This window comes from Neofelis nebulosa, chromosome 10, assembly GCF_028018385.1.
Source record: "Neofelis nebulosa isolate mNeoNeb1 chromosome 10, mNeoNeb1.pri, whole genome shotgun sequence".
Lineage (NCBI taxonomy): Eukaryota > Metazoa > Chordata > Mammalia > Carnivora > Felidae > Neofelis > Neofelis nebulosa.
This window is the reverse complement of record NC_080791.1, coordinates 60,526,573-60,598,661: the sequence shown is the minus strand read 5'-3', so window position 1 is coordinate 60,598,661 and position 72,089 is coordinate 60,526,573. Positions and strand designations below refer to the sequence as shown.

Sequence of the window (72,089 nt, the reverse complement as noted above, 5' to 3'; positions counted from 1 at the left end):
CTCCTGGCCGATTTGGATGCCTTTTATTTCTTTGTGTTGTATGATCGCTGAGGCTAAGACTTCCAATACTATATTGAATAACAGTGGCGAGAGTGGACATCCCTGTCTTGTTTCTGACTTTAGGGGGAAAGTTCTCAGTTTTTCCCATTGAGGATGATATTAGTGTTGGGTGTTTCATATATGGCTTTTATGGTCTCGAGGTATGACCCTTCTATTCCTACTTTCTTGAGGGTTTTTATCAAGAAAGGATGCTGTATTTTGTCACATGCTTTCTCTGCATGTATTGACAGGATCCTGTGGTTTTTGTCCTTTCTTTTATTGATGTGATGAATCACATTGATTGTTTTGTGGATATTGAACCAGCCCTGCATCCCAGGTATAAATCCCACTTGGTTGTGGTGAATAATTTTTTTAATGTATTGTTGGATATGGTTGGCTAATATCTTGTTGAGGATTTTTGCATCCATGTTCATCAGAGAAATTCGTCTATAGTTCTCCTTTTTAGTGGGCTCTTTGTCTGGTTTTGGAATCAAGGTAGTACTGGCTTCATAGAAAGAGTTTGGAAGTTTTTCTTCCATTTCTATTTTTTAGAACAGCTTCAAGAGAATAGGTGTTAACTCTTTCTTAATTGTTTGGAAGAATTCCCCTGGAAAGCCATCTGGCCCTGTACTCTTGGTTTTTGGGAGATTTTTGATTAGTAATTCGATTTGTTTACTGGTTATGGGTCTATTCAAATAGGATTTATTTTTTTTTAAGTTTATTTGTTTTGAGAGTAACAGAGATCATGTGAGTGGGGGAGGGGCAAAGAGAGGGGGAGGGGCAAGGGAGAGAGAATCCCAAGCAGGCCCCACACTGTCACTGCAGAGCCTGATGTGGAGCTTGAACTCACGAAACCATGAGATCATGACCTGAGCCAAAACCAAGAGTAGGACGCTTAACTGACTGAGCCATCCAGGTGCCCCAAGCAGGATTGATTTTAATCTCTTAATATCCAAACACTGAGAGTCTGTGTAGGTTCCAGGCACTAGTTAAATGGCATACATTGCTTGGTGTGAGAGGGCTGAGGTTATATCTGATATATCTGGAGAAGCACAAGATTTTCTGTTTTGGGGTAGCCATGGTAGGAACTAGTCCAATTTGAAAGTATGTAATTCAATATCTGAGGGCTAACAGTGGGTCCCAGCTAGTTTCAAGGAATACCAATGTGAATGAAACATAAAGTAGGGCAGACTTCTGTGGGAAATGCTGAGAAGAAATTTCTGTTTTGAGTGCAGGCTAGACTATACCTTTGTCACTTTACATCAGATTCTTTAATACATCTAATATTCTTGTATTTGATGAACATAGTCAATTCTTTGGGTTGCTTATAAGGAAAGAATAGTGTGACATTTTAAAATGGAAATCTTATCAAATGCATTTAACCACTTCATGATCTTGATTTGTTTTTATGTTAAGTATTGTAAGAAGGGTTCCTTTTTCCTACTCTTTGGGAACTCAGTGCATCATTATCAGGCTTTTAGAAGCTGATTCCTACTTCACTGGTGTTCTGAAATAGAATACATTCTAGGTAGGGAAATAATTTCAGTACTTGCCAAAGGTGTGGATGCTAAATTGTTAAGCAGATTATTTGGAACAGTTATCACATGAGTACTGACCTACATGGGAATACAGTTTCAATAGTGCCTAGACCTACCCCTTAAAACTATAGAATTAGAAATTTGGGGCATATATTTTTTAAGTAGAGACAGTATATCAGATGTTATGTTATGCACTCTCTATTCATTATTTTCTTTAATCTTTAGTGCCCTCTATGAATTAGCATTGTATATCCTCCATCAGTAGCAAGGAAATATTAAGACTCAGATATGATAACTTGTTGTAACACTATTGGAAATTATCTTTTATTAAGATAGATTTTCACATGTACCAGAGTCAAATATATGTGTCTTTTACATGTGAAACCTTCTTTTAACATATACTGCTTATTCAATTTAAGACTCTCAGAAAGTTAAAAATAAAAACAAAACCCAAACACCAACATCTGCTGACCTGGAAAAGAATAGTCACATTTCAGCATCATTATTGATATTGTTTTCTATTAACCTCTTCATCCCAGAGCACACTTCTATGGTGGTGTCCAAACGAAGAAAGACCTATGTTACATTTGATCCTTTTCTTTTATGCCTTACAGTTCAGTTAAACAGAACAGGACTGGGAAGCAAAGAGGAAGATACCCACAACCAGACTCATTTTGCCTTAATTTTTGCTGTTTAAAAGCAAAAGGCTGGTTATTAGTACACTGACTCCAACTAGCTTCACAATAGGAGAGAAATTAAAAGGATATAGAGGTATCTTACAAAACTTAGTAACAGATGTGCCTGGGTGTCCAAAATTAATTGGAATCAGAGAACGAGAGACTTGGTTTCTTCATCCCATCTTGCTAATTTGATATCTCGCTGTGGTACAGATTTCTCTTTCCAAGTTCACGTGTTAGAAAATGACCACAATCAGTGATCCCAAGTTTATTATCTCCTCAGATAAACTGGGATCCAGTTTGACTAGAGAATTCCTCTGGTTGAGTTATATGCACATGACCCAAGTGGAGCGGATTCATCAATGGGCCAGAAGGCAGGGTTATATATTAACAGTTGCTGTCATAATAATCACATGAGAAATGAACAATTCTGAGAAAATCAGCCAGGTATGGGGGGACTAAACTGTTGGTTTCTGTCTGCAGGGATATTTTTAGGATACTAAGTTGAACATAAGGGTCAGAAGCTAAGGAAAGAAAAACCCCAAATCTGTATTCTCTGCCCAGACTTATCTCTTATACAGATACTAGTTGATTGAAACCATTAAAGATGTTGTCATAAAATTAATCATTCCGTACACATTCTTACTAGAAACTGGAAAATTAGGCAAGAATATCTTTTACAGCTTCATCTTAGAACTCTTTCTGGTGCTAGGCAAACCAAACCAGCTCCACAAATTTCTAAGGTATCCTTGAATGCTTGATCTTGAGTCATCTTGATTGCTCAAGATCTGAATGGAATTTGTGTTTATGAACCCAGTTTGGAGAGGTCAAAGAGGCAGTGTGTCAGCAAGCTCCATACTCGCTTGCGCATTTGTTTGGTCCTCAGGCCATAAATGATGGGGTTAAAGGTAGGTGGGATGATCAAATACAAATCAGCTAACAGTACTTGGGTGTACAGAGGCACTGTATCCTTCCCTAGCCAGGCCACATAGATGGATGCCATCCCAGGTAGGTAGTACAGAGCCATAACCCCCATGTGGGAGCCACATGTGCTTAATGCTTTCAATTGAGCATTCTTTGAAGAGAGACCACATACTGCCTGGAGAATCAGGTTATAGGAGGCAGAAATGAAGGCCACATCAGAGCCCACAATAATGGAGGAGCCAATCACACTGTAGAGACTACTGGGCATGGGGTCAGCACATGCCAACTTGGCCACAGCTATGTGCTCACAGTAGGAATGGAGAACCACATTGGAGCCACAGAAAGGCAGATGACTTACCATCCAACTCAGTGGAGTTATGAATATGACAGCCCTGATGGTGATGGCCACACTCATTACCAGCATCAGTTGAGGTGTGAGAATCCTCTTGTAGTGCAGGGGCTTACAGATGGCTGTATAGCGGTCAAAAGCCATGGCCAGCAATAGCCCTGTCTCCACAGATGTGGCTACATGGACAAAATACATCTGAGTGAAACAAGCATTAAAGCTGATGGAGCCATCTCCTGAAGAGAAGATGCTCACCATCTTTGGTACCACAGAGGAGGCCATAACAATATCCACAGCAGCCAGTACATACAGGAAGCAATACATGGGCTCTTGTAGAGTGAAATCCATCCAGATTACGGTCATGATGAGGGTGTTTCCTAACAGGGATATGGTATACATGGCACCCAGTGAAATAGCCAGCCAAAGATGGGAAGATGGCAAACCTGGGATACCCACAAGGAAGAAGGTGGCAGGAGTTTCCACTGTGTGGTTATAGGGTATCCACAGCATCACAGATGAGACTGCTTTCCTGTTAATACATAAAATGATGTAAGAAATGGATGCAATCCTATAAGACTTGCTCCCAGCTGTATAGTGCTAGGAGAAACTAGTGGTATTTTCAGCTGGACTTTTCAGCTGAACTGACTGGCTGGACTGGCATTTTCAGTGGGATTTTCAGTGGACTACAGGATCAGAAAACTGACGTCTGACCAGTTTATCCTGCTCCACCTTCCATCTCCCTCAGTATTCTTTGCCTTACTAATTTCTGTTTATTCAAATATCAGCCCATGGCCCCTTCTCCATCTCACACAGAGGCTAAATTAGGTACCTTTTTCTGAACTTTCCTGGAATCTCCCATGTTGACCTCTGAGGGATCTAAACCATTCTAATACACTACCTATGATGTCATTGTATTCAATCAACTGTGTCTTGTTGATGGCCTTATACCAAGTGTGTGGCCCATTGCCATGGTGCCACAAGCATATTAAAAAAGATACATGTACTCATAGCAAACAGTTTCCAAAGAATGAGGGAGAAAACGGAGGAAAGAGTTTGTCTTCTTTGTATGTTCAGTTCATGATACTTAATAATTATTGAATGAAACAATGAACTTCTTAAGATTCAACATGTCATATTTTATATCTTCAGTATAGTGCTTTGACAGTAGATGAATGAAGCATCCTTCTTGTTGAACAAATAGATTGATGAGTTCAGGAAAAGAAGGTCATCAGAGAGTAACATTACCACTTTCCATAGAAGATGATAAACTGTCTGGAAATATTTGTGATCCCTACCTTCCCTAATTTTCAGCATGCATTTTCTGTTGAGCTGGTTTCAATTAGTAGATTAAGTAGCTGCAGACAAAACTTAAGGGCTCCTTCATAGATGACCCCCAATAGGTTTTTATAATTCTCCAATTCATATAACTTCCTCTTCATGTTAAACCACCAAGACATTCCAAATAACAAGCTTTATCCTTTAGAAAGGAAAACACTTCCTAATGTATGTAGTATGTACCAGTACTAACTTGAAAAATCTAGTATTCATAATCTGAGTGTATTTGTCCATTTGTGAAATAGAAAAAACATCTATTCCATATAAGACAGTTAATACAGTTAAAATGAGATTAAATATTTTGTCCAAGATCATACAGCAAGCAGGTGATAAATTTGAAAATCAAGTCCATGTCATTCCAGCTCCTGTTAACACCTGTGACTCCCAGGTGTGTGTGTCGTATTAGGGGCCAGGTATTATACATATACTTGATATAATGGTATTAGATATAGATATAGATATAGATATAGATGATATATCTATCTATAGGTATATCAGGGACCTCCCTCAGCCAGTTTTTGTCAAACAGAGTTACTACTTTGCACATCCATGAGCTTACCTATTTCTGCTTATTGTTACATTTAACCTCAGTCTACCACACTCTAGTGTTACCATATCAATTAATGTGTAGGAATCTGGTTAGGTAAAACTTAGTATAGAGAGTCACCCTCAGTATAAGGAGCCATCATTAACCACCATTCCATTCCTGTATGATGTCCTTTAGTTACTTTCCCCTTCATATAGATGGTTTCCATGATTTCAGTTCATGTTTGGGCATGTGTACATTCCTCCAACCATTTAAGAACACTCCTTACAAGGGTCTCGTATTCCTCTGTTGGTATCACTCAGTCTTGAGAGACACCTGTTGAGCTTTTTCAAGGAACCCCTAGTTTCTCTTTCCTTAGAATACAGCATATAAATCCTGCATGCTTCTTTGTACTCCACTCAGAATGTGCTGTTGGTCCTACAACATCAAGAGACAAGATAGCAAAGTGGCTAAAAAGCATTGGTACGAGGTACATACTACCTAGACTGAAAATCCTACTCTTGCACCTGATAGCTGTTTTGCCTTGGTTAAGTATTTAAAATTTCCAAGGAAAGAGGGTAATAATCCTTAATTCATAGAGATCTTTTGGGATTTAAATAAGAGCTGTGCAAAAATGCTTAGCACAATTCATGGTACATAGTTGCTCAGTAAAACACTGGTAATAAAAAAAATGAGACTTTTCCCTGTTTTATTCTTTTAGTTCTACATTGCTCAGAATAATAGCATGGTCAAAAGGATAAGTGGGACTTAGAGACCAAGTTAAAAAAAAAATGTCTTCTAATGGAACAGATTGAATAAAATAGCTCTGTTTCATGGTCAGAGTAAAATAACTTTGCTGTGTATAGCCAGTGGGTGAGACATCTTCAGTGATAGCAATGCAAAGACAATGGAAATCTTTTTGAAGTAAAATGGTTGTAAAGGATGGAAAAAATATTCAGCACATCCTTAAGACTGTCATGTGTTTTCTGGATGCTACAGATCCCCAATGTTTATAGCAGCACTTTCAACAATAGCCAAATTATGGAAAGAGCCTAAATGTCCATCAACTGATGAATGGATAAAGAAATTGTGGTTTATATACACAATGTAATACTACGTGGCAATGAGAAAGAATGAAATATGGCCTTTTGTAGCAACGTGGATGGAACTGGAGAGTGTTATGCTAAGGGAAATAAGTCAGGCAGAGAAAGACAGCTACCATATGTTTTCACTCTTATGTGGATCCTGAGAAACTTAACAGAAGGCCATGGGGGAGGGGAGGGGAAAAAAAGAGAAGGAGGGAGGCAAACCATAAGAGATTCTTAAAGACTGAGAATAAACTGAGGGTTTATGGGGGATGGGAGGGAGGGGAAAGTGGGTAATGGGCATTGAGGAGGGCACCTGTTGGGAGGAGCACTGGGTGCTGTATGGAAACCAATTTGACAATAAATTTCATATTAAAAAAAAAAAAAGAATAAAGTGAAAAAAGAAACCAAAAAAACAAACAAATTCAAAGTCGACCATTATTGCTTAAAGAGCTGAAGAAGAGCCTGAGGAAACAGAATGCCTCCACCCACCACCCCACTCACCTCTGATCCAGGATCTTGCTCCTCTCCTGGCTCACTGCCCTGTATAAATCCACCTTCCTTCTGAAGGCAATCTCAGCTGTTGTCCAGCCCATCCCTCCTCTCTCTAGCCCTGGCAAATTCTAGCTAGTCATACCTTTCATCCATGAGGTTTTGTTTTCTTTTCCTTCTTAATTAGCACACCTGGAGGTTTATATGTTTTATTAGTCTTTACAAACAACAGGACATTTGGTTTAGTTGGTCATCTTTTTTTCATTTTTATTTCACCTGAAAATTTTCTTGCTAAAATTAACACTGGTCAATGTTAATGACGTGTAGCCAATGACGTGTAGCCAATCCAGTGATTTCTTTTCATTCCTTATTTAACTTAACCTATCCAAAACGTTTAATATGACTGCCTGTTCCCATATTTGTTAACTTTTTAATTGAAGTATAACATACATACTGTAATATGCACAGGTTCAGGTGTACAGCTTGATAATTTTTTTTTTAAGTTAGCATGTGAACATACCCACATAGCCACTCCCCAGAGCAATATACAGATACAATTGCTTCCTAATTGTTGAGGTGCATTGTTCTTCAGAAAGCTCTGGTCAACCTCTGCTAAGACATTTCCAGCCAGAATCTGCCTCTTCCTTCAATCCTGCAGACATTTGCATAAAGATCTGGAGGACCAGGGCGCCTGGGTGGCGCAGTCGGTTAAGCGTCTGACTTCAGCCAGGTCACGATCTCACGGTCCGTGAGTTCGAGCCCCGCGTCAGGCTCTGGGCTGATGGCTCAGAGCCTGGAGCCTGTTTCAGATTCTGTGTCTCCCTCTCTCTCTGTCCCTCCCCCGTTCATGCTCTGTCTCTCTCTGTCCCAAAAATAAATAAACGTTGAAAAAAAAATTAAAAAAAAAAAAAAAAAAAAGATCTGGAGGACCAATCACTACAGAAAAGCTTAGACAAGTCAACTTCAATAACTACATCAAAGGGTATGGGAGGATTTTTAATTCCTATTTAAAGAGTGGGAAATACACAATTCAGATCAAAGTTGTCTTAACAGTAAAAGCAGCAATGCATAACTCATTTGAATGGAGCCTTTGTGTTTATGATAACCCTATGCTTCCCCTCTACAATGAAATAAACATGCTCCCCATCAGTCCTACTGCTCAGTTTCTTTTCTCATAACCTCCCTTTTGACCCTGAAAACTGTCTCTCCATTATTCCAAAGTTGGACTTACTCCTTTCTTAGCTGTGAAGCAAAGTAACCATGTGTTCCCTGTTCCCTCTTTCTCCCCCCATCCTCTCATCATTTCTAGGAGGTGATCTTCATATCAGTACTACCCACCAGACCTGACCAGCCCTTTATAGTGTGATGGAGGACTTCTCTCCTCCTTTCTAGGGTGACCTTGGCCTTAAGACTCCATTAGCCCAACACCCGGTCCCCAGGTCAATTACCCACATTCCTGTTGCATTCACTATTCAATGTCCTCTGATGTGTCCACATTTCTTTCACTCCAAATAAGGGGGATTTATTAGTACTCTTCAGGAGGAGCAGGAAGAACAACACAAAATCAAAGATAAACAACAAAGTCATGGTGAGTAGTGTCACTTTTAAAGACCTCCCATTGGAGTCCTCTTTCCCCTTAAGATTGTACCATCCTGCTTTTTCCCTGGACACCCCAGCTTCCCTTGGCCTCTGCCAAGAGCCAAACACTGCAACTCCTCCAGAGACTGATTTTTCTCCGTGTTCTAGCCTCTGGGGCTTTCCAGATTATGAAAGGAAGGAAGGAAGATGCTTAGTGTACAAAGAGTCTTTGTTTCTTCAAGTGCTCTGAAGATACCTAAGAGAATATAGAGTGAACCCTGAAAAGAAAACAGAAGCCCAAGATTAGATTTGTGAAATCCTGCTTTGTGCCAAGTGCCCTGTTAAGAACTTTATGAAGATTATCCCATTCCATTTTCACAGTCCTCTAAAGCAGCTGCTATTATTACATCTACATTTTATAGATGAAGTGCCTAGAAGTTCACAGAGCTTGTAAGCCAGAGAGTCAGGATTCAAATTCAAGCAGTCATAATTCATTTTACTTTGTTGTAGAATTCTTCACACTGATAATATACTTAATCTCTCAAAGTCCACTTCACGTTCCTCAGTTCTGCCTGGAGACTCATGGTGGGTTTCACTGGTTAAATATATCTCATGTCACTGTGTTATAGTCTTTTTTGAACAGAGAAAGGAAAGAGTGTAAAAGAGACCAAGGAAGATAAACTTTTCACACTGCAAGAAAGAGCATGGACCTCAGCACAAAAATAGGAGAAGACAAAATATTCTCTAAACAGAGAATAAACGAGAGAAGATAGAGTGCAGGATACTTGAAAGAGAATGAAAATAAATGGGGCTAGAGGGGTGAATGGGCCATGTTTTAAAGGTCATGACTTCTTCCTAAGCATCATCATGGGGCAGGAATGGGAAAGAAGAAAGAAAATGAAAGAAGCCCAAAAGAGGAGAAAGAAAGAAAGAGAAGCCAATAGGTGCAAGTTATAATTTCTTTTTTATAATGGCAAAAGATACATGGGAATATGAAAAATAAGGAGACAATACTGCATGCTCCCAGCTCCCCAGTTCCTCAGCAGAGACCAAGTTATCAGTGCTATGAATGGTGAGAGGCCTTCCATTGCCTTTGAGGGGAGGAGGGGTGCTTCATGCCTTCCTCAGCCTGACCCAGCACACTACTAATGATAACACGGAGTGGTTTAGGTCCACTTTACTGGGTTTAGCATCTATTAGAAGGTCCACTCTTCAAGCCTGCAAGAGAATTAGTGCCCAAAACTGCTGTACTTAAAAGTTTAAACTCAAATCTGTGGGTCCTTGTGGCCTACAGGATAATTCAGAGCACAGGCCAGAATGTAAACCTAGACAGCAATGTGGAATATAGGAAGGAAAGTGGGCAGTGAAATGCAGGAGGCAAAAGGGATACTAATGCAAATAGCCCCAGCATGAGGTGAGGCAGCAATGGGGACAGATGGACTGCTTTCCCCTGGGGTTCACCCTGGCTCCCACTGAGGCATCATTGGCAATAGTGGATCCTCACAAGTAGTGAGGCCTTAGCTCAGCACACCCAGCCCCAAGGCAGAGGAGTTCCAAGAGAGAAGTATTCCCCTCAAGGCAAAGACCCAAGATAACAGAACAATGACATAGAAAAGGTATTCTATGGAGAAGCAAGAGCTTCCAGAATCTTTGGTTCTCCCACTTTCAGAATGTCATAGCCTACAGAACATGGAAAAATACCTCAGATTACATGAAAATAGTTATTTTACAAAGCTGCCATGTGTAGCCTGAAAAGAAAGAAGACCAAGCAGAAGAATTGGTGTGGTAGAAGAATTCTGCATTGCTGTTATTTTAATTAGAATTTTATATCAGTACTTACAAGGAAGTTAGTCTCTAGTTTTCCTTTTTTGCACAATCTTTATCAGGTACAGCCATCAATGTAATACTTACCTTGTAAGGAAAGATATGAATGTTTTCTTTCTCTGCAATTTCTCTCTCTCTCTCTCTCTCTCTCTCTCTCCCCCCCCTCCCTCTCTCTCCCTCTCTCTCTCTCTCTCTCTCTCTCTCTCTCTCTTCCTGTTAAGTTTCCTATAAAATCATCTGAATCTAGTGGGTTTTTGTGGGTTTTGGGAATGAGATAGTGCAGGGACTGTACTTGGGTACCCTCAACTGTAACTGCCAAATCCAGTATTCCTGGACAGCTGAAACTTTATGTCATAGATCTTCTAGGACAGCTAAAACTATGCCCTTGAGTAGCGTATCTTGCAGGAATGTGGGGGCAGGATGCTCTGGAAAGGAGGGACTGTACTACAAAAGACTGTGACAGACCTGACCAAAACAGTCTGCACCAAGATGGACCTCAGTGCTAGGTCCAAGGACCCAGAAAGGGAGGTCCCACAGAACCAGCCAAGAGAATCCTTGGCCACACAAAGGATAGAAATCAAGCACAAACCAGGAGGAAGTGAGAGCAGAATTTACTGAAGAGAGAGTTAGACACAGAGCACCTGGGAGACTCATAAAGGAAAAGGAAGAGAGTCTCATCTTTGCTAGGGGTTTGGTGTTTTTGTTGCGGACAGTAGTCTCGTGTACCTGTCCTCTCAGACAGGTACTAACCAGGTCTAACCAGAACAAGGACAAAGGTCCAGGTGTCCTTCATAAGTCACTTATTCCTTGGAACCAGAGGGTCGAGACATCCTGATGTCTGGTGCCGGTGGCCTGGAATATGCATATGATGGCTTTGTCCAGTCATTCTCTCACAGTCATTCCTTAGATGTTACCTATTGTGTTGGAAGGTGTCAAAGAAATCATGAACTCCTTGTCCCTTACAAGGAGGACATACATGACTTGTATGTGTAAAGTAGGGTGCAAATCCTAGCAAGAATAGAAGCAAGAAAAGGAGTAAAAAGCAGATTTTTATGGAGTCCTTTGGTTTCCCTATCTCAGCTAGTTTATTCTTCTGTATTTATTGTATCAAATTGTAGCAGGATGCTTGCACAGAGTCATGACACGGAGGCTTTTCTTCCCAGGAAGCAACTTTATTCCCGCCAGCACTGTTCAGTTGGGTTAATACCCTGAGAACTGAGCCTTGAACATCCGAACATCCCGTGGCATAGTTTTTTTATATACATTTTCTATTTCTTTGTCTCCCATATATGGTAACACACACAAACATGTAGTCTGATTAAGTAGTCTCAGTTTACAAGGTCATGAGGGATATTGTCCCATAGGCACATAGCCAGGTTACCTTGAAGTTTTTTTGTTTTTGTTTTTGTTTTTCTTTTCTCTCTCTCTCTTTTTTTTTCTCTCCTTAGGGAGGGGACACCACCACAAAATAACCAAATTTTTATTTATTAGTTATGTTTTTAAGTTATGTACATTTTTTTACTTATTCACTAATCTTTATTCTTTTAGCTTTATTTTAGCTTCATTTGTTCTAAGCTTGTAAATTTAGGACTTGTATTATTTTTTGTTTTATTGAAATTAAGGTTTTTTTTCTCTGACTTCTGCTTTTATTCTATTACATATATTCCGATGTGAAGTATTTTCAGTATGTACCATTGTTTGAAATTCTACATTTGATTAGTTCTTTTGTACCCAGAATTGTTCCATAAAGAGTTTTAATTTTCCAGGTAGAAGAGTATAAAGTCTCTTATAAATAACTAGCCTTCTTATGCTGTACTCTAAGAAATTTTTATTATTTCTGCTTTATGGAACTTATTGTTTTTTATTATGTAATAAGTGGTCACTTTTTAGGCATATGTCAGGTGTAACTGAGAATGTGTATTCTCTGTTATCAGAGTATACGTTATTAGTCATGTTGTTTAGGTGAATACAGCTTTACTAATTTGTTGTCTGCTTGACTTTTCTTGGGCTGAGAATTGCTGTGTCATTGCCTTCTATCAACCTGCTTCTATTTATGTGTCTCCTATAGTTTCTGCTGTATAAAGGGGGTTGCTGTGTCATCATTTGGTGTATAGACATTTATAACAGATCTTTATTATGAATTAAGGTCATTAGAATTATAAAGTATCTTTCTTTGTATTGCTTAATGATATCTTAGCCTTAAATATACGTGGTCTGATATCAGGAACACAGCTGCTACTTATATGCGCGATAAACCTTTTCTATTTCCTTTAACCTATCTGAATCACTGTTTTACAGTTGGATATTGCATTCTGAGCTAGTGTGAAAATCCTTTTCTTTTACTTGATGAGTTGGACTAATTTATATTTAATGATACTATGATTTATTTTATTCCAACTCTATCATGTTACTTCATGTTGTATTTACTACATTGCTCTGTGTGTTCTATTTTCTTTCCTCTATTTTTGTATTTCTTTTAGCATTAGGGTGGTTTGTGTTATTCTACTTGATATCTTTATATTAATAACTTTTATAATAAACATTCGTTCCCCCTTTCTCTTTAAATACTCTCCATGCCCAGCATGGAGTCCAACACAGGGTTTGAATTTATAACCCTGAGGTCAAGACCTAAGCTGAGATCAATCCAGAGTTGGATGCTTAACCAACTGAGCCACCCAGGTGTCCCTCATTCCCCATTTTTTACTTTAGGCCTTTACTATTTTGCCTGTCAGCTTTAAATGATATCGTTTTGTCCCTACCTATTACCTAGAGGATAATCAGTGAAGTAAACTTTTACTTTCTCTTTTTTCTCGCTTCACTTCTCATTCTTATTTGCACTCTTCCCATTTTGCCAGAACACATAACATTTGGTTGGCATTCTTCTACCCTTGCTCTACATTTTTAAAGTCTTGGATAACAAATAACCATATTCATCCCCCACCATCGGTTCTTTTGCCAAAGTTTTCCCAGCCATCTTCTGGTTGGATCAAACTTGTTCTATACTAACATTCCTTGGGAAAGGAGTGTGGCTAACATATTCTCTGTCTGTAATGTTTAACATTATTTTTCTATATTATTAATATTGAAAGACAGCTTAGTTGTTTGTAAAATCTTGGTTCACACTTTCTTTCCCTGAGGTTTAAAAAAAAAAAATGTTTCCCTAACATTACTGATTTTGTATATTGCTATCCGGAGGTATAATTCAAAACTGATTTTATTTTCCTTATAAGTGACTTGTATTTTTTTCTCCTGAATATCAAAACACTTTTTTCTTTATTTTTAATGTTTGATGTACTCACCAAAATTAGTCTCAAAAGTTGACAATTTCAGGAGCGCCTGGGTGGCTCAGTGGGTTGAGCGTCCAACTCTCGATTTCAGGTCATGAACTCATGATTCGTGAGTTTGAGCCCCACACCAGACTCTACACTGACAATGTGGAGCCTGCTTGGGATTCTCTCTCCCTTTCTCTCTGACTCTCCCCCGCTTCAAAATAAATAAATAAACTTTAAAAAATAGTTATAGGTATAGAGTCCTCTTAAAAATGCATGTTAAGATCACCTCTAATTTCCATCAGTTTTAAATCTTCTTCAGGAAGATGATATGGTTTTTTTCTGTTTTCCTATGTATCTGTTACTTTCTCTTTGATCCCCTTCATCTCTTTATTTTGTTTACCCACCTAGGTGTTTCCAATTCTATCTTCTCTTGCCCCTAATGAAATTTTAAGTTGAATGCCTTCTCTCTTAAGGAAATTCTAATTTAGTTTGCATTTCTAGGCAAACTATTCGTCTATTTTTTAATTCCCTTCTTGAGTCTGGTCAAATTTTCTTTTATATCTTCCTGATTATTGTCCTTTTCTCTTCCAAGGTTTTAAGTTTCTTATGTGAGGATTTTCTTTTCAGTATCTGCAAATGCATAAGACGTATTAATTTGTGTTGTTACTGTTTTCCTCTGCTTCACAATTTCTCCTTTGTTTATTTGTTTTGATGGGAGAAGGTGGAGAATTTTCAAAGGCTGAAATATTTTAATTCCAGTTCTTTCTTTTCTTGTTATAATACCCAAATATAGATGATGTCTGTCATTTTCTTTGCATTTGAAAGCATCTGTTTTCCTGAACCAGCAATAACAAATCTGCATAAGCTTTTTCAGGAAATTTTGATGGCTTGCTACATTTCTTCACTCATGAGTACCCTCTTGATATAATGGAAAACAGTTTTTTAAATTATTAGTATGGATAGCATTTTTATCTGAGGGCGGGAGAGGAAAGCTGTTGGTGTTTTTTTTATTTATTATTGTCTTTAGTTTCTCTAGGACTCTTAATTTCCACCACTTGCTTCCATTTGGCTTCCATCACTAACCCATGTAGTGGCAAACAGGTATAGCAGAGATTACCCACGTCCCCTTGTAACTGTCTGTGGTTGTGTTTCCTCCCCTGACTGCTGATGTGTTGTACTTACTGTGTAGTGTATGTGTGATGATCTGTGAAGCATGCAAAGTCAGAGCTGTGTGTAAGTGCCCTGACCTAAAGGAGCTGCAATTGTAAGCATTCACAGCTTGTTCTTAGCTTAACCAGTGAGTGAATTGGGCTTTGTGTAGAGATGGTTCTCATTTAATTTTTAACATCATGAATATTGTGACCATGTTTTCTCAGAGTAGAGATAATGAGAATGATCACATTACCAATAGCAGCATGACTCAGACATTACTAAAAAAGAGGCTATATGACTGGGTTATTTTAATGACAAATGGAGGGATATGTACAACTGAATTAGGGAGGTCCCAAGCAGAACATACCATGCAATTCACAAAGAATTCTAAAGTTAGAATTAGGCATGGTGGAGAATGGTATATAGAGGCACTGTCTGAAAAGTCCAGGGTGAAACAGATGAGTACTTCCAAATGAACCAAAAGTGTTTTTCATCCCTCAAGAAGGCACTAATGCTCAGCTGACAATAGTGGCCCCTGAAGTAGCTTGAGCATATCACACAAATGAGTATGATTTATCACAGCATTCCCTTGATTGCTCTATGAATCTGTAAAGTTACATTTCCTGACTCAAAGGTCAAGTAAAAATATCCCATGGACAAACAACAGGGGAAATTTTTATAACAAATGCTTTGGCCCCTTACCCCTGATTCTGTCAGATCTTACCAATGATCGCGCTTTCCACAATATGTCAGGAGACACACTGAATCATTCAACAACCCAAAATAAAATATTCCCCTTAGCTTTTAGGTACTTTGATTTGAAAAAAGAAAAAAAAAGTAGTATCATATAGTCTTACTTATCTCTATGAAGATCTTAAACCACAGAAAACATAAAACAAAAGATTGTTGATATTTGTCTGAATACAAAGACTAGGATCTCAAATTATCAAATATCTACCTGTCTATCTTTCTATCCGTCTGTCTATCTCTATCTGATGCGCATGGAAGGGCTTCCATTTCTAACGATAACCAAGCTCCTCAAGAATTGATTTCCAGACTATTTCACCTACTCCTCCCCACCTGCCAGGTAGTCAGTTGACACAATCTCTCTGTGAGTTTTTGGAAAGTAAAGCCTAACAAACCTGCCATTTAAACAAAAGTATTTATTACCTCTTAACCAGATCATCTAATTTCTTTATATGCATTTCCTCATTTGTAAGTTGGAGATTAGTTGTCATACATTATTTACTATGTTGGTTTAACAAATAAATGAGATATTACTACATGTGAAGTTTACCACATTGCCTGGCACAAGACACTTAATCAATATTTATCATCATGATCATTAGTCAAAACGATACTTGTTACAAGTGGACTAATCTGTGCAGTTGTTGAAGATTTCAGCTGTACTTAGGAAATGATTAGGATCTATTAAACTCTTACTACTCAAAGTATGATCTTCAGACCAGTAGTGTATCACCTGGGAGCTTGTTAAAAATGCAAAATTTTTTCTTCCACTTCAGACTGATTTAATCAGTCTGCATTTTAACAAGACCTCCCAGGTGATTTGCATGCATATTAACATTTGAGAAGCCTAGTATGGACCACTCCTTTTTGAAAATCACAAGGTGGGAGGTGCCTGGGTGACTCAGTCAGTTAAGCATCCAAATTTGACTCAGGGCCTGATATCATGGTTCCAGAATTTGAGCCCCGCATCAGCTCAGAGTCTGGAGCTCTGCTTCAGATTCTGTGTCTCCCTCTCTCTGTCCACCCTTCCCCCACTCACACTCTGTCTCTCTCTCTCTCTCAAAAATAAATAAAGTGTAAAAAAAAAATTTTTTTTAATCACATCAGGGGTATGGCATTGGGCCCCAGAATGCAGCCAAGAAGGAGAATTTAGAGGCTGATGTTAATTAGAGGCTTAGCTAATAAGGTGACATACGGGTCTGTTCAGTAACTAAAGACTCCAAACTGTTTGGATCAGTTCTCCTTTTTTTTTTTTTTTATTCATTTCAATAATTTTTTTCAATTATAATTAACATGTAGTTGTTAGGTTAGTTTCAGCTGTACAATATAATGATTAAACAATTCTGTACATTTCTCAGTGCTCATCAAGACAGGTGCAGTCTTGGGGCACAGGGCTCGCTCAGTCAGTAGAGCATGTGATTCTTGATCTTGGGGTTGTGAGTTCAAGCCCCACACTGGGTGTAGAGTTTACTTTAAAAAGAAAAATAAATAAAAATGTACTCCTAATCCCCTTTATCTATTTCACCCATTTGCCCCCACCCACCTCCCCTCTGGCAACTATCAGTTCTCTGTGTTTAAGAGTCATATTTTTTATATGTCACCAGAAACTAATATAATACTGTATATTACTCATACTTGAATAAAAAATAAATTTTAAAAAATGGCTAAAATCAAAAACACAAGAAATAACAAGGGTTGGCAAGGATATATGGAATAAAAGACACCCTCGTGCACTGTTGGTGGGAATGCAAACTGGTGCAGCCACTGTGGAAAACACTATGGAGGTTCCTCAAAATATTAAAAATAGAATCGCCATATGATCCAGTAATTGCACTACTGGATATTTACCTAAAGAAGATGAAAACACTAATTTGAAAATATATATGAACCCCTATGTTTATTGCACCATTACTTACAATAGCCAAACTATGGAAGCAGCCCATCAGTAGATGAATGGATAAAGATGTGGTATCTATACAATGGAATATTACTCTATAGTCTTTTTATAAATGGAAATATGACACTTACCTGGCCTAGGACACACATTGGACAAGAAAGTAGAACGTGAAAGGAAGAGATGGTTTAGTCAATAAATGGATGGATTTTAGGCAGTAGTTGGAAATCTCCACTGCCTGCAGGCATTGAAACCTCAGAAGTTAGGTTGGAGGAACTAGGGAATTTTGTCTATGGTTCACTAGGCCAGAGCTTTATCTGGACATGCAGTCTAGGCATTAGGGCAGGTGTTGGGTGCATGTGTGCAGGGGCATTTGTGTGTGCATATGTGTATACAGGCATGTAAGTATTTGATACACAATTCCATCTCAATCACACCCTTTTTGCTTGAGATACTATACATCATGACCCTGCTTTATCTTCCAAGAATTTCATTCTGTGCCATGAGGAACCAGCCACAATACCACCTAATGAAGAGCCTATAAGATGTACGTTGCTTCTTCACAAAAGTGTCTCTTTGTATAGAATATGAAACAGAATTTTCCAAACAGCAGAATAATTCTCCTTAGAGTTGGATCAGTTTAATAAGCCTCTTGAGGTTCAAGTTCAGATAGAGACATCAATTACTGAAGGTCTTTGGCTCCTGCTATGAAAATCTATTACTTCCAACTCCCTACATGTACTTCCCTAAGGTTTCCACTGCTATAAAATTAACCAATAAATACAAAAGAAATTTAGCAAGTATTTAATTTTCTTTTCCAAATTTATGTGTTTCTCATATTTTAGTTCTAATAGTTATATCTCATTTATTTTTGTTTTGTATCTGAAAAGTAACAATCAAAGTTGAGGTGAATGTATTTTTGTTATAACATCTGTTTACATTGTATCTCTGGGATTTTTCTTTTCTGTTAATATTAATTATCTTTAAAAATCTGTTCACTTTTAGCATACCTATTTATTTCTTTTTTTTTTTAGTATATTCATTTACTTAGAGAGAGAGAGAGAGACAGTGCAAGTGGGGGAGGGACAGAGGGAGAGAGAGAGAGAGAGAGAGAGAATCCTAAGCAGGATTGAAAGACTGTGATGTCCATCTTTCTGACCCTCTCACTTTCTCCCTCTCAAACCTCTCTCTTTTGGAAATCAGGACAAACTTCCTTGTTGTGAGAAGCTCTATGGAGATGCCCCTGTGGCAAGAAGGGTCATGTTGCAAGCAGCCAGAATACCTGAGGCTGAGCCACACAAGTGAGCCTAGAAATGGATCATCCCTTAGTTGAGCCTTGAGATGGATGACTAAGGCCTGAATGACACCGTGACTGCAGAGGCATCCAACTCGGCCGTGCCCAGAGTTCTGACCACAGAGTCTGTGACGTGATAAGTGTTAGTTTTAAGCTACCAAACCTAATTTTTTCAATGTTTTATTTATTTTTGAGAGAGCACAAGCAGGGGATGAGCAGAGAGAAAGGGACAGAGGATCCGAAGCAGGTTCTGCACTGACAGCAGCAAGCCCGATGTGGAGCTTGAACTCACAACCCATGAGATCATGACCTGAGCTGAAGTAGGACACTTAACTGACTGAGCCCCCCAGATGCCCCTAAACCAAAATTTTTAAAGCTTTATTGAGCTATAATTGACATTTAAAATTTTGTACATATTTAATGTATACATTTTATTGAGCTTCGACGTGTACAAACACCTGTGATACCATCCTCACCATCAAGATGCTAAACCTATCCGTCACCCCCCCTGTATTGTTTGTGTGTATGTGTGTGTGAGAACACCTAAAATGAGGACTGTTCTCTTAACATATTTTAAAGTGCAGTATACCTTGTTGTTAGCTGTAAGTACTACATTGTACAGCAGGTTTCTAGAACTTTTTCATCACGCATAACTGAAACTTTGTATCCATTCAGCACCAGTTCTCTATTTCTCCTCCCTCCAGCCCTTGGCAACTACCATTCTATGATCTGCTCCTATGAGTTTGCCTGTTTTAGATACCTCATATAAGTGGAATCATGCAGTATTTATCCTTCTGTGCCTCTCTTATTTCAGTTAGCATAATGTCCTCTAAGTTGATCCATGTTATCACAAATGGTTGTATTTCCTTTTTAAGGCTGAAATTTTCCATTATATGTATATACCATATTTGCTTCATCCATTCCTCTGTTGATAGACATTTGTGTTGTTTCCATATCTTTACTATGGTGAGTCGTGCTGCAGTGGACGTAATGGTGTTGAGATCTCTTGAAGATCCTGATTTTGATTCAGAATAAACCTTACATTTAAATGGGGTGATTTGTTATACAGCCATAAGTAACTAATACAGAGGGTTGACACTTCTTACAGTATATTATTCCCTGACCCAATTAACATGAGCCTTTCCAAATCAGGTGCTTAGAGCCCCAGAATCTAGTGATGAATTGCATGTTTGGAACCATATATAAAGTACATGGCTTCAGGGATAGGGTAACAGTGGATAACTGGGTACCAGATTTCCTCACAAGCTGACTTCAGTGACATCTGTCTCTAAAGATAGTGTCATTAATTCTCAAACAAGCATGAAAACAAAGTTGCCTGGGTAGTAGGACAATTTTTTCAAATCTATGAAAAATTTTACATATGCATAAACATTGAAATAGTACAATGAATATCTGTAAACCCACCGCCTAGATTAAATAATTATTAACCATATTTGTCTTAAATGCACACAAGGATATATGTATGAGTGTGTATATGTGTGTATATATGTGTGTGTATATGTATTTATATATCAACTTATATATGTGTGTATATCTATATGTATATATATACAAATTATATATTTATATATAAATACATATATGTGTGTATAAATAAGTTTATATATACACACATATATAAGTTTATATATAAATGCATATACACACATATATACATATATATAACCATATCTTACAAATACACCTGATATACATATGATGACACTTTACCTCTAAATACTCCAACATGAATCTCCTAAGCATAAGGACATTCTTCTGTATAACCATAGTACTCACTTCATACTCAAATTTCTCCCAATTGCTCTAGGATTTCTAGTACAGCTGTTTTGTGGTACTGGAGCTGGATATAATGGGACATGGGTAGATATGCATGTTGCAAGGAATACAATGTATATCAGACTTTGTTTACACCATATGGGGTCCTCTCATCTTTATCTGTGTCCTGGAACTCTGTCCATTTGTTTCATTCCAGCTGCTGCTATAGCAACCTCTGTGTAGAGCCTGATCGAGGTCATGTGGGCACTACCAGATAGCCCTTCACCTCATGCCCCAAATTCCTATCTCTCACTTCCCACCTCTAGTTTCCTCGTTGACAAGGAGTCATACGATCATTGGTGTATCCATCTATACAGGAAGGTATTGTGTCTTTCTAGTTTTAGCCTTTCCTCACAAGGAAATTCCTTGCATGTAGTGACAGTTATATATTTGTTAAGTAAGTTCAAGAAATATTAATTTTGTGTTAATTCTATTAGTGTAATTGAAAGGAAATAGTCTTTCAAGAATGAAAGAAACTGGAGGTAGAAATATTATTTGAAGATTCATGGGCACTAATTCTGCTTTCTAGACCTGAAGTGTTGCCTGGTTAACATGGCATTTGGTTCGAGAAGGATATGATGCCTGAAACATTCCTTTAAAGGACCCACATAAAATTAGTGTTAGTTACTACTTTTTTTTTACGTTTATTTATTTATTTTGAGAGAGAGAGAGAATGTGTGCATGTGGGCGGGGAGGGGAAGGGCAGAGAGAAAGAGGGAGAGAATCCCAAGCAAGTCCCATGGCCAACACAGAGTCTGATGCAGGGTCCAATACCAGGAACCGTGAGATCATGACCTGAGCCAAAATCAAGAGACAAACACCCAACCAACTGAGCCACTTAGGCACCCCAGTGTTTGTTACTTTTTAAACTTTTCTTGAGTGGTGATATAATTCCCCAATGTAAAAGGGCAGGCACAACAAGGTTTGAGCTTCCAGAAAAGGGAGAATTTAAGTGTTTCTAGGAGTGTCTGTAGCAGTTGTGACCCTCCCCCCAGTAGGAACCCCTCTGAAATATGATGCATCTACCTCTTCTCTGGGTGGACGTCTAACCTCTGATAAGTTTCTGCATCCTAGATAGAATAGGTCATGGATTTAAAATAACCTTATATGGGGTGCCTGGGTGGCTCAATCAGTTAAGTGTCCGACTTCAGCTCAGGTCATGATCTCACTGTCCGTGAGTTCGAGCCCTGCGTAGGGCTCTGTGCTGATAGCTCAGAGCGTGGAGTCTGCTTCAGATTCTGTATCTCTCTCTCTCTCTGCCCCTCCCCTGCTCATGCTCTGTCTCTCTCTGTCTCAAAAATAAATAAAAAAAATTTTTAAATTAAAAAAAAATAACCTCTCTCACATGTGAGATCTCTTTTTTCTAATCTTCAACCTGCCAGAAATGCTTTGAAAAATGAATTGCATTATTAAGTTAAAAATGAATTGCATTAAAAAAAAATGAATTGCATTATTAACATTAACTTAATGTTAACCTAATTTTTTTTTGTACTTTGGGGTTAGAATCTCTTGGTTATTTTTACATTATCATTATCATTATAATGCACATTTTACTGATTTTTAAAATATTTTTGTGCCTTTAGCCATAAGTGAATGGTGGATAATTGTTTGTCTCCTTTCTACGTTATTAGTACCCTTACTTGGCTGCAGAATGATGTTACCCCCAAAAAATGAATTCTGAAGCTTCCTATACTTACATTGTGCAATATGCTCCTCATTCAGGTTTCCATCAAGGTTATTCTAAAGCAGTACCTTTTCTCTATACCTACTAGAGCTTTTGATACATAGGAGATACTTGAGTACCCACTTATCATTTGTTGATTTAATAATTTATTGACCCAGCAATTCTGCAATGCTGCTGAGTTGCTTGCCTGCTCCTTTTCTGACTAGGAAGTTAGATAATCTTTTTAAAAAATGAAACAGTGCTAGTTGGTAAACCTTAGGATTAATATAGTTTGAAACCTTTATTGTGATACTGAAAGTGGAGGTGGTGCTTAGAGAAGGGCTTTTCTTGACACAAATATGTCTCAACCTAGAATAAATGTCCAAAACCTAGAATTGTGCTTCTGCTATGTGACACCCTCATTCCAGGATTTTCTAGACTCTGTGTGAATCCCATATAGCTCCCCTATAATTTCCAGTCAGCTCTAAATTATTCTGGCTCTTTTCTGTCACTCAATCATGTCACATTTCCAGTTAGCTGATTCTGTGTAGTGATGAACTTCTGATAAGTAGCATATACAATGATATAGTGCTCAGCAAGCAAGGTGTGTTCCTGAATCTGGGATTAGCCACTTATGAAATGTTTAATTTTGAGTGGGTGATTTAATATCTAAAAGCTTCAGTTCAACTATAAAAGGAGTATGAAAATAGCTACCTCTCAGGGATTAAATGAAATGGTAAATTGTAAAGCACTGAACACCTAGCCCTACCCATAATCAGTTCTCTAGAATTCAGTTGGATATATTGGCCTAAGGGAGATGAGGGAGGCCTGGACCAGAATTAAAGATTTGGTAATCACTTCCAGCTTGCATAGAGATGGTAACTGAATCCATGCATAATGAAGGCAGTGGTCAACAACCTTGACTGCACATGGAAATCACCCAGACAGACTTACAAAAGATACACTTGATGTTTAGGAAAGCAGCATGGCCCCCAGGATTCTGACTGAATTGGTACAAAGCAGTAGTTGTCCAGCTGCAGCATGCATTGGAACCACATGGAGGGCTTGTGAAACCACTTATGGTTGAGTGCTATCCCAAGAGTTTCTAATTCAGAATATTGAGAATTCACATTTCTAACAGGTCTCAGGTGATGCTGCTGGTACAGCTGCTGGAGAGGAGACCATAAACTTAGAGTAGTCTCCAGGCAGCATGGGCACTCCTCTACTAAGGTGGTTTTGTCAGGGTAAGGGTGGTAATGGTACTTCTGCTGCTTGCTAGAGATTTCACCAGTTTTCCACAGGTTGGAGTTAAGGATGAGGATGTTTTGAGAAAAATTCTAAGACATGAAAAGTGGGTTTTGATATCAAGCGGAGACATCTGTTTGAGACCATGAAGTGACTGGTCACTAGTTACACATTCTTGCTTGCCCAAACATGTTTCTGGAGAAAGAGCGTTAGGGCCACTGAGACCCAAAAAGAAGAACGTTGGCAGTGGTTTCTACTCACACATAAAGGAACATGACGTGGGTCTTCCTCTATAGTAATACGGAAAGAAAATTTAATGTTTTTCATGTGGAATGGTGTACTATTACTATTTACTGAGTTTATTTGCTGTTTTAAGATTCTAACCCATTTCTGTCAGTTGCAACTGTTTTTTCCTTGTGAATCCTGACAATAAATGTTGGAGAGTTAATTATCATACAGCTATACACACTCAGGGGTCTCCCAATCAAAAATAAAAATCAGCACCAATCCTGGGCTGCTACTTTACTTATGGTTAAAAAGATTCAGGAAGCTTATTGGCTCTGGTTTGACCAATCACGTCCAGCCTCCAACACTGGCGAATCATGTTCTCTCACCTTCTATTTAAGTGAGACTTCCAGAGTTCCCTAGGGTATTTATGCTGCTGACTAAAGTCAGGTTCGCCGAGCCTGAGTAGCAGGAGAGCATCCGGGATCTAGCAAAGTTAGTTTCTCTTTTCTGTCAGTGTCCGTTTCTCTCTGCTTTTCTGTTTGTCTCCTTTAAGAGATGGGGAATTTCTTGTTTGGCTGTGGGAAAGACAGACAAGAGAGTATAAGATACTTAGACTTAGTTCCCTTTATCTCACTAATCACAAAATGTCCCAAGAAGTTGAGACCTAGGCAGTAAATTCAACTTTCTTTCCTTTCTCTAACAGAAGAACAAAACTTAGTACTGGGTTGGGAGAGACGCTTTGGGCTGATCAAAACTGGAAACTACCTCTTAGTCCAGGTGGAGCTCATTCTTCCTATCCAGGCTTCCTTTACTTCCCTGTTGTGGGCTTGCTGGAAAATCTGGGACTGGCAAGAGCTCCCAAAGAACCCATCTAGCTGGAATGATACTAGCTAATGGTTGGGAGGTCTTTCTCAAATTTATCCTTCTGCTTTTAAGGGTATCTCTAACTCATAGACCTAGTATCTTTTACAATGCAAGGCTGAAGAAAGGACCTTCTCTGATTAGCTCAAGCCTTGGTTGTAACTTTGCTGTAGTCTCTTCTTAAAGCTAATCTCCCCATCCTTGATAGGGTTACTAGCTATTTTCTTTCCTATTCTGAGTCAAAAAGAACACATCAGAAGGAAGCTCTGTACAACCTATTGTCCTTCTAATGCCTTCACTAGGCTTAATTCGTAGCTACTTTCTGCCTCTGAGCCATCCAAATACTTCAAGAAATGACTCCTAATGTCTAAAGAATTTTACAGGACACTTACTTTGCCTGAAGTCCATGTTTTACAAAGCCCTTCTTCAGGACCAAGGGCTGTTGAACATTCTTAGTTCTTTCGACTCCTCTCAAACAGGTAGCTTGAACCTTAGAAACATTTTGGTGTTCATTTAGGTTCTGATTCAATTTGTGTTGCTGGAATTAGAAAGGCAGGCTGAGGGAATGGCTTTTACTGAGGAATAGTTCTCCTGTTCCTATTGTTCAACTGTCTTTCAAACTCATGACTTAGTGTCTACTTCGTCCTCATAAAGGCACATGGTCCTTTTGTGTTCTTCCTTGGCCCATAGTTGTTCCAGTCCTTGAGATTCTTTCTCAAGTGGTCTCTCTTCAAACTCTTCCTGCCCTTGGATTTTAGACTCAAGTTGTTCATAACAGTACTGTTAACACCAACATTCAGGTGTTTGTGGGATCCTAGACCCAAAAGAGTTCCCTTTTAAACTTCCTCATGTTGAACCTACAGATACTGTAAGAATCTCTACTTCAAAACCCCATTTTCTCGGGGCGCCTGGGTGGCGCAGTCGGTTAAGCGTCCGACTTCAGCCAGGTCACGATCTCGCGGTCTGTGAGTTTGAGCCCCGCGTCAGGCTCTGGGCTGATGGCTCGGAGCCTGGAGCCTGTTTCCAATTCTGTGTGTCTCCCTCTCTCTCTGCCCCTTCCCCGTTCATGCTCTGTCTCTCTCTGTCCCAAAAATAAATAAAAAACGTTGAAAAAAAAAATTAAAAAACAAAAAAAAAAACAAAAAAAACCCCATTTTCTCATAGGGTTTTCTGCTTGGACATTTCTCTGCCTGAAGAGTCTCTACTTAACCTCCTAATATTTTTAAGCAACAAGATCCTGGAATGTATATGGGCTCTATAGGGGATGGGGTTGTGATGCTGACCCTAGAAACTTTCCTCATTCCCTCATGCTCAGGCTACTTCTGTACTCCAGGAATGAATCCTGATACCGGCAGAAGAAGCCATAAAATGCATTGAGAACCTACTGAGAAGTGAAACCTAAGTGCCTTTTCCAATAGTATTCTTTTGTCTATCCCTCAAAGGGGATTTAAAGTTTCTTCCCTCAAGTGTATGAGAAGCTAATTCTGTCTGAAGGGATGAATTGTGTCCTTAATTCAGAAACTCACAGGTACTGTTCATCACTTACAAGACTGTCATCCCAGAAGAGTCTGATAGCCTCACCTGTGGCTGCCTTCCCTTGGAGAGCATTTTTTTTTTTAAAGATTTTTTTTTAATTACATTTATTTACTTTTAATAGACAGAGCACAAGTGGGGGAGGGGCAGAGAGAGAAAGAGACACAGGCTCCAGGCTCTGAGCTGTCAGCACAGAACCCTACGCGGGGCTTGAACTCACAAGCTATGAGATCATGACCTAAGCTGAAGTCGGACTCTTAACCGACTGAGCCACCCAGGCGCCCCGAGCGTCTCTTGATCCAATGTAAGATTAAAACTCTTCACATTTGTGGCTCGTAAAAGGGATATCTTAGGATCTGTTTCCAATTCTGTCAGGATATTTAGATAAAGATGTCCTACAGCAAACCAACCACTCCCTACGCATGCCAATTAGTGTGGTAGAAAACGGCAGCTCACATCTTGTGGGGAAGGAAGGTGGTAAAAGCCTGGATCAAAGGTTGAAGGAGTTTGTAGCAGGGAAGGTGAGAGCCAGGAGGACGGAGACCTGGGTCGAGGAGAAAGTGCCCCTTGTAGTAGGGTACCATAGCTGTTGGTAGCCTCAAGGATTCCTCTGAGCAAACACAGAAGTGCTATGGGAGGAGTTGCTGCTCAACCTAACCTGTATCTTAGCAGCTGGCACTCATGAACAAAACCTTAAAGCCCAGTGGAGATCTTGTTTCCTGTTATGCTAACAGTTTTGCTTTGGTCTTATTCTAGGACTTTTGTCCTTTAGGAACTGAAGGCTGATGATTCAGTGGTGGTTCACTAAATTTGTGCCTGAATGTCTTCAGCTGAAGACTACTCAGATCACCTGGGAGCTTTTTGTTTACAGTTCCTATCTGATGACTCCTCAGCTGGGTTCAACTTGGGATGTTTAAACCAGTCTTCTACTCATGCTGTTTGGCTTTGTTAAAGCAATCCAGGTCAGAGCAGGGAGAACAGTCACTCTTCAGAAAATAACATGCCATGGTGACTACATCTTCAGCTCTCAGTGCTGTTGTAACTGACAATCCCAAGCTCCCATCAAAGGCTTCTTCAGAGTTTGCATGTCCTGGATTGGTACCAAGATTTCACTTGAGCAGATAAGAAGCAGTCCCTTTTGGGAACAACAAAGCCCAGACTCCCTTCACATAGACCCTATACTAAAGGCCTTTCTGCAGTGGGATAACTGAATTTCCTGTGGTCCTTACTAAGGACTGCAGTGCACAGATCCTTGAGCCCATTATTATCCACCTTCAAATTGCTTGATTCCAGGCTATATTCAACAAGAATAGAAAAATTCATGATGTAAGCTATTACCTTTTCTCCTTCCTGTTCCTATAAGTGGACTTCTGATTGCTTGCCTCTACTCTAAGCTCTTTATAGAGTTGTGGCACCAACAGCCATAGTGTGGAGGTGGAAGTGTGTGTGTTGGGAATATATAGTTAATACAAACGCAGTACATGTTCTTTTTTTTTTTCTTTCTTTTTTTTTTTTTTTTCCCCTGCTGGCTGCTGTTACCTGTTGCTTGGTCATATTTGTAATCTCTCTTGCAACTTAATACACATTAATCACTCGATTGCCCATACAAGACATAAACATACATCCCTCTGACAGTCCTTTTATAAGCAGTCCCCTTCCTCACTAATGGCTGCCTAATGTTCAAAAGCTTCCTTATACTTGCCCACAAGTCTCATCTTCAGACTTGTCCAGATTCCTTTAGGACTTTGCATTTGGTTCCTGAAATTGGAACTTTGCTTAACTATATCTAGTGTTCTGAAGCCAAAAACTCTGGCATATTATGGGAATCCTATTCCTGCTTGCCTCTACTGTTAGATCAATATAAAGATTATCACTTAATCTCCATTTCCATGAAGACTGACATATGCACACACCCCCACTCAAGTGAGCAGCATTGGAAGAAATCCTGAATTCTCTCAACCTCTCACTGGCCCCTACAAAAGGGATGCTAATTTTTTTTAAATCTTCGAGTCATCTTAAGAATTCTAAGCAGGCTCCATACTGCCCATACAGAGCCCGATGCAAGGCTTGAACCCACAAACCATGAGATCATGACTGAGCTGAAACCAAGAGTTGGACCCTTAACTGAGCCACTGAGGCACCCCAAAGGTTGCTTATTGATCTATTTATTGGCTTATGGAGTTAAAGTCAAATACTTGACCCCAGGATTAGAGACAATTAGAATGTGGACATCTGTAGACTATAGGTGAAAGACTGGTTGTGTGTCTTTATGAAGCAGGCTAGCGTTTCCTCAGCCCGTCAAAAACTCACCTTGGATTGAGAAGTGGACAGGTAGTGAAGCTCTCTAGATCTTGGTCCCATACTCCAGTTTAATCAGTCAAACCAAAACTTTAATTTCTATTGTAAGACGACATAGTATACTTGTTTAAAAGCCTACATTCTGAGGTCAGACTACCTGGGCTTGATTTATGGCTCTACTATTTAGGACTTGGGCATCCTCTGAAACAGCTTAATTTTTGTCCTCAGTGCTTCCTTGCCTGTAAAATCAGGCTAATACTACTACAAGGTGGTTATGAAAACTAAGGGAATAAATGTAAAGAGTTTCAGAAGTCTATAACTGTACCAGGCACTAAAAGGTTTACTTGGCTCACAGGTCTTAATTGTCTAAGTACCTATAGGAGAAAGGAATGTAACTAGCATTTGGGAACCCCAGTACTTCTAATCCACACCAACTTTCTCCTATTTCCTGGGAAATCCCAAGCTCTGTCCTTCCTCCACATCTTCACACTTCCAGTTTCTTAAGTCTGGAAGACTTCTATCAGCTATCACTTGGAGGAATTTAGCTTAAACCATGTCTTTATGAGGTCCTTTCTCCTGCTCAACCGTTATACTGTGAGAACATGTTGACCTTTGTATGATCAATAGTGAACTGGCTATTCACTCACTAAGTGAAAACCAGTGCAGGAGGCTTCCCACCCCCCCCCCCGCCCCCCGCAAACCCTGCCAGGCCCCAAAAGACCAGAAATGAGAGATCTCCCAGATAGAGTGGAAGCAGGTCAAGGATTATGCCATGTTTGTGGTAGCCTGGGCAGCACACAGTTCTAGCTGGGACTCCAGTCCAGGAAGGTCTGAGATTCAACTACTCTGTCCCTTGGAGAAAGGGCTGTGCTATGCAGTCTGGAGTTCGGTACAATACTGGAGGCTTAAAATCCTATGTTCCCTAGGTTTTTCTCCACTCAGGAAGCAACTCAGTCCTACAGTCCACTTAGCAGGAAAATCAGACCAGCTCATAGAACTGCACTGAACTCATTAACTAAAATTTAAAGTGAATTGGACCAGGAAAAAAATGGTTAAGGAATTATGCACCCAAACTGGCTCTCAGCCTTCACATCTGGGTTCTCCTCTAGCAACAAGATATCCCAAGTATTTTTCCTTGGAATTCAAGAGAAGTTGTCTTCCTGGGTGACTCGGTTGGTTGAGCATCGGACTCCTGATTTCAGCTTAGGTCATGATCCCAGGGTCATGGGATCAAGCCCAGCATCGGGCTCCATTCTGAGCATGAAGCCTGCTTAAGATTCTCTCCCTCTGCCCTTCTCCCCTGCCGGAGTGCTGCTATTTAAAAAAAAAGTTTGAGGGTTGACCTCAGTCATCAGACTCAAATTCCAGGACAAAGATCCATCACTAAATACATCAGCTCACAAATGCCTCTTAACACTTACTAATAAGACCATCAACCAAGCAGGGTTAGACTGTCCTCCTTTGCCGTTACCTTCCTTTGGCAAGTTGATCTGGATCCAGTGTAACTCAAATGAGGTCTTCTGTGTCAGGCTGTGATGGTCCTTGATTAGGAATCTTGGGATCCTGTGATTCCTGGTACTTGGCAATGAGAAAAGCAGCTTCTCGTTGCGACTCCAAGCCCACTGTGCTCCATAACCTAAAAGGAACACCTGAAGTCCAGTAGTTGAGCAGACTTCATTAATGCTGCAAAAACAGTAACTTGTTTCTCTAAAGTGGGAATAGTATCAGCCCTCTCAAAACCAAAAACAACTTCCCATTCCTGGGGATGTCATTAACAACTGAACAGGCACAAGCCACCAGATCAAAGTAGAGTGTCAGCTTTAATATACAATCAAACCTTTTCCTCCTGGGAAGGAATAAGTCCAAGAAGGACTAAAACGTTCACTTCTGGGGAAACAATACCAAAACCCTCATGGGAGGAAGAATACAGGGAACAGGGGTTTTCTCCTGCTCTCCTGTCCAGTCCAAAGCTCTGCCTTTAACTATTGAAACTATTACCAACTGTAACTCTATTATAGTCCTCTCTGGAGGAGAGCAGCTGGGTAATAGCATACTGATTTTTCTGACCTGACTTACAACTACTTCCTAAACCCCAATCATTGTTACTTTTCATATTCAGGCTAGTGAGGTTTGATCCCTTTTTTCCTAAAAGACTCTCAAATCCATAAACTTGGAGCAACTAACATAATGCTTCCTACCTGTGCATAGCTCTAGAAACTGAGTCCCATACCTTCCTATTTACTTCTAGATCACATGAAACTTTTTTTTTTTTTTTTTAAATGGGTAAACTGAAAATGCAATCCTGGCCTGGTGATAAAAACTAAGCTGTTAGCAAAAAGTATTCCATCTGCCAATCCCTACAACACCTGTATTGGTTTATAGGCTCTTACTTTCATCTGGGACTCAAAGCCCTGGGAGGGTATAGCTGCCTATTCAGTCTAAGGTTTGAAGAAGCAGGGCTTCTGACCCTATGAAATCCTTTTCCTTTTCCTCCAGACCCCCTTGCCCTGGAAGTTAAGGGCAATTTCTCTTCTATTTTAGCTTCAATCCCCCATGAACTTATCAAAACACTTAATACATACTGACTATATTTCATGATTATCCTAGGTTTGTCCCCAGAAATTTCCTAGTCTAACAAGTGCTGTCCTCTATCGTAACTGAGAATTATAAAATTACATTTACATCCTTATGGTTTGTCTCAATCTCCTAAAGTTCATAAATCCCAGAATCTTCCAGAAGATGCCTACTTGCCTCTAGCAGTAATGTGGTCATCTGTCTCCAGGCAATGTTTATCATTCAACCCCCATTCCATCATTTCCTATGCCTTTACCTGTGACAAAGATGCTGTAGAAATCCTAATCTTTTTCTACCTTGGAGTACCAGAGTACAGGAGATACTAGCTACATCCTGTCAGTCTTGGGCTGAACTACTTCAGGGGCAGTGTGTCCCTAATGTGGAAGCCTCTGTTGGATAAATCTCCTTGACAGAGGCAGGAATACTCCTCCCCATTATAGGTGCTTGAACTTGGTTCCTTTAAGTCAATCTACAAGGCCGAAGGAGGATCAAGGGCTGGAAACCAAAGAACAAACCCAGTATTTGGATAATATATACAGGGTGACTAAACGGCATAAATTTAAGCTATCATATTTAAGAAAATGTAAGTAGCTAAACTTCTGTCTCAGAAAATGGAGTATTCTTCTACTTGCCTACCCACCAAACTTGTCCTTACTGGAGAAAGTACTATGTTGAATGAATGTAAGAGTGGACTTCTGGTCTTCCAGATCTTAGAGGAAAAGCTCCTTTATGCCATTAAATAAAATGTCAGCTGTGCATTTTTCCTATACAGCCTTTATTATGTTAGAGGTATGTTCCCTCTAAAACCACTTTGAGGATTTTTTTTTTCTTTAGTGTTAAACTTCGTGAAATGCTTTTTCTGGTTAACATAGCAACTGTATATTAGGCTATGATTTTTCATATTGATACAGAAGCTATCACCCCTGTGGTTTCTAGCTGGATCTTCTATAGACTTCTGTGACCCAAAGTTTGGAGACACCATAGCAATGTCTTGGACTTTTAACATGGCCTTAGGTCTAATGTGGTAGTTGGCAACCACCTTAACACTTCTGGCGTCATAGTTCTGGCCTACAGTGGTGTAGAATGAGGTGCCAGTCTCAAAACTAATTTTGCAGGATCTTCCCATTGTATCTATTGGACTAGCACGTTCTTCTGGTAGATGGTTTCTGATGGATGTTAGCACTCTCTATAAAGATACTTCAGCTTACTCCCATATGCCCATCCACAGATCTCTACTCTATACCAACTTGTCCTCAGTTTTTCTCCTTCTAGGCCTGACCAGCAGTAAATCCATTTGCCACTTCTCATTAGTATATACACCTATGTATTTAAACCTCAAAATGAAAACCCTTTTTATATAAAATGGAGAACGAGGAGTACTGATGGAAGCTATACCTGTTGGGAGGATGTACCCCTCTCCACTGTTGTTTAAGGTTACTCTTGTGTGGGATGATAGTGCAGCAGCCATCCAGCTTTTGGCCTGAAATACCAAGTAGATCTATGAATCACTTAGATATTTTCTTAGTGTTTATTTCCCATGCTCTGAAGTGTGTGTGTGTGTGTGTGTGTGTGTGTGTGTGTGTGTGTGTGTGTGTGTAAGTAACCCTAAGGCCTCCAACAAGTTACATTTCAAATGCTTAATAGCCATGTGTGGTTAGTGGCTACTAAACTGAATACCGAGTATAGAATACTTTCATCATCAAAGGATATTAGAGCACAGCTCCAGGTATCTCAGCTATATTATGGCAAAACTACAAATGTGCCCAGTGTTCATTTCAGGTGAATGCAAACTGTATCTGAGCTCCTGTCCTGTAGAAAAGCATCCACCAAATCAATGGTGGTGTGCCATGTACATGAACGTGTTAATGTGCTCTAGCAGAGAACACCTCTGGCAACACCACTTAGTTGGGGCTAGTACATGCATTTGGAGTATTCTCCAGGAGCTAGCTGTTTCAGGTGCCATACTATGCATTAAATGGGGGTGTGATGGGGACTTCCACCTCCGCAGACTTTAGGTCGCTTTTTTTTTTTTTTTTTTTTTTTTTTTAATGTCCTGTTTATTTTTGAGAACACAAGCAGGGGAGGCTCAGAGGTGGGACAGAAGATCTGAAGCAAGTTCCTCACTTACAGCAGCAAATCCATGTGGGGCTCAAACTCAAAAACTGCAAGAATATGACCTGCTCAACTGACTGAGCCACCCAGGTGACCCCATGCTTTAGGTCATTTTAAAGCATCACTAAGTTCTTCCATCCCTTCAAGTACAAAGTATCTTCACTTACTGTCCTATTCAGAAAAAGAGGAAAGTTCCAAAGGCCTTGCTTCAGCCTTCTCTACTATACCTCTTGATTCCTAGGCCAAACTCATGAATAGATACATATATCCATTCTGACTATACATTCAGGTAAGGTGAATGATCATAAGATGTATCCCAGAATCAGAGGACCCTCTGTAAACTGGCTATTGGCCAGGAATCCACTTGTTACCTAGTTCTCCTATGCTTCCCTGTCCTGACTGGGGGGCCATAATCTTTGGGTTTCTGGTTATGAGGGTTACTTAGGACTTGTGTCAAACATTCTCAAATAGTTCTCCTTTTTACAGTGGCAAGTATCTGAATAAATGGCTGTAGGTCCCTTTGGGAGAGAGAACTGGTAGAGTCATTACCATGCACTCTTCCTAAAAGTTCTGAATTTTTCCCTCCCGGGAGAGAAGACCATCAACTATGTTTCAAGTTTAAACACAGGGCAAAGGATTATGAATACTGATTAAGTAAACTGCCATTAACCTCCTGATCCTGATTCTTCTACAGATAGAGTAGCTCTGCTGTTGTCTTCATCCTAGCTTGATATGGAACACATTAATTAATAGAACACCTTTCACAAGTGCCTCCTATGTCAATCTATTACTTTTAGCAAGTATATCCTCCCAATACATCAGTAAGTCTTAATGATCAGACTGCTACCAGGGGCTATCTGTGATTCACCTACAACAGGGATAAGGTTTCATTACCCGATGTTACCAAATGTTGCAATTCTGACATGTTACCTTTTTAGTATATATTTCCTTGAACCTCTCCAAATACCAAATGTTAGTGTTGTGTAGAATATTTAAGGAGTGTTGCATGGAGGGAAGTGAAAAGTTGGCAGGGACAAAAAGCTAGGATGAAAATCGAACTGTAGCTTTGACCAACTCCTCCAGGAGCTGTTTCTAGAGTGACCTTTCAGTTTTGTCCTAAATTGGACCACATTGACCACGGTGTTTCCCCGCCCCCTGCTTAGTCATTGGGTTGCCCTAAAAGATGTGGCCTTCAAGTTTGAGACTGATAATCTTGTCCATCCTCTTTTGGTTTGCAATTCTCCTTGGTAGTTCTTTTTATAAGTCCTCTGTATATATCAGGAGTCTTCCCATCTGTAACCTCCCAATTTAAGGCACTTTCTGCTAATTTAGTCAAACGTCCTAACTTCCTTGAAGTAATCTTTGTTTTTAAAACTTCATCTATCCTAAGACCTAAAACTTAATCATATATCATTACCAAGAATTAAAGTTACTTTCAAATCTAAGTCCTTAATAAACCTGGAGTTTATTTTTGTATATGGAATAAGGTAGGCATCCAATTATCTTCCATCTGATTTTTTTTTTTTTCCAGCTAGACTTAACTTACTGAAAGGCCTGTTTCATTATCTTAATGAGTTAAGAGACTTCTTACAAAGAACTGATTGTCTTATTTACTGAGTCTGCTGGTCTGTGAGACTATACCTGGACTTAAGGGTCTGGGACCCAGGTCTTGGGCCTGTGTAACTGAAGTAACAAGACTTCCATAGGAAACCAGTGCCATGATCTATACCAAGGCAGAATAGAACACTTTTAGCATCACCCTTAACCCTTCACACTGCTATAGGGATGAGAGGTCCGAGAAGCTGCAGTTGGGGGAACTTCCCAGGGAGACTGAGGATGGTGAGCTGCTGTTTTCTGTCCCATATACATCTATAAAGTCAACCTTATGCCAGGTAAAATCTGTTTTTGTCTTGAGCGTACTAATCCAAATGTGGGACCACTTCTAGAAGTGGTTGATCTGTTCTAATCTGCTTCTGGTGGACTTTAAATTAGCGGGTTGTTTGCCTTCTGGAACAGTTGTTTCTCAAACATCTTCTGGCCTGTGAGTTGACTTCTCTAGAAGTATTGACTATTAGACAATGCAAATGGCACTGCAGATTCCCAGCACCAATGAGCAGGTATACTAATCCTAAAACAAAGAGCCCACGGCACCAAATATAGATAGTAAATCTTTCCCCTCCTCCCCAAAATTAAAACTTCATGTTCTCTATGGAAAGGGTTTAAAAGGAGAAATCTCCTGGGCAACTTGTCAGTTTTGAGAATGTCTGAGGGTGGGGATGCTGTTAAAGTTAATTGTGCCCTACCTATTTCTCCATGAAGCCACCTACACAGAGCTCTTCTGCACCTGTGACTTGACTTTTAAGGACAAAGGAGTCCACACAAGTGTTAACTAGGCACCGATTATTCCAAGGCAATGCAGGGGAGGAACAAGACCCAAGCTCTTATAGTCCATTATCTATTGCATTGCCTCATAGTAGTGCTTGGGTGTCTGTCTTTTGTCTCAGGCCAATGCTACTACCCCCACAAACTTTCCAGTCCCTTCCCATTCCAACCTTCCCCAGGGTGTGAATTTCTATTATAGTTTCCTATATAGGGTACCTTTTGAGACTGATCTTGGGGAAGGAAGGCAGCAGTTATACTTGTCAACCATCTTAATCTCAGAGAACCATAGGTCTCCCACCCAAAAAGACTATTAAAGATGCTCAGGGCTCAATCTTTAATAGTTTTCATGATTATCCTTGTGATTCTAATAGGCCTGCCTAGGACTTTATGTTGGAGGTACTTGGGTGTGATACTGTATTACAGAACTTCGAAAATATTTTCACTTGTGTATACATCTACTTACAACCACCCTAAAACCTTAACACAAATCCTTCAATACCACTCCATGGATAGAGGTATAGTCTGAATAAGAAGCCATTTTTATTGTATATGAAACAGAAGTCCCACCATTTGTCACAAGGGATGGGTAAAAAAAAAAAAAAAAATTTAATATTAATCCTTTGTTTGGGGCTGAGACTGTCCCTTCAGGTAACAAGTCCAAGAGTGGACTTACAAGAAAGCTTGAGGGGAGGACAGCCTGAGGGAACAGATAGAGAATGGGACCTCCACATAAGAGATACAACTGAAGCAGTCCACACAATCAGCATTCAGCCAAGTGGCTGAAGCTTCTCCAGAAATATTTTTCTGCTTACTCTAAGAACCCAGAGATGTTCAGAAGTCTTGTTCTTACAAGGCCAAGTGGTTGGTAATGTATCCCTTATATTCTCATGAGTCCAAGAATTGGGAGAGAGAAGTAGCTTAGAATGGAAACCTAAAAAGACTCTCTACCCATAACCAGACTCAACATAAAAACAAACTGCTGGGGGAACCTGGGTCGCTGTCTGTTAAGCGTCCGACTTCGGCTCAGGTCATGATCTCACAGTTTGTGAGTTCGAGCCCCACATCTGGCTCTGTGCTGGAAACTCAGAACCTGGAGCCTACTTCAGGTTCTGTGTCTCCCTCTCTCTCTATGCCCCTTCGCTGCTCGCTCGTGCTCGCTCTCTCTCTCTCTCTCTCTCAAAAATACTAAAAAAAAACTGCTAAAGAGGAAAATTGAGGAAACCGGGTTGTAACAACATCAGTCTATTAGTCTAGATCAGTCTTCAGCTATTATAGTCTCCCTTCCCATAAAGCCTCATCGTGAGTGCCTATGGTAACATCAAGGGAGCAGCTCTACCTTTACACTACACTTTGAACTCAATTGCTATAGGACACTTCTGATGCTAGGTCTTTCAGATTTATATTGGTACTACAATTTCCCCCCATGAATTCTGTTCTAGGGTAAGGAAGAAGACTTGCTGAGCTGTGTGCTGAGGATTGTAATGGCTACGTGGCTTTCATTCTTTGAACATCTGAGAAGTCTTCAGAAAGTCCATCTTCATAAAAGTCTTCATGTCCATAAGCGGTATTACCCCTTCTCACAGGACTGACTTGTGAACGTGAACTGAACATTTTTCAGTGGCACTCCCCGTAGTTGTGTTAGAATAGGTTCTCTGAAGAGCAGATGTCAAGAAGGAATTACACGTGTCAGAGATTCGTTCAGTGGGAAATGCCCATGAAGGAAGATACAAAGGAATCCTGAGGCTGGAAGAACTATAAGCTTACAATGCAGGTCTGATCTCTGTGCAGGAGGGAGGTAAGAAGGGAAGGAAGGTCTTAGACTTCAGTGCATTTCTAAAAGTTTTGACAAGGCCACAAGGAATACTTAAGCTAAAGGGCACCCATAAGGAAAGTCCACTGTCTCACAAGTCTGCATTATTAGTGCTATGTTCATTCACTGGTTGGAAGCCACCCCACAGGAAGTGGAACCCAGGCAGGGCCATGGACTTGAGCAGTGTGATAGAAGCTGTTTAGTCACATATGCTTCCTGCAATCAGATCTGAGGAGCATATTTTCATGGTCACCACAATTTATTGCATGGTACAGGTGTCCTTCATATTTTGGGAGCAGCAACCCCATAGTTCCCATGGGCCTCTTTTGCTGTGGGTAAACTAGAAGAGGAAGGCCAGTAGAACTACAACCCCAGTCTGAAACTCCTATCAGAACCACAACTGTTAACTCTTTTCCTTCCACTGTCTATTTGGAATTCCTCTCACCCTCAAGAAATCTTGAATCTTGAGGAATCTTATAGCTATAACCACTTTAAATCTTGGTGGCCTACCTGATGAAGCAACCCAATTCTTCATTCCTGAGGAGGTTGAACCCTTGGTAATCATACTCATATTTGGGGGTTGTTTCACATGTACACTTATGCTTATAATGGGGCATGGGCACTAGAAAATGCCTAAATAGATGATCTTGCTTCTCATTTACAAACTCCCCCATATCCATTGTGTAAAAGCCACTGCCTCTTCAATTAGGTCAGTTACTCCTGCCAGGATAGTAACTCTTACCTGTTGGTCCCTAAGCACTGGAGTCCTAAGTAGCCTGAGGGCAGCTATAATTTGTAGTTCAACAGAACCCTTGCTGTATCCTTTGAGGATCAGGACTTCCAACCATTCAGAGACCGTATTTCCTGGGATAGGAAGCAAAAGTCCCCTAGTGGATGATTGAGACTGTAACGTATTGCTGATTCTACCTCTTTGTCCCTGGACTCCTGTATCCTACTGGGGACCAAGCACCAGATAGAGATCTAATTTAATGCAAATACAGCATCCTAAAGGATGGCCACTTTTTTGTGTGGAGTGCTGCCTCTGAGCTGCCTTTTCAGCTGTGTTTTTAGAAGACTGCCCCAGAATTGAGTCTAACTGCTTCTGGTTAGTGAAGTAATGTTAATGCTTCCAGTGAATCCCATAGTCATGATCCCTACGCTGCATATCCTATGGTGAAGAATGTCTACTCTTCTGTTACTGTGTAATGTGGGATCTCTTTCCCATAAGTCATTCAGGAAGCCTTCAAAGTAGTGCTGGCTGAGGCTTTCGTAGACAAGAAAGGAAAATCCACACCCAGGATAAGTACATATCACTGGCAGTACAAACCTTCAAAGTAGCTGACTTGCCAAGGGGGCCTCCTTGAATAATAGTATTATGTCTGGGTTTCAGCACTGAACTCCATGCTCAGTAGGAATCTACTTGGTTGAGCCCACACAGTCTCCTTTGCTGTCACTGCTGCTACTCTAATAACCCATCACACCAGTTCTGAGATGACCACTGAATGTCAACCAGCAGAATTGCCTCAGTGGCTTAGTTCAGAGCCTTTTCTGGTGTACGCTTTACACAGATACAAAACTCCTCAACTTGAACCCAACCCCCATCCTTCTCTCAGACCTCTTTACCTTAAATCTCCTGTCTCTTTCTTTGTAGGCCCCTGCCCAAGGACTTAGAGATGACTCTTGGACCACTTTACTTTTCACAGAGCATGAATGACCAGTTGTACCACGTGAAATTCTGCCAACTAGGAAACTTTGATTCTCCACTCTTTTAAAGTCTCAAGACCACCTCTGTATGTAACTATAATGCATCTGCCATCCATTTTAGGTCGTTCCTTCCCAACCCATAAAACATAAACCAGTCTCTGGCTTTTTCTTCCTGTTGGTGTAACAGTCCGCTTCATGTGGCCATTGATGTGATCTGCAGGAGAAGAACTACTGCAAATGCTCTGGATGACCTGACTCTGGAATTCCTGCTCATGCTTCTGCCCTCTGATCTTCCTAGATTTGATCGTGGATTAACCATTTCCATCTCTGACTGCTGCTGGACCTGTCTAATTTTGACTTAGGTCTGATACATCCAACTCCTAATGGGCAGTTCTGGATGCGTGATCACTTGTTGTCCCGTGGCCAAATGTTCTGTCTCTACCAGGGTCTAACAAAATGCCAGGAGTTATCAAGTTACACAGTTTTCTTCTGTAAGTGACACAGCCTAATTTAAATACTAGGGCATGTGTAATAACAATTCCATAAGCTACATGCTGTTTCTTTCCCCATTACTGATACCTCTAACACTTGAGTGTACTAGTTCCTATGGCCTATGTGGCAGTGATGTTTGGCACCACAGCCTGAACCTGCAATAGAGCCTTTTCCTGCTCTGGGCCCACTCAAAGCTGGAAGCCTTCCATGTCCTCTGGTACAGAATTCCTAAGTGAGGAATACATTATCTCCAGAATCAAATGTAGCCTACCATGCATTGTTTTCTCCTTGTATAGAATTTGCAAGATGATCTTCACTTTAGAAGCATTTCTTTACCATTGGACCCCTGGAAACCTTCACTGAAATGCTAGGCTACTGACTACTCTCAGTATTTGTCTCTTCCTCTGGAACATATGTGTCTAAGACTTTCACAGTCCACTTCTTGTGTATTTTGCCCAATCAACCTGTCACTGGTAGATCATTGCGATATTCTGTGGGAGGTCTAGTCCTTTTAGGATTATATTACGGTATAAAGAGTTAACATGGGCGCCTGGGTGGCTTGGTTGGTTAAGCATCCGACTTCGGCTCAGGTCATGATCTCACGGTCCGTGAGTTCGAGCCCCGCGTCGGGCTCTGTGCTGACCGCTCAGAGCCTGGAGCCTGTTTCAGATTCTGTGTCTCCCTCTCTCTGCCCCTCCCCTGTTCATGCTCGGTCTCTCTCTGTCTCAAAATAAACGTTAAAAAAAAAAAGTTAACATGCCCCTGAGGGAAGCTGAGTACTATTGCCTATCCCATGTGAATGGAAACTTCTCAGTCCTCTTGAAACTGGAATAAACATCACATCTGCCCGGTTGCTAAATTCTCTATCATGGAACTGAGTAGCATTTTTTAACTTTGGAGAGAAATTTTGGAGACTTCTATCTGGCCTTACCCACTGTGCCATCTCTTCCCTCACAGACCAGGTATGCCATATGGTAGTTATTCCAATTCTAATAGTTCTAATCAGTCACTAAGTGGCTGAAGAAGTGACCACTGGGTAAGTTCGTGGAATCAGGACATACTGAGAACTGGACTTTCTCTAAGACCCCTTACTGACTGGATTCTACTACCTAGAGCAGAGCCCCAACTCCAGTAGAGGGACCATGATTGTTCTTTCAGTTTATCAGTATCAGTCTTCAATGTCTAGGTATTCTCTTCCTAGTGTAAAATTGCCTAAATGACCATAGTTCTGTTTAGAGAAGAGTTCAGGGAATCATGGTATAGAACTGAGGTTTTTTGAGTCCTTCCCCTTAGGGATCCAGGTACCTCTTGGGTTAATGAGTCCTAGATCTTGAAAATTAGTACAGGTCTGGAAACTGAGCAAGAGATTGACTATTGCAATGACCATCCCTAGTCTTATATCCATTGTACTTTGTTTTTCTAGATGGTAAGCCAGAGCCTTGCTGGCTACCCACCTGTTTCAGCCTTTGGGGCCCAAAACACTAAAACAGCTCCACAATCCCCTGGAGCCAAGCCCCTTTGACTTTACCAGTTCTTAAAGTAATTTCAGCCTTCTGACTTGTGGTCAAATGCTTCCATTTGGTCTCAATTTCTCCATTATCCCCACTGATCTTCATGAGCCCACAAATAGAACTACCTTTGCTGTCATCAGACCTGGTGAGAGCCACCATTGAACTTCTCAGTGGTACTGGTGCCTGTATCACCAGTTATGATGGTTTTGGATGTTGTGTCTTGTGTTCAACTGAACATAACTTTCTGATGGGTCTTCTGTCATTACATAACAATCTGTTACAATATGATTACCTGCATCTTTATTTTGACCTTCTTTCAGGACAATCTAAGCATTTTCACTTTGCTTATCATTAGCCATTGTTTTCAGGCTTAAAGGAGCCACTCTAACAGGGAGTTTGCACAATCTCCTAGGGTGTTCGCAAGGGTAATAAATCCCACATGCCAAGAAAGTGCCTCCAGGTTGAATCTTTCATCTAGTCTTAATTTTACATATTTACATCCTATTGCTCCTGATCAAATACTCCCCAAACCATTCCCACAGGTACTCATGTCAGTATGTGCTAGCTAATTCTGAGAACTTGGGCCCTGTCTACCCCAGAAAGGGAGGTTATACTGCCCTTTAACCCTGGTTATCAGCACAGTAGACAGGAAGAGAAGTGAGGATGGCTCTGGAGAGGAACACCTGTTGCCTCACAGAAGCCATCCCTTACTAAGGAAATGTGGGTCACCTCAAAGTCCAAGCATTTAGAGTAGCTACAGGGCCACTATACCCAAAGGTTGGCATCCAGAGGTTCCCATGCCATGTTTTAGTGTCCCAGGTTTTCCAAAATAGAACTCTGACCTTCTCTGGCTGAGCATTCAAACACTGAGTGCTCTATGCCTCTAACAATGGTCTTTGGCCTATCACTTAGCTGTATCATTGCAGCAGATAAGAATATTTTTGTAAGTTAGCAGATGCTCGGGCTCTCATGCATAACCATTAACTGCTCGTTAATAGCTCTCAATCTTACCATCCTTCTGCAAGGCATCAGTGTAATTTAGAAAAACAAATTCCATGACTTTATAGACTGTACCCTCCCCCACATTTCTCAAATGTTTGTATCCTCACATTTGCAACAGTGTTTCCCCCCTACTGGGATATCTTCTTAATTCCCCACTAGTGAAATCTTTAGCAATTGAGTCACCATCTTGTGTGAAGGACTACCTATGCCCTACCCACTAAGTAAGGTGGCATCATCCTCCTCTGCCAGGGAGTTAGCGAGCCAGATGCCCACTTTACATTCTGCTTGCTCTGACCACTGTTGGTCCTCTAAGAAGCAGACCACAAAATGGGATTAGACTTACTGGAAGCTATGCCTATGAGAGAAATGCAGAGGGAGGTAGATGCTGGGCAAGCTATCTGCTCACAATGCCAGTCTGACCTCTGTAAAGTATTGAAAGAGGTTAAGGAAGGAAAGGTCTCAGACTTCATTGGCCTTGCCGAAGCTTTTAGAAGTACAGCGAGGAGTCCCATAGCCATAGTTACCTGTCACAAGCATTCTGTCCTGCAGGAATGGGCCTACCCTCCATCCCTAAAATGCCTAGTTATTGGCTAGGAGCTGCTTGTGGGAAATGTGACCTCAGTGGAACATGGTGATGGATTTTTAGATGGCAACAGCTAAGGCTGACAGTCAACCACACTCCTACCACAGGAGATGGGGGAGGCATATTTGAAGGTTGCCACAACAATCTCCATGCTTTGTTGTATGCTCTATAAAACCCCTTAGTCTTTTCTGCTTAGGTAGCAAACCGAATGCCTCTTGGCTACATCCAGGTTTCACAATACTAAAATACATAAGAGTTGAGGGATTGATATTCCATAGCTAATCTGCTAAAAACAAATTCATGTGCTAGGCTGAACTCCAAATGAAGAGTGCCATAAATTGGGTTCAAGTTTATACTTAAGTCCCTTGAGCATATTCTCCCTCAGAAAATATAAATGCTATGCACTAAAGGAGAATAACAAGGTTTCTAACCTCTCTCCAATTTTTAACCTGGTAGTTAAATGTTAAAGCTTCAGACCTTTTCTCCAGGCCATGTCCTTGTCCTTGCCTTTTCCCACACTCCTCCACAAAGAGGGCCCTGAGATCCGGTGAACACATACTTGACATTAATTCCAAACCCCTTCCCTTGGTCCCCAACCATGGTGGGGGTAAGCAAAATAGGACTTTGCTTATGATTGTTTTTCCCTTTATATGAAGACTATTTGACTTTCCCAAACTCAGACCTAAGGTTCAGGAAAGCTAAACCATGATGGAACGATGGGATAGAATAGGCTAAAAGTTAGATTTCGGGGAAATGTGAATATAATCAGAACCCTAAATGAACACATTCTAGATATCCCAATAGTCAGAATCAGAAGTCACTTATTCTGGTTGTTGTATAGTGATCTTTCATTTGCACTTGACTACTTCCCTTCATACTAAGGTCTGTGATCATTTGTTGTATACCTAAAGCTCAATAGACTCAACATCTTCCTGCCTGGTTATAGTTAAGGGTTTGTAATCCAACTTTGAGTTGCATCCAGTTCTACCCTTTGAAGGGAAACTGATCTGTGCATTCGTAGTTGGGACTGACTATAGTGTCAGCTGTGTAAGAGACATTAAATATGCAACCATTCAGACCTTCAGGAAAAAAGCTTTTCATCTTTTCTGCAGCTGAGTAAAATGAGGGTCATAAGGACTAGAGGCTTTGGAATTCTAAACCACTGAATTCCATGCGGCATCTGGCTGGCTCAGTCGAGTGTTGCACTTGATTTTTGGCTCAGTTCATAATATCAGGGTCATGGGATGAGACCTAGATCCCCCTGTTGGCTCAGCACTAAGTATGGAGCCAGCTTGAGATTCTCTCCCCCTCCCTCTGCCCCTCATGCTCACTCATGAATGCTCACTCTCTCTCAAATTTTTAACTGCTGAATTCTTTTTTTTTTTTTTTTTTTTTTTTTTTTTTTTTTTTTTTTTTTTTACCTCCTATAAACTGAGTCACCTTGGGCAATTCTTGTGTCACTTCTGGGAATATCCATTTCTCATGTGCAAAGCAGGGACAGTAACTGCCTACAAACTGTGGTTAAGAATCACATTAGTAACTTTCAACAGCAGCTACTTAACTAGCAAAGTGTTTTATAGTCCTTTTCTAGATACTGAATTAATACTTAATCTGGAAGGTAAAGTCAATGTTCCTAGAAATGCTAGAACTCCTAACTTCACCTTATTTTGTGATCAATTCAAAAAGACCATATGTAGTGAGGGATCCTACAGATGTACCCAGGGAGAGCTACTGCAAGGAGTAGAGGTTCTCCTCTTCATGGAGCCCTCACACACTTCAGGCTACTTGACAGGAATGGGTCTGCAGGAGAAGTACGAAGGTCATGTTGAAACCTGATCATCTTGTCCACTGCCCTTCATTAAGCTGATCTTTTTTTAACAGGCCATATTCTTCTAGAACACTCCATGCTTTCTTAGTACAAGCAATTTTAGCATCTTGGCTTAAAGGTTTAAATCAAAATTGCTTTTCCTGTTGAGTCCACATGAATGAAACGACTCCATTTTTTTTTTTTTTTTTTAGAATTGAAGCAGGCACAGAAAAAAGTAGAACCTATTATATAACATTCTAAACTCCAAAGCATTGGATCTAGGCATCTTAGAAGCTCTGCATGCAACTGATAAAGCAAGGGTATTCTATCCTATTTCCAATGTGTAAAATGTGAACAGTACTAACTACCTCACAAGTTAGTGTTCATTCAGCACTTAATTCTTTTTTTTTTAATTTATTTTTTTTTAATATATGAAATTTACTGTCAAATTGGTTTCCATACAACACCCAGTGCTCATCCCAAAAGGTGCCCTCCTCAATACCCATCACCCACCCTGCCCTCCCTCCCACCCCCCATCAACCCTCAGTTTGTTCTCAATTTTTAACAGTCTCTTATGCTTTGGCTCTCTCCCACTCTAACCTCTTTTTTTTTTTTTTTTCTTCCCCTCCCCCATGGGTTTCTGTTACGTTTCTCAGGATCCACATAAGAGTGAAACCATATGGTATCTGTCTTTCTCTGTATGGCTTATTTCACTTAGCATCACACTCTCCAGTTCCATCCACGTCAGCACTTAATTCTTATAAATATCCTAACTATTTGTATTACTGAGGTCATCATAATTTCACCTTTACAGCTCAAATACCCTTTAGTCATTAAAATAAACATAAATAGAACTTAAACTGTACATTAACATTCCTTTGGAATCACAAAAACTGGAGAACACTGGGCCTAACCTCTCAGACAGCTTGAAGCTCCCATTTGGCAAGCTGCCCACCATATTTAAATACCTTCTCCATATGTTTGAGAGGGAAGGAAGTAATGGTCACTTGAACTTAGTTTCTGTCTTCAGCATTTGGAGAAGCCGCTCCCGGATCTGCTTGGTGCGGACAGCGTAAACAATGGGATTAAGGATTGGAGGAATGAGGAGGTAGAAGTTAGCCAGTAGAGTGTGGACTGGAGGAGGTACCTGGTGACCAAATCGGTGAATAAGAGAAGAAACCACAATAGGAACATAAAAGATCAGAATGGCACAGATGTGAGAACCACATGTCCCCAGGGTTTTAAGTCGGGCTTCAGGTGTGGCTAACCCCATCACGGCCCGGAAAATCATCACATAAGAGACAGAAATAGCCATGGAATCCAAGATTAGGACCAAAAAACCAATGCTTAGCCCATAGACATTGTTGACCCTGCTGTCACCACATGCCAAGGTGACCACAGCCATGTGCTCACAGTAAGAGTGTGAGATGACACGAGCCTTGTAAAGGGGCAGCCGTAGGCGGATCATCAAAGGCAGAGGTCCGATGTAGAGTACCCCCCGAAAGAGGGCAGCCAGCCCCAACCGTCCCACCATAGCATGAGTGAGCACTGTGGTATGATGTAGCGGGTTGCAAATGGCTACGTAGCGGTCCAAAGCCATGGCAAGGAAGATGCCTGACTCAACTGTGGCAAAGCAGTGGATGAGGAACATTTGGGCCAAGCAGGCATCCAGGCCAATATCACCAGCACCAAACCAGAAGATTCCCAGCAGTTTGGGCATAGTAGAAGTGGATAGAACCAGGTCAACAACCGCCAACATACACAGGAAGAAGTACATGGGCTGGTGCAGGCTATTCTCCACCTTTACCACAGCCAGAATGGTGATGTTCCCCACCACAGCAACCAGGTACATGGAGCCAAAGGGGATGGAAAGCCAGAGATGCAGGGACTCCAGCCCTGGGATGCCAGCAAGCTGGAAGGAGCTGGGTACTGAGCAGGAATTTTGAAAAGTGAGCATGATTCATAAATGAACCTTCTCACTCATGCCCCAAAATGCAGTAGAAACTTTTTCTAGAAATATTTTAAATCCTATAATAAAGAATAGAATCATTGGTAAGATGCTATAAACTTCTTAAAAGAAATCATGGAACGATATCATAGTGTAAGTGTCATATTATTACGGTCACAAAATTTTACCTGAAAAAAATTTTCCAAGCACAAGCCAAATACATATTTGAATGTAAGAGTATCTCTGTATAATAGGACTCCCAAGGAGCAATGTTCTTGCATCAATCATTGAAATGACCTAAGGCAGACCAGTACCTATTTAGTCCTTTAAAGGTAAACTATACGGTATCTCTCAGTATTCTATTAGGTCTCAAAATGAGAGCTTCTTGAAAAGACACATTGATAGACCCCCAGGACTGTCTAGGCTCTGTGGTAAATCAAAGGTTAAGCTTGAGGCCAACACTTGCTATTGGGTGATCTGAAACCTTTAATCTATAGGCCAAAAATCACTAAGAAAGGGACCTTGAAGGATAGAAACAAAGCAATTCCTGAAAAGCAAAAGCTGCTGAATGTAACTCAGTTTGTCTGCCGAGAGGCAGATCCTTGCAAGGGCCCTCGCCTTTTATGGAGGCTAAATAGAGGATAAGGCTCCAGAAGCAGAGCATTCTCCCCATTAGGGAAGAAGACCCATTCAGCTCTGAGTGGCATGAAGCCTAGAGGACAAGTATTTGGCCAAAGAAGAAATGCCCTACCTCCAGTTGTTCAGGACAACTGGCTAAAGGGATATTTGTATTTTGAGAAAAGACCTAGAAGCAATTTTGTGTGGGTTTTTCTTCAGGGTCTAAAGGATTATACCAGAATGTTTCCTATCTATACTAGAGGAATGTCAAGGAAGGAGAAAAACATATAAGCTTTGTCTTCTACATCTTGAACCTTGTTGGGTTGACTATAGCAGATAGTTAATAGTCTGGGCTTTGGAATTTTCCAGATCTGGTTTCAGATCCTGGCAGTAGGAGCTGAGGCAAGTTACTTTATCATATCGATTATATAATTGACTTCAACTGACAACAAACTTAAACACTTGTAGCCTAGAGGAGGCATGAGGATTAAACAAGAATGCAATGTCTGACACATTAACAGTAAGCATTAGTTCTTTGCAGTTGAGAATATTGGATATATTTTTGGTCTTGAAATATTAAAGTTCAAAAAACCTTGGAATGCCTCTCTAGGGAGCCATGGTACTGGGAGGATGACCACCATAATAGTGACTTGATCCCACAGAATTCCTCTCGATGAGCTGGGTTTCCTCTCCATCTCAAGGTTCTCCTCTATCACTACAAATGGGAACAGTGTTGGCAGTAGCAGTAAAAAGGCTGAATCATTGAGGCTGGGGGGAAAAAAAAGAGCATAGGAACCAGCCTGTGATTGAAGTGACCAGGTGAAGTCAAGCAAGGGGAGCCTGTCTTGGTTTTTTCACCCTGTGTGCTGGTTATTTTCCATTTGTCCCTCTGAAGCCCTGTCCTAGGTCCCTATAAGCTGGTGTTTATAGGGCTGCATTACCCAGATTCCCTTCTCTTCTGTTTTCTAGAGGAGTTCAGCCAATATGAGACACCAATAAGAGGTAAGAAAAGGAGTCTGGAGATCAGGAACATGTTCTCCAGTTCCCTTCCTGCCACGCACATATGGCCTTGCCATGGTTTTCTACCAAAGGCAACAGCTCTAAAAAGTGACCCCTCCTGCTTTCTGGCAACAGCATCTTCCCTTATGTGGTCAGGCCTGAGTTAGATAATAATGTGCAAGGTTGGTTCTGGTGCTTTACCATCCCCTTGTCAGTTTCCTTAACCCTTTCCAGGCCTCTGTAGATAATCCCTTCAACTGCCACTTTCCCCAGGCCACTGGTTTGGATGGGTCACACCAGATCCCAATGTACAATCTTCACTCAGTACTGTCTTTCAGAAGTTGTCTTCTTCCTTAGTAGGACATGTAATCTGAAAGTTGACAACTTTACAGAACTAGTTCTACAGGCAAATGAATGGCATTCAGGGCTAAATGACCTTTACCAGGACTTCTAGACTTAAGAGGGGACTTGTCTACTTCACCCTTGCATATAATCAACTGGCTTTAATAACCTGATGCTATACTAAGCAAAGGTGTAATCACATAGGGAATCTTTATTCCAGAAAAGGAAGAATCCTTGAATGGAAAAATCAACAGGACTTGGCAAGCGAATTTGTTTTCTATCCCCGTGCTCCTCCTCCCTCAGCAGTTACCCTCCTATTTTAGTGAAGAGGTTTCAGCAGTCTTTTTTTTGTTCTTTTGATGCCATTTGAGTCTCCTCAATACTGCCTCACAACCTGGGGAATCGTTTCCTTCAGAGTTTGGGCAGAGAAGTCCTGTTGTGGGAAGATCTCACAGCCCAAGTTACATACAAAGCTAAGTATAACTAGGGACTTCTAGACATCAGAAGTGATTTCTCTTGAAATCCAGCACACGTTTACTACATCAGACTTACTAGAGCCAAGCCAAATGTCTTCAATCCCCTGGAATGGCCTCAAGCCCTGAAGAAGGCAGATTTTATTTGTATCCTTTCTCTTTCCTCCCCTATACCTGACAACATACAGAGCTCTTTTTCCCAATGACCATTTCCTCTCCATGTTTTCCTCTTCCTATTCATCTCCAGAAACACCTCATAAAACTGAAAAGGGTACCCATGACTGGAGAGATGCACTTCCGTTGTTAAATGGGATTGGGCTGAGTCTTGGTTAACTTTGCTGACTGCCCCATTCCCATCCTTTCCCTAAGATCCTAACATTCCTTAACATATGTCTCCCTAGTCAAACAGCCTTCACACTTCAAACACAATAGAAGGGGAGGCTACTGAAGCTCCTGCTCAGAGTTGCCATGAGGATATAAGGAGTCAGGCCAACCTGCCACCTGAGCTCTATCCAAATACATCTGCCAACACCAACCAGATTTTTTACCATTCTTGACCCTACCCACTACCTTCCAACAAGGCTGAAATTTTTTTCTACTTCCTAACTATATCATGTTCTTTTGCCTCTAAGAATTACCCATGTTCTTGGTGTTGGGATGGCATTCCTCTTCACCTAGCCAATCCTTACATATGCACCTTTCCATAACTTAGATGTCACCTTAAATCGCTCCAACCCTGTCTGTGCTCAGTGCCTGTCTTTGTACTATACACACACAGTGCTCTGAATTGCCGACTTACATGGATGATCCCTCAAACAATCTAAGTTTCATAAGAATAAGGAGCATTCCTATCTTCTCTAGTATAATCCCTGGGGTAACACAATGCCTAGCTATGTTGAATGAGAATAACCTATTGCATATTGAAAACATTGGCAGGTGTCTTGGAGTGTTTTGGATTGCCATTAGCAATCTAGAGGGCCTCTTCAGACTCCTTGAATCTGTAAGGAAGCATGAGCTCTGTATGGATTCCACACTTCAAGTCCCCTCCCAAGAGAATTCCTTCCCTCTGCGTCTTGTCTTGGAGACTTACACAGGAGTCAGAAGTAGAATGCCCAAGGGTCCCAAGTCTGTTCATCCTAATAGTCTTGGAACCCCTCCTGATGACCTCTGTTCCTTTTCTAGATTCCCCTTTTATACAATGCTCTTACCTCTGCTGGGTAGTGTCAGCAAGAGCCTAGGGCTCTGCAAATGCCACTGAGGCCTGGCACTTATAAGCATTCTGTTCAGGGGTTGAGGGAATTCTATCTGGACTTGTTAACCTTCCCACTTTCCTTAGTAGAGAAGGAAAATAACAGGCTTTGTCCCAGAAGAATGAACACAAAATCTAACCTTAAGCATAGCTATCCCTAGTATGTCAGGCTTGGTCCAGAGAGGTCTCAGGAGAACAGACAGACTCTCTAATTGAGTCATGATTACTTGGGTGTCCAAGTCCTGCTCTTGCTGGTTGTATCTGGCCTCCCTGGAGTCTGTAGCTATTCTAAGGGCACCAATAGAAATAGAAATCATAAAAGCTTTTATAGGAAAAGGATGAAGAATCTCCTTGTAATTAGAGTTCAGCATGGCTGTAAATATCTAATGAAGTTTTGATATTCTGAAAGTATTTGGAGGTGATAATAGTGTCTCTAAACTTTAATACAAACCAAAAAATTAAAGACAAACCAGTAGCTATTCCCTAAAAATTATATACTGTGGACTCCCCCCCCCCCCACCCCACTCTGGTTCACATTATTGAGGAATGGATCCCATGGACTTGGAGGTAGAACAGTGCATCTCCTTTATGTCTTTCTGAAACTAACCTTTTCAACCTAACATCCCATTCCTCAGAAAGGAGAGAAGCCAAACTGAGAAAGTGGTTTATCTCTTGGTGTTGCTTTTTGTTTGTTTTGGGTGTGGGGCACAGAAAGGGAGAGAGAATCCTAAGCCTGCTCTGAACTCTTAGGGCAGAACCCAATGTGGGGCTCAAACCCACAAACCTTGAGATCATGACCTGAACCCAAACCAAGAGTATGTTGCCCAACCAACTAAGCCACCCAGGCACCCATCTTGGTGTATCTTAATGGGATGCTTATGTGTTGGTGGGTATCATGATTTAGGACTGTGGCAAGACATGGCCTTGGAAGCTCCAAAGGCTTGAGTTTGCAAGCTAGTTCAGTCATAATACCCACTGTGTGACCTTGAACAAGGTTTTTTTTGTTTTTTTCCTCAGTGTAAAGTAGGAATAATCATCTCTGGGTGCTTTCATAATTGAGATACTGTGTATGAAGAGGCTTGTAAGAAAACCTATCAGGCACTTAATAAACAGCATTGTTAGAACTACTATAATTTTTGTGTCTTTCAGAAGCATTAGCTCTCATCAGCCTGGGAGACCTCCTGTCTCCTTTAGACCAGGAACCAATATGGTCAGAACAGGGGTTAATGCAGTAGAATCAATACATGAAGGCTCTCATTTTTACTCCCCTTCCAGAGTATCTTACTTTCCAGCACCTCAGGAAAATCTGGGAACTCTAGAAGCTTGCTACCTCCTTCCCAACCTTAAGTTTATATTCTATGTAAAACTGCTTGTAGCTGCAGGGTAATTCCTTGCTTTTGTGCTTGTACACATGTTATACCCTCTGCCAAGTAAAGTAGGAATGTCATCCCAGATATGAATCTATATCTAGCTTTTGAAACTTGGTTCAGTAAATACCACATCCAATTGAACTCCTCCTTTAAATTTAGAATTCAGTAGGTTGGCTAGGATTCTTATACATATCTTGCATGATACTTAGAAATTATAGTCAATAAATCAGTGTATCAATTGAATCATGTTAAAGGTTATAAGGCCTCTTTAATAATTTGACTTTATGGACCAACTCAAGACCACCTTTTTCAACTGATAGAGAAGTATGCATATGAGCTGTGTAAAAGAACATTAAAGATACTAACGTTCCCCATAGGATATCTTAAATCTGTATTAAATGTGAGTCAGAAGTCTATTCAGCCTTGGAAGCAGAGATGAATCCGAAATAAACATGGTCCATACACATTCTAGCACTGTCCAGGAGAGGGCATCCTGGCCCAAGGATGAGAGACCATGACAGACAGCTCCACAACACAAAGCAAAACCTCAAGCTTGATGTTAAACATGTTAATCCTATGTTTGAATGTGTTGATTCAGCTTTGCCTTCATCCAATCAGCCCTGTCTTACAACATGGCTTCCCTTATAAGTCCATCAAATATAAGGAGGCTATTCTGGTCAGGCTAACCTATGGGTACCAGGGGCCCAAAATAAACTGAATATTGGATTTCTGGTTTATAACTCTTTCAATGAGTTGTATTCTTGCTCTGAAATAAGCCATCTTCCATGTGAAATTCCTAAAAAAGAACTCTTCAGTGTTAGGCCAACTGCTGAATTGGAGTAGGTGGGAATAAATATTTGAGTGACATGCGTACATCTTCTCTGAAGTCTGAAGGCTGATTTCTTTTCTCATCCATAAATGGGAATACTGGTGCTCAACATAAAGAACTTTGCCAAAAATCCTCCTAGCTTATAAGTGGCAGAGCCAGGATTTGGGATCTGGGATCAAATTTGAGCCCCTTCTCACTTCTGAGGGAAGTGGTATACCATAGTGGTTAAGATCATATACGTGAATCCACATCTGTCTAGTTAATTACCAGTACCAACACTTCCTAGACATGTGTCCTTGACCAAATTATCCTTAAACCCGGGTTTTCCTTATCTTGGTCCCATCCTTGACCCCCCCCCACACACACACCCCTGAGTTTTCACATCTTCTGTGAATTTTATCACATCCTTTATATTATCCTGCACCTCCCTCTATATCCCCTCATTCCACCAATCAACTTTCTCTGAGCCTCAAACCATCAGATCCCTAGCATCCCTTTACCCACTCCCACACAGTACCATTGGTGATTTACTCTTTTCTGCATTTTCCAGGATGTGGGAGGTTTCTGTTAAAGCCTGAAGTAACTGTGGATGTACAACTGGATGAGAGAATCCCCTTCAGATCTACATCTTCATAGGCAGATTTGAAAATCTTAATTCAGGTGTCAGAATGACTTGACAAATGGTGGGCTGTATTATACCAATAAACATAAAAAAGCTTCTAATTCTCAGTCATTAAATGAAATCCCTATCCCAGTATCAAGTACCCCCTCTTATCTTCTCCTCCCCTTACTACCTTGTGCTGCTATACTTTCGTTCCTCTGGCTATCATCTCCCAAATTCTTTTTCTCCTTTTCACCAAAACAACCTGAGGAGATGTGAGCTTCTATAATCCTCATTTCTCAGATGAAGAAACTGAGACACACAGAGGCTAACTAATTTGCCTGAAATTTACATAGGTAGTGTGTGAAAAACAAATTTGAATTCATATACCGTAGGTTCCAATTCTACATTTTTCATTGCTAGTTTGTCAGATGCTTGTTCTGCATCCATTGACTTCATGATTTTTCTTTTAGCCTGTTGACTTGATAAACTACAGCAATTCTTAAATGTTGAGTCAACCATGCATACTTAGAATAAATCTCAGTTGGTCACAGTATATATTATGTGTTGCCGGATTTGGTTTGCTAATATTTTGCGGAGGATTTTTCTATCTGTTTTTGAGATTCCCCAGTGAACCCATATGGACTGTGTGTCTTGTGTTAGAAAGTTACTGATTCATTTTCTTTATATTCATCTATTGTTCGAGTTTCAGAGATGATCTTTCATAGAATTGGTCTGTTTCATTAGATTGTCAAATGTATGAGTATAGTTCAAAATACTCCTCTACCGTGTAGGGGTCCGTGGTTATGGTCCCTCTTTCATTTCTGTTTAATAATTTGTATCTTTCCCCCCCCCCTTAACCTGGCTAGAGGTTTATCACTTCTACTGATCTTGTAAAAGAACCAGCTTTTGGTTTTGACTTTCTCCACTGACTTTCTGACTTCAATTTCATTGATGTCTGTTCTAATTTCTTTACTGCTTACTTGAGGCTTAAATCCCTTCATCTAGTTTTCCAAGATAGAAGTATAGGTCCTCTTTTAGATCTCATTTCCTCTAATATATATTCAAGGCTAAATTTTTTTCTAAGCACTGCTTTCACAGTATTCCACAAACTTTGAATATAAAACTTAGAATACAAAATACAAATTATATTTTTATTGTAACTTCAAACTATTTAACTTAAGTCTTTGACCCATCTATTTAAAAAACATTTAACCTCAGTATTGGGTTTTCCAGCAGTCCTTATTTCTAGTTTAATTCCATTTTGGTATGAGTAGACTGACTTATTTTTAAACCTACTAGACAGTGTGTTTTGTGGCTCAGAATCCTATCTTAGGGCTCAGCTGGTTAAGTGTCCAGCTTCGGTTCAGGTCATGATCTCATGGTTTGTGAGTTTGAGCCCCACGTTGGGCTCTGCTCTGACAGCTCGGAGCCTGGAGCTTGCTTTGGATTCTGTCTCCTCCTCTCATTGCCACTCCTCTGCTTGTGTTCTCTCACTCTCAAAAATAAACATTTAAAAAAATGCTATCTTCGTGAATTTTCCATGTGAGTTTGAAGAATATTCTGTTAAATAATATAACTTACAGAGGTCAGTTAGATCCAGTTGATTAATGGTGCTGTTCAATTCAACTATGTCCTGATTTTCTACTTGCTGGATCTATCACTTACTGATAGAGGGGAGTTAATCTCCAACTATAATTTTGGATTCATCTATTTCTCCTTGCAGTTCTAGCCTTGCATGTTTTGATGTTCTGTAAAGTGTATACACATTAAGGACGGTCTTGGAGAGTTAACCTCTAGCATTATTTAATGCCCCTCTTTAATCCCAGTAATTTTCCCTTGCTCTAAACTTTGTCTGAAATTAACCAGATTTCTTTTGACTAGTATTAGTAAAGGGATAGCAAAAGACATATTATGCAAAGGGATAGTGTTAGTAAAGGGATAGCAAAAGACATATTATGCATCTTTATGCTTAAAGTAGATTTCTTATATGCCACATATAATTGGTACCTATTAACCCACTCCAAACCCTTTTTAAAGACCAATATTAAAATCCAAGAGTATAAGGTCAAGGTCTCACACCCTTGAACAGTAGTCAGGATTGCCATAAGGACTGGCTAAAGATACCATTTTTAGATACCTGATCTTTGATCCTGACCAGACTCAGCTGACCTGTTGCTGTCCAAAGTCTTAAAGCTGGAGAGGTCTCCTGGCATATCTCCTCCTCTGGCTTCTGACCTTTTTCTAATTCACATTGACTTAGTATCTTCCATTACAGAACAAACCAGTAAGAATTGCAGAAGTGTTTGCTTTGCCTTTCCAACAATCTTCCCTTGCCCATATACCAGACACTGTTAAGGACAGGGGTTGTTACAATAATTGTACTTAGAGGCTCAGAGCAGGAGAATGTTACCTTTGTGTATTAACCAACGATTGGCTTTCCTTCATTGTTTAACCCACTTATTCCTTTACCTTCTGGTAAAGCTATTTCCCTGTCCATTTGTCATTTTTTATCTAGACTTTTCCACCTTCTGGAAGGGATATTACTTTCAGCCACTGTACTGATCCACATTGCTGCCAGTAACACTAATCTAGCAAGTGCCTCACCCTTAGCCCACTTCCATTCATGTAGGGTAGTTTACAAAAGTAGAAAACTAGCAGGCTATCCTCACCAGGAAATACAGCTGCATTTACTGTAACTGCATTCACTATCATTCCCAACTTCGCCAGAATAGGGTGCAGCTACAAGTCATGCCATCAGCCCCTAGGAATTCAGAGTTTCTTGCTTTGGAATCCTCCCCACTTTCAGCACCCACGGTAGCATCCCTGGTCCCTGGACCACTATAACAAGTAAGGGAAAAAAATTGAAGTGATACAAAGAATTGTGTGGTCACACCAGTATTCTCCCCCATTCTTCACCCAAATTTCCAGGAAAAGCAGAAGAATCTATCCAGTGAGGACCTTCCCTTAGTCCCCCTCATATTGAATATAACTACATATTCATGGAGGCATGTAAGCCAGCTATTCATGTTTTTGTCTCTTCCCCATGCCTCCCCATTTTAGACAGCAAATTTTTCAACTGCCAATTCCAATTCTCTATCAGACCATTACTATGAGGGTGATAAACATGTCCTTTTGATGTGATATCTTATCCCCCCTGTTGGACATTATGGGCTGAAAAATGAATCCTTTGGTCTGAACAAATGTAATTCAGTGTCCCAGATTGGTACAGTATCTTCTGTTTCAACCTCTTAACAGTATTTTGGGTACTTACATCTATCACTGGATGTGAAGACCCAGTCTAGAGCATCTATTCCGATTAGGATCCATTTATAGCTCCCCCCTCAAGGGCTACTGGCATTGGCCTATGTAATCCATTTGCCAGCTATGTGTGGGGCCTTCCTTCCCATCACCCAGGAATTTTTCCCATAGCCATATCCAGTCTGTCTCTCTTGTTGACAGAACCGTTCTGACATTTTGTGCCTTGCAGGGTACAAGAAGAATATCTAGATTCAGCCCAACTCTACATTGCTACAGTACCACTATGTCCACTCACTTCATAGACCTACATAGCCACCTTGAGCACATGGAAAAGTCCATCTGGTAGTTCTAATTCCTTTCCAAACCTGGAAGAGGTTCTTCCAATGGGCATCAATATGTCCTACTCCGATGTGCCCCTTATGTTCTGGAGTGACTTCCACAGGGCCATGCCCCATTTAGGCGTCCCTTTAATAGTCCAGTTTTCCATTGCCAATCTACCTGACCATACAGCCAGGCTATTGGTTATAGCCTATGAGTTGGTAAATAAACCTAGGGGCTTTTTACCATTGCACCATTCTTCCATCACTACTAGGTAAATGGGCAATTCAGCCTATTAAGCTAATTTATTCTTAGCTTCTTTAATCAAAGCCTTTCTATCTGGTGGTCTTATGTGGCAGTTTCCCAAATGGGATGTCATCCATTCATCTTGAAACTGCTGCCCAAAAACCAAGCAGCTCTTTGTTGTGCAGTCAAGAGCTGTTCACCAGATACTGTCCACGTGGCAATTCATTCTAGCAGTTCCTCAGGTGGCTCCAAAGTTGGCCCTAGAGGAAAAGGGATAACCTGCTCATGAGTATGATGGACACCTCCTTTCACTTGCCTGGTTGCATGCTTCTACACAAATCATTCCATTTTATTGAACCCCTCTGGGAATTGCCTTCCTTGTTAGTGTTTCTCTGACATCATCCAAGACCCTACAGGTATCTCAGTTTTCAGGATTATGTCCTTCAGTCATTGAAGCAGTCTTAATGCCCAAAAGAAGGCTAAGATCTCTTATGGCATATACTAGATGGCGACATCTGAGAATTCTTTGTTCCAAAATCCCAACAGTTGCTGCTAAGAGACCCTCATGGACTTTTGCCATAAGCTCCAGTCTACATGAGTACAGGTGGAAGATACTTGGAAAATCCTATCTGAGTGGGGGTTATAAGAACCCAAAGGCATTAGGGGAGCCAGCCTGTAGAATTCAGACATGGCTGTTCTTGTTCAGGTCCCTATTCAAATACAGCTTTCTTTTAGGTAATCTTCTAGATAAAAGCTAGCAATATTGCTAGATATGGAATGAGTTCTCCAAAATCCAAATAAACTAACCAAACTCTGGGCTTCTTGCTTGGTTTTAGGAGTGGGTAGTAACAGTTTGTTCTTAATCACTTGAATATCCCAGGTCATTCCTGCCCAAGTTATACCCAAGAATTTTACCACCTGTACAGGTGCTTGAACATCTGCTGGATTTACTAACCAGCCCCAGTTGGCCACTAAAATCTACCTGGATTTAATTTGAGATAATACACTGCACTGATATCATAACTGAGATCTGCATCCAGTCCAAATCCCTTCTAACAAAATTTTGGCAGTAAGTGGGTGAGCTCAGAAAACCCTGTGGCAGCACAGTAAAGGTAAGTGGGTTCCTTCCCAGGTGAAGGCAAACTGTGGTTGGCTCTTTTCCATGATGGAGACATAGCAAATATCTGTAAAATTAATCACTAAGTACCAGCCTTCTTCCCTCCATTGTATTTTTTGTATGATTGAAACCAGTTCTGAAAATGGTGAGCTATACAATTTATTTAAGCCTCCATAATCCACTGTTAGTCTCCATGAACCATCTCCTTTTTCATGAGCCACACGGAATTTGTTGGTACCAGTGATCCAACTTCCAGCATGTCATTAAAGTGGTAATCTTTTTGCCTACTAAGTATTCTGTGTGGTTCTAAGTGGACTCAGGCAGTTTCAGTAATTCCCACTTAGCACGTTCAATTAAAGCTAGTCTGAAGGTAGATTTCAAGGTCTTCTGTTTTACAGTATTAGGTAGGGGAAGCAATCTAGTTGGATATAATCTCCATCCCAATAATTCAGGTAAAGGAGATGTGACCACCTCAAAAAGTCTGAGAATCCCAATTTTTTTTTTTTAACATTTATTTTTGAGAGACAGGATGAGCAAGGTAAGGCACAGAGAGGGAGACACAGAATCTGAACCAGGCTCCAGGCTCTGATCTTTCAGCACAGAGCCTGACACAGGGCTCAAACTCCTGAACCACAAAATCATGACCTGAGCCAAACTCGGATGCTTAACCGACTGGGCCACCCAGGCAACCCAAGAATCCCAACTTTCATCTAAATAAACTCCCACCTTTAATCTTATCAACTGCTATATTTCCATATCCTCCTCCCAATCTAATCTTATACCCTATTAAGACTTCAACAGCTTTCAGATTCACAATACCTTGGCCTCCTGTGTCAAGTCCAGAATTTTTTTTTCCTCCCTCTGTCATTTTATCTGCACATGTGCCCATGGCCTTGGGTCCCCAGGTGGTAGGCCTTAATCTATACCTTGATTAATCTGCCTTTATCATAGCCCCAGGCATTTCCTGGTCAGGTTTCTCAACTTTATTTTTGCCTTTCTACTTCTTAAATTCCTCCAAACTGGGGCAGATAGGAACAGATTTGGGGACCTCTAATATTGGGAGAACAACAGGATGTGCCTTTGACCCACCCAGTCCTTAGTGCTGCATCAACAGCTTTGTTTCAATTCCATCATTGTCCACTCTATCCATCCCATTTTTCAACCATCTAAACTTCCACTCTGCTGAGTAGGCTCCCTTGACACTCCCCTTTCTCTCCCCTCTTTATTATTTTTATATTCTTGGTATCCGTAAGACCCATACAGGAAAGCTGAGAGCAACTGGATAAGGCTTCTCCAGTTATTGTCCAATTTTGTAGCTATTGAATTACATTGAGTGCCTATTCAAAGGGAGCCCCTTACTCACAGCATTTACCATAACCTGGGTAACAGGCATATTCAGCAAGAATATCCCAGTTCTCATAAAGCCAGTTCCACATGACTTGCATATAAGAAGCATATTGGTTACTTCACCTGAATGTTTCACTTGGCATTTACAGGGGGAATTTGGCAGTTCCCCTTCTCAGGATAAACACATTATGGTGGTTTTTATCCAGACTGCCAGGCTGGCCATTTCCTCAGGAATTATCTCCAGTGTGTCTGGACCATGTACAGCCATCTGATCAACAGTGAGTTGCAGATCCTATTTTAACCCAAACATGTTCTTCACTCTGCAGCATTTAAAACCAATGACTCAACACTCGAACTAGTTATACTCCTGATACCTTTTTGGTAAAGGTTCTTTAGGAAGCTGATCCTAATCCACAAAATGAGACCATTTCTTTATACTCCCCAGTGTTAGTAGTTCCTTAGTTTTACCCTCTGCCTACACTGACCTTCTAGGTGTGGCTAGAACTGGTTACTTGTAACTACCTTCTTCCATTATTCTGTATTCCCTTTGCCTTCACATCAGCTAGTTATGGTTCTTTACTTGGTGGAATGACCCAAACCTTCATTCCTGAAAGATTGTGATCAGTTATCATCCTACCTCAGTTATTGTAGCTTTCCATTGACCTTAATCATAGGACATGGTAATACCAAGAGACACCCTGAGTAATTTCCTGTATATCTAGGCATATTATTTCTTACCTATATTTTGGAGTAAGTTCAATTTCCCCTTGGTAGTAATGATTGATCACTCCAGCCAAACCAGTAACTCCCTTCTTTACCTTTTGATTCACACAGGAGGAGCTCAAAGTAGCCAGGTGGCAGTCTTGACTTTAAGTTCAATGGAATCATTGTCTCCAAGTAGCATTCCTTTCTTTAGAACTCAGACCTCTAGTTCTATAAGCCCTAAGTTTGTAGAAACAGAAAGCATAAAATTTAGCTAATGGGTCATTAGGGATAATAGTGGTGCCACTCCCATTTCTACTTCTTTAAATCCTAGACCTGTTAATACTGGCTGTGGGAGAAATAGTATCATATATTGGATACTGATTCAGAGTATCCAATGGAGCCTTCTGTAGGCCTTTTTGCAACCCTGAAATATATTGCCACCTAGCTGGTACTGTACCTGAGTCTCCAAAAGGCCATTCCACTATGCTATCAAGCCAGCTGCTTCAGGATGGTGGGGAAAATACCACTGTATTCCATAACATTGGGTCCATTGCCACATTTTATTTGCCTTGAATGGAGTTCTATCAGAAGCAATACTGTGTGGAATACCATGATTGTGGATGAGGTATTCTAAGTCCCCATATAATTTGGCAGAAGCATTGCATACAGGGAAGGCAAAGCCATATCAAGAGTTAAGTATTGCGGTGGCTCAATCGGTTAAGTGTCTGACTTCAGCTCAGGTCATGATCTCACGGCTCATGAGTTCAAGCCCCGTGTCAGGCTCTGTGCTAACAGCTTGGAGCCTGGAGCCTGTTCAGGATTCTGTGTCTCCCTCTCTCTGCCCTCCTCTGCTCGTGCTTTGTCTATCTCAAAAATAAACACTAAGTGTTAAGTATTCCAAGAAGAACAAAATGTTACCACTTCCATGATGGAAGCAGTCCAGTGTAACAATCATTGTCACTAGGTAGCTGGCTGATCACCTCGGAATGGTGCCATATCATGGACTCAGTGTAGTCTTTGCTACACTGAGGAATTCAGCAGTCACCATAGGCTGGCATTGGTGAGTGGAAGTCCATAGTGCTTAGGCCATGCATTCCTGCCACCATGGCCACTTTGTTCATCAGCCCAGATAATGATGGGGGTGGCTGGGGAAAGGACTCACTGATATTCATAGAACAGGTCATCCTATCCGCTTGATTATCAAATTCTCCTCTAAGCTCACTCTTTGGTGAGCATTCACCTGGGACACAAATACCTTGCCCATTCAGAAAAGTCTATCATCCCCAGATTTCCAATTATTCTTCCAAGTCCCTGATCATCCAGCCAAACTACAGGCCATGAACCAGTCTATAATTGTGCCTCTGGCCACTTGTCCTTCCAAGAAAAATAAATGACTGTTCTCAAAGTTCTGACCACTTCAGGGATTTCCCTTCACCTCTGTCCTTCAGGAATATCACAGAAAGGGATTATATTGCTGAAGCAGTCTACTTTCGAGTGGTACCTGCATATTGTACAGAACTATCTTTAAGTCAGGCCCAAGTCTTATCTTCCTCTGCATAAGGAAGAACTCTCCTTGAGGCCATAGATGCAGGCATGGGTATAAAAGGTATATAACATGGGTGGGATCATGGGTATTGGGACACTTCATGTAACCTGTGCATTTAGGGCCTTCTTGGGCCTGATCATATATATACCACTTGTATTTGATGAAACACTGCTGTTTAAGCTCTACTTCATTGCTTGGTGGGTCAGGTAAGACCCAGTTTATGATAAGCAGTTCCAGTCACATCCTAACCTGATGACCCATGTGCAAACATTCAGTCTCTACTGAGGCCCAATAGTAGACTAAGAGCTGTTTAAGTGAAGAGTAGTTCTCCACAGACTATGGCAGGACTTTCCTCTAAAATCCTAAGGCCCTGCACTACAACTCACCTATAGAGGCCTGCCAAAGACTCCAATAAGTATCCCTACTTCTGATACTTCAAGCACCATTGGATTTTCTGGAACATATGGGCCAAGTGGCAGGACAGCTTATACAGCAGCCTGGGCCTGTTGCAGATCCTATTTCCATATCCCACTCAAAACTAGAAGCTTTTTGGGTCATTCGGTAAGTGGGCCCAAGTAACACATCCAGAAGAGGGATATCTTGCCTCCAAAAACAAAGCAGCTCACTAGGCATCATGTTCCTTTTGATTATAGCAAGTCTAAAAGTCAGATTGTATCAGTCTTTCAACATTGTTCTCATTATTTGGTTGGCTATTCTGGTTCTTTTGCCTCTCTAAACTTTTGGATTAGCTTGCTGATAACCACAAGCTTGCTAGGATTTTGATTGGAACTGCATCAAATCTGTAGATCAAGTTGGGAAGAATTAACATCTTGACAATATTGTCTTCCTAAGTATGAACATGGACTATATCCCCATTTTAGTAGTTCCTTGATTTCATTTTTAGTCTTCCTCATCATGTACATACTCCATATTTATACCTAAGAAGTATTTAAATTATTCTGGTGGTAATGTAAATATTATGGGGTTCTTAAATTCCAGTTAACCTAAAGTGCAATATTAGATTCAGGTGTACAATATAGTCACTTAACACTTCCATACAACACCCGGTGCTCATCACAAGTGCACTAAATCCCCATCCTTCCATCAATATCCCCTCTGATAATTATCAGTCTCTTCTCTATAGTTAAGAGTCTATTTCTTGGTTTGCCTCTTTTATTTCCCCTTGTCTCATTTGTTTGTTAAATTACACATGATTGAGATCATATGGTATGTCTTGATCTGACTTTTCTAAGCATATTCTCTATCTCCATCCATGTTGCAAATGGCAATATTTCATATTTTTTATAGCTGAGTAATATTCCACTGTATATACCATATCTTTATTCATGCATGAGTTGCTGGACACTCGAGCGGTTTCCATAATTTGTCTATGGCTAATGCTGCTATAAACATTGGGGTGCATATGTCCCTTTGAATTAGTATTTTTGTATTCTTTGGGTAAATACCTAGTAGTGTGATTGCTGGATCGTAACTTTTTGAGGAACCATTTTAGCCATTCTGACCTTACTGTTTTTAATTTCAAGTTCCATGTGTTCATTGCTGGTACATAAGAAATCAATGGACTCCTGTATATTAGCCTTGTATCCTGCACCCTTGCTGTAATCGTTCTCATTTATACTAGTTTACTTAGGCATTTACCTACTGAGGGACATCTTGGCTGTGGTTGCTCAGTTGATAGGACATCAGATTATCTACATAGATGTTAAAGCTGTATTTGTTTGCAGATAACATTATTTCTTCCTTCCCAGTCAGTATTCCTCTTATGCCTCATAGCACTGTACTCCTACAAATGTCTCACTCTTACATACAAATGTCTTACCAATAACACCAGAATAGTTCTACTTATCGCTTTTTAGGTCAAATCAGCATAATGGCATCAATGCAGACCAGTGTGCTATCTTGTGGAAGGGTAAGGTGAACAAGATCCTGGACAATTAAACTATGACCTAAGGCCAGTGAGTTGATATGCCTCTGAAGTGGGACAGTAAAGGCGTATTTCTGGCCTTGCCAACTGAAAGCAAATAGCTTCTGGTAATCCTTACTGGAAGGGATGTAGAAAAACGCATTTGAAAGATCAGTAGGTGAATATTAGACACCAGAGAATGAGTTAATTTGCTTAAGCAATGGAATCACATCTGGCATAGCAACTGCAACTAGTCACCACCTGGTTAAGCTTTCAAGAATCCATTGTCCTCCTCAAAGATCCATCTGTCTTCTGCAAGAGCTAAATAGGGATGTGTTGGGAATTACCTCCCCTGTGTCCATCAAGTCTTTGGTGGTGGTATTCATCTCTATAATCCCTCTATGACTGCAGTATTGCTTCTAGTTTACTGTCTTCCTGGAGGGAGTTGTAGTGGCTTCTGCTTGGCCTTTCCCATTCTAATAACCCTCACACCACAGGTCAGGGAGCCAATGTGGGGATCCTGCCAGTTGTTGAGTATGTCTATTTCAGTTATGTATTCTGAAACTGGGGATGATTTGGGTACCCATTTAGCCCACTGTAAGATGGATTTAAACAAACTCTATCACCTTACTTCTATAATCCCTACTGTTGGGACCACAGTGACATCTTGAGTATACTGGAATTAGTGTCCATTCAGAGCCTGTGTCTAGTAATTCTCCAAACGGTCTGATTATTTTCCCTCATGCAGTTACCCTAGTTAAAAATAAGTATTTTTAATTACTGGGAGAATGACTACTATAAACTTTTGGTAATGTACCCTGTAGTGTCCCCTCAAGGGAACTTGGCCTCCCACTCATTCGAGAGGCTCTGAATCTATAAACTGGCTCAAGTCTGGGAATTGACTGAGGGGCCAGGAATTTTTTTTAGATTCAGGTTAGACTTTACCCAGAATCTTGTTTCAACAGATCAAGAATTTAATAGGCTTTCTGTATACTTCATTTCTAGGAATATACTATACTAGACTTATACTCCATACTAGACTTAGAGTTATAAATCTATGCTAATTATAATAGTATATATACATATGTACATATAAACTACGTAAGTTATAACTTGTAAGTATACAGTTATAAGTCTATACTAGACAGAAAATCCTGATTGGTACTTTGACTCTCCTGTCCATCACAGTAACCATGCCCACCTTGTCTTTGGCAATTAAACCCTACCACTTGGCTCCTGCCATCCCAGCATCCAATTTCTCCCATTGCAGGTAGACTGTAAGGCCTGGCCTACAGAAGAGAGCAATCACAGAGCTCTTCAAAGATTCTGGGGCTCCTCTCACAAACTCCATTCTTACAGCTGTGGTGAAAGGTATATTTTCCAGACCCTTGTAAGGGTGTGTGAACTGACCTTAAATGGAAAATCTACCTTAACATTTTATCTCCAGTCTCTGGATTCCTTTTCCTACAGTTTTCCAAGGCAGATTTGGCATTTCAAGTTAATTTATTGTGGGCCACACTTATGTCCGTGTTTCAGCCAAAAAACTGAGCTGCTATAGACCTTTTGATTCTGAACTGTAACATTAAACCTAGAATATCTGCTTATTGGACCCACCTCAATAAAACTGACCAGATGAAGTTTATCTTCTTTCCTATCCACCACCCTTAATGTCCATTCCCACACATATTTTGTGGGTTTGTCTATATAAACTAGAAAACTCATGTTCTTTTGGAGTAGTGTGTTTTCTCCTGGGTCGTACTTTATACCTCACCTTTAGGGCTCTTGCTGGACCGAAAAGTAAAGTGGGGTGGGAGTGGATCCTAAGGAGAATCTGCATTGTCCTGTGTGGCAATTGCCTTAGGTAAAACCACTACAGTTTCCTCAGCCATTGTAGGGTTAATCAACTCAGGTGGAGAGGCCACTTCCACTGGCAAAATTTTTTTTTTTAGATTCAGGTTAGACTTACCCAGAATCTTGTTTCTACAGATCAAGAATTTAATAGGCTTCCTATATACTTCATTTCTAGGAATACACTATACTAGACTTATACTCCATACTAGAATGAAGGGGTTCCATCAGAATGAAGGGGCTCCATGTCCCCCAGCTTTATCTGGGTCTTCTCATATATCCCCTTTCAACTTCAGGATTCCAGTTTTTCCCAACCAAGACCCTTACTTTGATTCCCTGCAAGGCTGAGTTCAGCTTGCATTGTAATTTAGCCAGTCCCAGGATAAGATTCTGGTTTTGTCTGTTTCTCACCCCCCGCCCCCGGAAGTCTCAGCCCTGTGACTACAAGGCACACATAGACACTTTCAGGTCCTTATGTAGCTCTTGAGCTGGGAATTTGAATGTCTGAGCTCATCTTTCTCTTTCCCCACTTTATCCAGTGATATCAGGAATAACCAGCAAATCCCATTCTACTTGTTACTCTGACACACGTTTGAAGGTATCCTACATAGTTACCTGTAACCTTGCCTCCTTTATTTAACTACAGGTTTCCAATGGTAATACTCCAAGTTTCTCTATTGCCCTATCATGCCATGAACTGCTCATGGTCTTTACTGCTGGAAATAGTGGTTTATATCTAATCAGATTTGAATTAGATACCCAGAACCAATTTAGAAAACCCATCTTTAAAAGTATGTTCTTATAGTTTCCAAAAGCTGAATTAAGATTTTCCAGAGAAACAGAACCAATTGGAGGGGTAATCTTAAGGAATTGGCTAATACAACTAGGGAAACTGGCAAGTCCAAAATTTGAGGTAAAAATCTGACCTAACTTTGTCATGAATAAAGTTAGGAAAATGGAGACTTTTAATAGGTGAAAAAACGAAAGAAATCTGGACTCAAAGATGTATAATAATGCTGGAGATTGTGAGTGGAGATCAAAGTATTCTCTGCTGGCTTTAGTTGTAGCTGATTTCTAGCTGCCATATCTCAAGTAACTTCTGCAAGCCATGAATCCCAACAAATTGAATCTATGACCTATAGAAGAAAACCAACACTTCTGCCTCACTACTCCAATCTATTGTTGAACTTGAAAACCAACACCATGATAATGGTCTCTGTCTCTTAAACCATGGAGTCTGCATTCCTTCAGAACACTGATTTGTACAGAGATCATGATTCAACATAACCTCTGTAAACATTAACCAAAGTGGTCCTTATAAATTGAAAAGCTGCCAATTTCAAGTTGGGCTTTAAAGAAGTTGTTACTAAAATGCAAAACCAGAGTATGGAGAAATGGGACTGCTGTGATTGCTCAATATCTGAGGCCATGCTAAAGTTCTTCTATATCCACCAATAAATAGGAATTGTGCTGTGGTCAAATGGCCCCCAGGAGGAGACTCTTTTCAGGGTTATTCTTAGGAATGGCTATGAAAGACAAAGTGCAAGGGTAGGTCTCCCAGTGTATGCAAGCTTTCAGCTAACATGACAACAACTCTCCTGGTAATAGTGAGTTCTTTACCCAGGTAAATGGGTAAAAAGTCTAATGGGAGTCCATGAGATAATTTGTGGATTGAATGTATTCCCCTTCCCCATCCCCAAATTTTAAAGCTCTAGGTTAGCTATTCGGAGATGGGCCCTCCAAAGAATTATGGTTAAAAGAAGCTGTAAGGGTGGGGTCCTGATCCCACGGAACTAGTGTCCTTAGACACCAGAGAACTCTCCCTTTTCTCTTCATGTATACACAAGGAAAGGCCATATGCAGACATAGCAAAGAGATGGTGGCCTGAAATCAAGGAGAGTCCTTACTGCAAATCACCCATGCTGGTACCATGATCTCAGACTTCCAGCCTCCAGAACTGAGAATTTTTGTTAAGCTAACCAGTCTGTAATACTTCATTACAGCAGCCTGAGCAGGCTGATTCACCTTCTTTCTGGCTGTCAGTAATCATTTGGTAACTTCCTTTCCTCCTAATTATGGTTTTACCTCATTGCAGTTATCTTGTACTTGCTCCATGTTTTAGGTGTGTGGAAGGTGCATAAAGTTGTTCAAATTTGTAGATTCCTAAAGAACTATACTCAGATTTAGAGAGAGCAGTGTAATTGATGGGAAATGGAATGATCTGATAAATACCTAGGAAGTAGATGGGACTTGGTAAGACCTTATAAGTGAATCAATCGATCAGCATTCTGTCCAGAGGGATCTCAGAACTTTTCCCTTCCCAGTCTCAGCCAAGCAAATGTCTTGGGGGAGATGAATTCCTTCTCTAGTAATTAGACCGGTCTCTTATTAGAAGTGCTAAAGGAGTTCTACACTTTCAAAAGTTAAATTATGCCAGCCCTATCTTATGTCTCACTTTTCCAAAATATCATGCCCCCTCCATACCCACAAAATTCAGAGTCAGCAATGAGGTCCCGTTTTCCATTCCTGATTTTAATATTTGTCTCTTTTTCCCTTAGTCTTAAAGACTGGTCAACTAGTTATTTTATTTTTTTTTTTAATTTTTTTTTTTAACCTTTGTTCATTTTTGAGACAGAGAGAGACAGAGCATGAATGGGGGAGGGTCAGAGAGAGGGAGATACAGAATCTGAAACAGGCTCCAGGCTCCGAGCTGTCAGCACAGAGCCCGACGCGGGGCTCGAACTCACGGACCGCGAGATCATGACCTGAGCCGAAGTCAGACGCTTAACCGACTGAGCCACCCAGGCGCCCCTCAACTAGTTATTTTAAATCAGATTTTGGTATCTTTTGACTTTCCTGTTTTCTATTTCATTGATAGCCATTCATATTTCCTTGCTTTGGCCTACTTTGGGTTTAGTTTGCTCTTTTTATAGTTTAAGGTAGAAGCTTAGACTCCTCATTCGAGACCTTTCTTCCTTTATACTTTAGGCACTTAAAACTACATTTCCCGCACAGCACTGCTCTAGCTCCATCCCATAAATTTTGATATATATTTCCATTCAGTTAAAAATGTTTTCTAATTTCACTTCTTTCTATGAGCCATGGATTATTTAGAAGTTAAAAAAAAAATCCCTATTTGGGATTTTCTGAATGTCATACTGATTTCTTAATTCCATTGTGTTGGAGAACATACTTACATAGTTGAAGTCCTTCTAAATTTATTGACTTGCTTTATGGCATACCATCTGGTTATCCTGAAGAATGTTCCATGTGTGACTGAAAATAATGTGTTCTGTAATTGTATAGTGTTTTATAAATGTGAACTACTTAATTTGGTTGGTAGTGTTCAATTTTTCTATATTCTTGCTGTCTAACCATTATATAAATAGAGAATATGGTATTGAAACTTCCAATTATTTTTCCCTTCAGTTTTTCTCCCTATGTTTTGGTGCTTTGTTAGGTGTATATGTAACATAAAACTGGTCAATAAGTGAGGAACATAGAACAGTTATGAAATTTCCTTTGTTTCTGATGCTCTTCATTCTTTCCCACATGCTTGATTTACTCTCTGGTATCATTTTCTTTCAGCCTGAAGGACAACCTTGATAATTAAACTCTGCTAGCAATGAATCTCTCCATCTGGGAATGTCTTTACCTCAGTTTTTAAAGAATAGTTTGGAGAAATTTTAGTTGACAGTTTTTTCTTTCTGCACTTAAACAGCTGACTTTTGGGGCGCCTGGGTGGCGTAGTCGGTTAAGCGTCCGACTTCAGCCAGGTCACGATCTCGCGGTCCGTGAGTTCGAGCCCCGCATCGGGCTCTGGGCTGATGGCTCGGAGCCTGGAGCCTGTTTCCGATTCTGTGTCTCCCTCTCTCTCTGCCCCTCCCCCGTTCATGCTCTGTCTCTCTCTGTCCCAAAAATAAATAAAAAACGTTGAAAAAAAAATTAAAAAAAAAAAAATAAATAAATAAATAAATAAACAGCTGACTTTTTAATTGAAATTTAAATTTACATATGTCACATGGTATACAATGTTTACATATTTATATGCTATGCCATGACTGCCATTGTAGTAATAAATAGCTAATTCTATCACATTGCATAATTTCTTTAGTGGTTGGAATAATTAAGATCCAGTCTCTTAGCAAATTTGACTATAATATCCATATTGACTAGTGTGCATTGTATATCCAGGACTTATCTACTCATTGCAAATTTGTACCTTTTGAACACCCGTCTTCTCCACTTCCTCCCTGCCTCCCACTCCCCCACCTCAGTTCTCTGGTAACTACCAAATTACATGGTACTGATTTTTAGGAGTTTAGCTTTTTTAACGTTTATTTTTTTGAGGAGTTTAGGTTTTTTAGACTCCACATATAAGTGATCTCAGAAAAAGACAAATACCATATGATTTGCCTCATGAGCATGTCCTCAAGGTCCATTCATATTGTCGCAAATGGCAAAATGTTCTTTCTCATGACTGAATAATCTTCCTGTGTGTGTATGTATCACCTCTTGATACATTCATCCATTGATGGGCACTAAATTTGTCCCCATATCTTGGCTATTGTGAAGCTGCAGTAAATATGGCAGTGTAGATATCTGTCCCATTTTCATTTCATTTGTGTTTATGCTCAGAAGTGGAATTGCTGGATCACATGGTAGGCTTATCTTTAACTTTTTGGGGAAACTCCATAATGTTATCTCCTGTTTTGTTTTTTGTTAATCAAATACCTGTTCTAAAGCTCCAGCTATCTCACCATCCTAATCTACTTTCTTTTTTTCTTTTTTTTTTTTTTTAAATTTTTTTTTTCAACATTTATTTATTTTTGGGACAGAGAGAGACAGAGCATGAACGGGGGAGGGGCAGAGAGAGAGGGAGACACAGAATCGGAAACAGGCTCCAGGCTCTGAGCCATCAGCCCAGAGCCTGACGCGGGGCTCGAACCCACGGACCGCGAGATCGTGACCTGGCTGAAGTCGGTCGCCCAACCGACTGCGCCACCCAGGCGCCCCACTAATCTACTTTCTTATGACACATGTAACCCAGTATTCAACAGTGGTATACACAATACACCAAAAACTTTCTTCAGTTATAGAAGACAGAAGATTCTTCCTTCCCTAAAGCTACAATAAAATAACTTACTATGGTGTCATCCAAAATAGGGACAAATCATTGCAGACCCATATGATGAGTCTATAAATGAGAAAGCTGATCTCAGACTAATGGATAATGCTCAGAGAAGCAGATTTTCACCCATGTGGCTGCCTGGTACAAAGAACATGTGTCTGAGACACACAGAATGTGTTCCAGTGGTGGCGTTCTGGCGCTCTGCCCCTCCCTCCTCTTCGGAAAAACAACCTTATCCTGCATCGTTGTTCTCAGCTGAGAGTAGTTGCAAATACTAGGAGTGGTATCTCTCTGCCTGGTACTTAGCACTCCTAAGTACCTGACAATAAGGGTGGACTGGAAGAATAAATCCCTCATAGCAGCCAGAGACCATGGTTGAACTAAAAATTATAGGAAACCAATTTAACAATTTAATGGAAAATTTATGTATGTTAAGTAACTTTAGACTTATTAGGGAGCATGGGTAAAAAGGATCAGAAAGTCCATAGATCTGCAGTTCCATTAACTGAAAATAAGTAAAGGAGACAAAGGAGCAATATGCTCAAAATCTAGTGTTATATGGGAAGTTCTACTTCTAAATATAAAACTTATGCCAAAATAAGGGTTCATAAACCACAGCAAATAGTTACTGTCACAGACTTGTAATAATAGTCAAAGCTCTAGAACAAAGATAGTCAAGGTTTACCAAAAGTTAAATACTCCTGAACTTTAAGTTGTTTTAGGGAAGTTAATTAATTCCCCAGCCCACATTTCTTGGTATTTTTACTATAAGGCCTCATAATTACTATCTTATATTAATGACTTTATTAATCTGCAAAACTTCTCTCACAAAAGTCATATGAAACAAACTTGATTAGGTTTATTGGGAATATGGTAGAGGACTCCTATAGTTTAGCATCCAGACTTCATTCCTATGAATGACCCTAGGAGAACAGTAGATCTTCTTGAGTTTTCCATGTATTTGCTATACACAACTTATTTCATTATCTTCTTATGTCACCAAAGTCTTCTGGTGATGAGAATGGACTGGGGTAAGGAAAAGGCATTAGAGGGGGGAAGTTCCCAGCAGTGGAAATTTCTAATAACCTAGATGGAGAGTAGCACTTCTGAGAACTCTGTAAGCATAAGAGTGGAAAAGAAAGGGTGTGTGAAATGGATGTGAGGCCATGGAACCAAGCCAAATTTACTTCACTGTTGAATAACCCTAACAGCTGCTAGAATCTCCTAAAATGTGGCTTCAGAAGTCAGCCAAGACAGTCCTAAGATCGATTGCTAGAAAGCTGGCTCTCCTCAGGGTATTGATGTTCAAAACTGCCAACATCCCTGAGGCTGCTATGCCTCACAGAACCTCTTAAATAGAGGAGATCATGCCCTGAATCCCCAGGAGTGTCCTTGTACCACTTCCTGAAGTCAAAGTCTTTGGTATGGATCATTTCCTAATCCCCCAAACAGAACAAAGGTCCTAGGAAAATGGCCAGACTAGAGACAATAGTAGCTATATAACATTCCTAGAGCTGCCATATCTTGATAAAGTTATTGACTTAGGAAAACGCTGAAGTTTTCCATGTTACCACCAGCATGGGCACAGGCTGAGACCATGTGCTCAAAGGAGTCTTTTTCTCCCCATCCCATAGGCGGCATATTCTAAGGCCCTTTCTAGAAAAGAGCTGAGGGAAAGCCCGATTATGTCTAGTTCTGAGAAAAATCTAAAGGTGTAGGTTTCGGACTTGTATGGATCCTTGGGATGATCAAGGGAATGTGTTTACAATAACCTGTTAAATTTCCCACTAGGAATACTGACAGAAATTCCTATGTCAGATAAGCAGAATTCACCAGATAACATCTCTAAATAT

General features: G+C 40.4%; 2 protein-coding genes and 1 long non-coding RNA gene across 3 annotated transcripts; 1 reads left to right on the top strand and 2 right to left on the bottom strand.

Annotated features, from left to right (window-relative positions):
* Window positions 1-3,059: 3,059 nt before the first annotated feature.
* On the bottom strand, window positions 3,060-4,057 carry LOC131487334 (olfactory receptor 52I2-like). Its single transcript, XM_058687966.1, has one exon. The coding sequence runs from the start codon at window positions 4,032-4,034 to the stop codon at window positions 3,060-3,062; it is 975 nt and encodes a 324-aa protein (XP_058543949.1). The 5' UTR covers window positions 4,035-4,057.
* Window positions 4,058-20,677: 16,620 nt separating this feature from the next.
* LOC131487335 (uncharacterized) lies at window positions 20,678-52,915 on the top strand. The gene is made up of 2 exons (XR_009249710.1): window positions 20,678-20,880; window positions 52,743-52,915. It is a non-coding gene; the product is annotated as an uncharacterized LOC131487335 (long non-coding RNA).
* LOC131487333 (olfactory receptor 52M1) lies at window positions 45,368-46,321 on the bottom strand. The gene has a single exon (XM_058687964.1). It carries the CDS (start codon window positions 46,319-46,321, stop codon window positions 45,368-45,370), a length of 954 nt encoding a protein of 317 aa, XP_058543947.1.
* Window positions 52,916-72,089: the final 19,174 nt, after the last annotated feature.

Coding starts and splice junctions, on each gene's coding strand:
- LOC131487334 (XM_058687966.1), bottom strand. CDS start 4,034: ATGCTGTGGATACCCTATAACCACACAGTGGAAACTCCTGCCACCTTC.
- LOC131487333 (XM_058687964.1), bottom strand. CDS start 46,321: ATGCTCACTTTTCAAAATTCCTGCTCAGTACCCAGCTCCTTCCAGCTT.